This window comes from Spermophilus citellus (genome assembly GCF_964194105.1).
Source record: "Spermophilus citellus genome assembly, chromosome: 10".
In the NCBI taxonomy this organism is placed as follows: Eukaryota; Metazoa; Chordata; class Mammalia; order Rodentia; family Sciuridae; genus Spermophilus; species Spermophilus citellus.
In genome coordinates, this window is record NC_138197.1 from 23,338,320 (window position 1) to 23,409,735 (window position 71,416).

Here is a 71,416-nt window from a genome sequence, read left to right on the forward strand (position 1 = left end):
TTTTCATTGGGAGCTCCCACTGCACCTGGGGTCAGAAGGACTCCCCTCTCGAGGGTGGATATCTCTCCAACCTGGTGTCAGGGGGAGCTCCTATACAATTGCAACCTGGCTGGAGGGGACTCTCCTCTCGAAGGTAGAGAGCCCTGCAAACGGGATGGGGGGAGTTCCCAATGCACAACGTGTTGAGGGGACTCCCCGTTTGAGGGGTGAGACACCTCCAACTGGGGTGTCGGGGGGAACTCCCACCACACCCTTATTCAAGAGGACTCCCCCTCAAGAAGTGAGACCCCTCCAACCTGGATGTCAGGGGTAGCTCCCACTGCACCCCAGGTGGAAGGTACTCCCCCCCTCGAAGGAAGAGTTCTCTTCAACTGGGGTGTCATGGGGAGATCCCACGGCACCCTGGGTCAAGGGGATTCCACCCTCATGTTGGGAGACCTCTCCAACCTGGGTGTCAAGGGGAGCTCATATAACATGGCACCCCGGGTCAAAGGGACTCCCTCCTCAGGGTGGAGAGCTGTCCAAATTCAGTGTGAGGGGGAGCTCCCACCACACCAGGGTCGAGGGGACTCATGTTTCGAGGGGGAAGACCCCTCCAACTGGGGTGTCAGAGGAAGGTCCCACCAAACCCAGGATGAGGTGACTTCCCCCACGAGTGGGGAGAACCCTCCAACTGGGGTGTTCGGGGGAGCTCCCACAACACTCCAGGTCAAAGGGACTCTACCCTCAAGGGGGAGACCCTCCAACTGGGGTGTTGGGGGGAGCTCCCACCATACCCTGGATCAAGGGGACTCACCCCTCCAGGATTGAGACCCCTGCAACTGGGATGTCATGGGGAGCTCCCTACACATCCTTGGTTGAGGGGACTCCCCTCTTGAGGGGTGAGAGCCCTCCAACCGGGATGTAGTGGGGAGCTCCCACCACATCCCGGGTCTAGGGGGCTCCCACCCCAAGACACGAGAGCCCTCCAAACAGGGTGTGTGAGGAGTTCCAACCACACACCGGCTCCAGGGGACTCCCACATGAGGGGGAAGAGACCTCCAATAGGGGTGTTGGGGTTAGTTCCCTACACACAATGGGTTGAGGGGACCCCCCCCAAAGGAGGAGAGCCCTCCAACCGGAGTTTCATGGGGAGCTCCCAAGTTACCCAGGGGTTGATGTGACCCCCCCCTTTGAGGGGCAAGAATGGGGAGTCAGGAGGAGCTCACAATGCACCCCGGGTTTAGGGAACACACCCATTGATGGGTGACACCCCTCCAACCATGGTGTCAGGGGAGCTACCAGCGCATCTGGGTCCAGGGCAATCCCCCCTTGAGGGAAGAGTCCCCTTCATCTGGGGTGTTGGGGGGAGATCACACTGCACCCTGTGATGAGGGGATTTCCCCATCGAGGATGGAGACCCCTCCAACCTGGGTGATGGGTGGAGCTCCTAAAACATGGCACCCCAGGTCGACGGGACTCCAGCCTCGAGAGTGGAGAGCCATCCAACCTGGGTGTTGGGGGGAGCTCCCACTGTACCCTGAGTACAGGGGATTTCACTTACAAGGGGGTATACCTCGGCAACCAGGGTGTTGGGGGAAGGTACACCACCACACCCTGGCTCAAAAGGACTCTCCACTCGAGTGGGGAAACCCCTCCAACCGGGGTGTTGGGGAGCCTAGTGTACGAAACTTATCTCTCATGGGGTGAGAGCCCTCCAACCAGGGTGTCAGTGGGAAAACCCACCACACCTCAGGTCAAGGGGACTCCCGCCTTATGGGCAAGACCCTTCCAACCAGGGTGTCATGGGGAAATCCCACCGCACCCCTGATCTAGAGGCCTTCCCCCAGAGGGGCAAAAGATCTCCAACTGGGGTGTCAGTGGAGGTCCAACCACACCCCAGCTGGAGGGGTCTCCCCCTCAGAGAAGGGAGAGGCCTTCAACCGGAGTATCGGGCCCAGCTCCCAATGCACCCCTGGAAGAGGGTACTGCCCCCTCGAGGAGTGAGACTCATCCAACCAGGGTGTTTGGGGAGCTGCCAACACGCCCCCCCTGTCGAGGGGCTCCGCCCTCAGTTGGTGAAACCCCTCAATTCGGTTGTCGGGAGGAACTGCCAACCCACCCTGTGTGGAATGGACTCTCCATCCATCGAGGGGCAAGACACCTCCAACCAGGGAGTTGGGGGGAGCTCCCAATGCACCCTGGGTAGAGGGAACTTCCTCCTCGAGGTGCAACACCCTTCCAAGTGGGGTGTTGGGGGGATATCCATTCTCACCCTGGGTCAAAGGGACTCCCCCAAGAAGGAGTATAGACCTCCAACTGTGGTGTCCAGGGGAGCTCCCAATGTCCCCGGGTTGGAATGTACTTCCCCGTGAGGGAGGAAGGCCCTCCAACTTGGTTGTTGTGGGGAGGACCAAATGCACCCCGGGTCGAGGGACTCCCCACTCGAGGGGTAAGACCCCTCCACCTGGGGTGTCAGAGAGCGCTTCCACCACACCCTAAGTTTAGGGGGTACCCCAAAAAGGCATGAGAGCCCTACAAACGGGGTGAACACCAACCACACCTGGTGTGGGAGGCCATCCTTGCATGTGATTTGAGTTACCTCTCTGGCTGAGTGAGAGGCTCTTAGACACAACTGTGTTAGAGCTTTCCCAACCTTTTCCAGTTACGAGGGCTTGTCCATGTAGAGGCGTGTCTGGCCACTGCCCCGAAGACTCAATCGTCGCCCCTGACCTTGGGATGCTGCCTCCCTTAATCTTCATTGGATGGGATTTTCCCTTGAAATTTTTGTTCCTCAATAAAAGCCCACTCCCTGGTGGTTCTTTCTCTCTTGCTAGGAGGGTTGTGCAATTTAATGTCATCACAGCCGATCATAGGGAACCGCCATTTTTACCTGAGAAGATCTCACAGTTTCTTTAGGACCCTCACTGACAATTGAATTCAATCCTAAATTAGGGCCACAACAAATCCCTACTGGGATTTTCGGGCCACTCTCTAGAGAAAGTATAGAGTTAATTTTGGGATGTAACAATTTAAAAGCGGTCATCGAGGTGATACCTGGAGTGATAGATTCATATTTTGAGGGAGAATTAAATGTTACTGTAAAGTCAAATTATGCCCTTCAGCTTACTCCAAAAAAAATACATTGCTCAATTAATTTTATTACCCTGTAATTCGGATGGACACCCACAAGCAAATTCAGTTTCCAAACCGCCAGACAGAATGTACTGGTCTCAATTAGTGTGGCAGGAGCGCCCCCTACTGGAACTTAGAATTAATCATAAAAAGTTCAAAGGCATGATGGACACCAGAGCCCATATGTAAGTCCTGTCAGTCACTTCTGGCCTAAGAATTGTCCCTTACATATAGCACCAGCTAACTTAGAGGGAATTGGACAAATCTCACAGCCTGCTCAGAGTGCAAATTATCTCCGTTTGGAGGATCCTGATGGGAACAGTAGAGTTTTTAAAACTTATGTGTTAAAGTCCTTACCAGTAAACCTATGGGGAAGAGATATATTAAACAAAATAGGATTACTATTAATAACTCCAAATTCTATAAGATCATTTGAGGAAATTAATCAAGGGCTTCTTCCTGGAGATAATGAGGGAACTTATCAGGAAGAGTATCTGCTTACGAACCAGTTTCCTCAACATAGAATGGTAAATACTCCAAACCAAAATTTTTACTATGGGCACTGAGTGTCTCCCCAATCCAAAAAAACAGCAGAAAAGATCACCTGGATCACAGAAGAGCCTACATGGATTTTTTCTGCGGCCCATCTCAGGGGAAAAATGTAAGATAACTCATATGGTACTTGAGGAACGACTTCAGGCTGGTCATATAGAATCAATGCTTAGTCCTTGGAACACCCCCATTTTTGTTATTAAGAAGAAGTCAGGTAATTGGAGATTACTACAAGACTTAAGGGCAATAAACATGCAATTCGTCCTATGGGATCCTTGCAACACAGACTTCCTTCCCCCACAGCAATTCCTTTAAATTATAACTTAATGGTAATAGATCTAAAATATTGTTTTATCTCAATAAGGTTGCATCCTGAGGATTGTGAAAAATATGCTTTCAGTGTCCCAGCAATTAATTTTAAAGAACCTGTTAAAAAATATTACTGGAAGATTTTGCTCAAGGGATGCATAATAGTCCAACTTTATGTCAAAAATTTGTGGGTCAAGCGATAGCTCCTATAAGAGATAACTTTCCTGATGCATATATTATTCATTTTATGGATGATATATTATTGGCTCATGCTAATCCAGAAGTACTTTCAGAAATTTTTACTCAGGTAGAGTCTTCACTTACAGCATTAATCCTCAAAAGATACAGAACATGGCTCCCTTTCAATATTTAGGTCAGATAATTCAAGGATGTACAATCCATCCTCAAAATCTACAGATAAAAGTTAAGAAATTATATACACTTAATGACTTTCAAAAATTATTAGGAGATATTAGTTGGCTGAGGCCATCCTTAAAACGAACTACTTCTAATTTAAGTCCTTTATTCCAGATATTGCAAGGAGATCTTTCTTCAACCTCTCCAAATCAGCTGAAAATAGAGGCTAGAGCAGTTTTAAAAAAGGTTGAAAGTGAAATTAAAAATGCACAAATTTCCATAATTAATCCTAAGGAATTAATATATTTATTAATATTTCCAATGGTGCATACCCGTACAGGAGCTATATGGCAAAGATTGGGAGTTACTGAGTGGTTTCATTTAGTCCACTCTCCCCAAAAGACATTAATTCCTTTTCATGACTCTATTACTCAATTAGTAATTAAAGGTATAATGATAGTTTTGCAATTAATTGGATCTGAACCTGATATTATAATTATTCCATTTTCTGTTCAACAAAATAATTGGCCTTTTCAAGCTTCTAGTTTATGGCAAATAGCTTTTGCTGATTTTCCTGGTCAGATAGAAATTCATTACCCTCGTGATAAATTATTCAATTTGCATCAATAACGCCGCTTATTTTTCCAAAGATTTACGTGCCCAGCCCATAGATGGAGCCCTATCATTGTTCACTGATGGTTCAAGCTCAGGTAAAGCAGGCTTTTATAGCCATGTTCACACAGAGGTAATATAAACCTCATATACTTCAGCCCAAAGAGAAGAGCTACAAGTTCTCATTTGTGCCTTAAATTACTTTACAAATGAGCCTATTAATATTTATTCTGACAGCTTATATGCAGTCAGAGTTACCAAACATATTGAAACTTCGGTTATTGGATATACCTCATCACAAGAGCTATTTAAATTATTTCATAATCTACAAAACGCAGTGCAAATGTGAAAATACCCATGGTTCATAGGACACATATGAGCTCACACTAATATTCAAGGACCTTTAACTTCAGGTAATGACAAGATTGATAAATTAATATCTGTTAGTCAACAGATGTGTCCATATGATTGTGCACAATCTTCACATTCCTTGCATCATCAGAATGCTTCTAGTTTACTTAAAATTTAATATTACCAGAGAACAAGCTCTTCAAATTGTTAGTCACTGCCCTAAGTGTGTTATTGACACTCCATCTCTGCCATCAGTGGTAAATCCCTGTGGATTAAAACCAAATCAAATATGGCAAATTGATGTAATTCATATTCCTCAATTTGGTAAACAATGTTATGTTCATGTAATAGTTGATACACATTCCAGATTTATTTTTGCCACAGCACATACAAAGGAAAATACTCAACATGTAATTTCTCATTGCCTAGCAGCCTTTGCTGTGTTAGGATGCCCTTTACAGATTAATACAGATAATGCATCAGCTTATGTAAGCTCTTCTTTTCAAGAATTTTGCCAACAGTTTCAAATTAACCATAAAACAGGAATTCCTTATAACCCCCAAGGTCAAGCCATTGTGGAATGAGCTCATTTATCTATTAATCTGCAATTACTAAAATAAAAGGTAGGGGATAGGTTTATGATTCCCCAAAATAGCCTCAACCATGCCTTCTTTGTTTTGAATTTTTTAAATTGTGACGCAGAAGGTCACACTGCAGCTAATAGATATATGTCTTCCACAGCAACAGGCTCTTTAGGCAGAGTTTTGTGGAAGGACTTACAGACTGATCAATGGAAAGACCCAGATCGAGATATTATGTGGGGCAGAGGTCATGCTTGTATTTTTCCAGAAGGTGATTTCCATCCTATCTGGGTGCCTGAATGCACAATCAGATATGGAAGAGATAGAGCCGAGATTCAAGCAACTGAAAATCAACCTGGAGAAGCCTCCACTCAAAACGAAGATATATCAAAGAAGAATGACGAGGAACCAACATGACCCAGCTGAAAACCTGATCTCATGGGAAGATGTGAAGAAGCTGACAACAAATGCTTCGTGAATAATTTGACCCCTAGGAAGGAATTATACTCCATTGATGATGGTAGCTAAAGTGATTGCTCTGCTGGGCTGTCAGGTAAAAGGGAGTTGAGCAGACAATTACTAGATGTATTTCCCAGATCCACCCCTGGTACATTCAGCTGTGTGGACTGGAGAATCTATTCCAGTGTTTATTAATGACTGATTCATGATGGGAGGATTTACAGATACTCATATTACTCCCAATCATGTGACTAGATTCAATTATTCTGGCTACAGTGCCCAATTACCTTTGTGTTCATCCCACGATAAACATGCTGGCTGTCTGAGAGTGTCATTTGAGGAAAGACAGTGGTTGGGAGACCTAGACTGATTAATCATACTATTTATTGAGACTTAAAACCTTATACTAGATCGGTAATCAAAATGGGACTTTTCCATAACAGACCAGTCGTTTCTGTAAAACCTCCATGAATACATCATTGTCCAAATAGTTATACAATTGAGATTGGCACCTTTCCTAGATGGATAGATTGTGTAAATACTTTTCCAGTACAACATAAATTGTCTAAATATAGTGGGTATATTTTAGTCTGGTCTCCAAAATTAATAAAAGACAATTATGAAAAACATCTGCTATGACACCTGCAGGATTTGTTAGCAATATTTTGACTTACAGTGAGGATGGTATTCAAAAAGATGTTTGGTGCTTAATTGCTGCCTCAGAATTCTTACATTTTACTGACAAGCCTTTACCAAAATTTGTTGGCAAGAGCTGTAAGGAGAGATCTTGCTATGGCTTACTAGTCTCTGTCCAATCTCCTTACATTTTAATCATTGGAAATGTAAAAGTTAAGTGATAGATGACAGATATGTTGTAACATGTAACAAATGTAACTTAACCAATTATATTACTAGTTATAATAGAGGAAAAGGAGTACTGGTACTTCATCAGCCCTCTTTTGTTTTAATGCCTGCCAATATTTCAGAGCCATGGTACACTGATGCTGGTTTTTAAGTCTTACAGCAGATTCATACCCAGCTAGCGAGACCTAGACATGCCATTGGAATTATAATTGTGGGAGTCATGGCCTTGGTTTCTTTCATTTCATCCACTGTCACAGCCTCAATAACTTTATCTCAAAATATTCAACATGCAAAATTTCTTAATAATTTAGCCCAAATACTTCCAAAGCTCTACACAATCAAGTAAATATTTATGAAAGGATTGAGACTAAGTTAAATGCCTTAGAGGTGACTGCTATAAATATAGGAAATGAACTTTCAGCTTTAAATCTTAAAGAAAGGCTTAAATGCCACACAAGTTATAAATATGTGTGTGTTACAGCTGCCAAGTACAATGCTTCTCTCTGGGATAGGGAGAAGGTTAAGAACCATTTGTTGGGTATTTGGCAAAATAATAATGATAGCTTGGATCTTTTGGAACTCCAACATCATATCCAAGATATTCAAAATAATAGAGCTGACTTTTTTGGTTTCTTTTCTTTGGCTAATCAAATATTGAAGGAATTAAATGGATTTAACCCTGGAAATACTCTTGAACACTCGGCCTGGTATATTATTGCATTGTTCTCCTTGCTTTTAATTCTTTTTTGTGTTTTAATTATAGAATGGTGAGTCTTCAGAACGAGAGTGCAGAGATTCAAGAGAGTAAATCATCACCTGCTTTTTAAAAGAAAAAAGGGGGAATATGTGGGTTGCCATTTTCGCAAGTGATTTTAGTTACCTCCCTGGCTGGGTGAGAGGCACTTAGACACAGTTGTGTTAGAGCTTTCCCCAACCTTTCCCAGGTCTAAGGCTTGTTTGAGCAGAGACATGTCTGGCCACTGCCCTGAAGACTCAATCGTCACCCCTGACCTAGGGATGCTGCCCCACTTGACCTTCATTGGATGGGATTTTCCGTAAAATTTTTTGTTCCCCAATAAAAGTCCACTCCCTGGCATGTTCTTACTCTCCTGCTAACCTCTTCAGTAAACCTCACTACCGATTAGATGGCTGGAGGTGGGAGTTAGGAGAAGCCATTCCGGAGCTGGTATTAAAGGTAATTAGAGTCTTGTCTCTTTAATTTAGAACCCCTAGCATTTACTCATGAATTGAACCTTCTTTCATGAAGCCAGCACTGGTTGCGAGGCAGAACCCGGGTTGAGGGGACTCCCCACCTAGGGAGGAGGGCCCTCCAACCGGAGTGTCGGGTGGAGCTCCCAATGTACCCCAGGTAGAGGGGGCTCCCCATTTGAGGACCGAGATCTCTCCAACCAGGGTGTCAGAGGGAGATCTTATCACACCCCCTGAAGGAGAGCCTTCCAACCGGGGTGTTGGGGGGAGCTCTCAATGTACCTCGGGTGAGGGGACTTGCTGTTTGAGGATGGAGACCCCTCCAACCTGGGTGTCAGGGGAAGTTCCCACCATACACCAGGACGAAGTGACCCCTCATTGAGAGGAGAGAGCCCTCCAACTGGCATGTCTGGAGGAGCTCCCTCCCACTGCATTCTGGGTGGAGGTGACTCCCCGCTCAAGGGGCAAGATCTCTCCAACCAGGCTGTCAGGTAGAGCTCCCAACACAACTAGGGTTGAGAAGACTCCCCGCTCGAGTGGCGGGACTCATCCAACCAGGGTGTTGGGAGGAGCTCTCAAAGCACCCCGAGTTGAGGGGACTCCCCCCACTGAGGGGCAAGACACCTCCAACCTGAGTGTCTGGGGGAGCTCCCACCACACCTGGATCCAGGGATCTCCACCCCTGAGATATGAGAGCCCTCCAACTGGGGGTGTTGGGGGAGCTCCCATGCACCCTGTTTCAAGGGGACTCCCCCCACGAGGAGTGAGAGTCCTCTAACTGAGGTTTTAGGGGGAGCACATACCACACTCAGGTTCAGGGGATTTTCCGCCCAAGTGGGGATTGGGAGGAGCTCCCAAGCACTCCAGGTCAAGGGGATTCCCTCACCGAGGGGAGAGATCACTCTCACAACCATGTCATGGGGAGCACACACTGCACCCCGGGTTGAGGGCATTTCTCCCCCAAAGTGGGGGGAACCCTCCAACCTGGGTGTGGTGGGGAGCTCCCAACACACCCCGGGATGAGGGTACTCCCCCATTGAGGGGAGAGAGCACTCAAACTGGGGAGTCAGGGGGAGCTTACAACACACCCTGGGTCAAGGTGACACCCATCTGGAGGGGGAAGAACCCTCCAACTGGCGTGTCCAAGAGAGCCTCCAATACACCCCAGGTCGAGGAGACTCCCCCCTCAAGAGGCAAGATCCCTCCAACTTGGTTGTTCGGGAAACTCACCCCCGGTCAAGGGGACTCCTCATTCTAGGGGCGAGACCTCTCCAATCCGGGTGTCAGGGGGCACTCACAATGCACCCCTGGTCAAGGCACTGCCCCCTCAAGGGGCCAGACTCCTCCAACCAGCTTGTCGGTGAGAGCTCCCAAATCACCCAGGGTCAAGAAGACTCCCCCCTTCGAGGGGTGAGATGCCTCCAACCAGGAAGTCAGGAGGATCTCTCAATGCACCCTGGGTCGAGGGGACACCCCACTTGAGGTTTGAGACCTCTCCAACTAGGGTGTCATGGGGATCTCACAACACACCCAGGGTGGAGGGTACTCCCCACCCAAGGGGGAGTCCCATACACTGGGTGTGTCATGGGGGCTCCCAAAAAATCCAGGTCGAAGGAACTCCTCCCAAGGGATGAGACCCCTAAAACCGGGGTCTCGGTGGTAGCACCCACCGCACCCGGGTTGAGGGGGCTCCACCCCAGAGGGATGAGACACCTCCAACTGGGATGTAGGTGGGAACTCCCACCACACACCGGGTTGAGTGACTCCTCCCCAAGAGGCAAAAGTCCTCCAATTGGAGTGTCAGGGGGAGCACCAACTACACCCCAGGTTGAGGAGACTCCCCTCCTGAGTGGGGAGAGTTATACAAATGAGGTGTCAGGGGATTTCTCAATGCACTCCGGGTCCCAAGAATTCCTCCCCTAGGGGGGACAGCCCTCTAACTGGAGTGTTGAGGGGAAATCCCACAGCACCCTAGGTCCAGGGTACTGTTCCTATGAGGGGCGAGAGCCCTCTAACCAGGGTGTTGGGGGGGGCACAAACCATACCCTGGGTTGAGGTGACACCACCCTCCAGGGGAGAGACCCTCTAACCGGGATGTCAGGGGGAGCTCCCAATGCACCTTGTGTCAGGGGGACTCCCCCCCCCAGGGGCTAAAACCCTCTACCAGTATGTTGGGGGGAGCTCACGATACACCCCTAGTCGAGGGACTCCCCCCTCGAGGAGTGAGACCCCTCCAACCGGGTGTCAGGGGGAGCTCCCAATGCACCCAGTGTTGAGAAGACTCCCCCCTCGAGGGGTAAGACCCCTCCAATTGGGGTGTTGGGGGATCTCCCAAAGCACCTGATTAGAGGGTACTCCCCACCCGAGAGGCAAGACCACTCCAACTGGGGTGTTGTGGGAACTCCCATCATACCCCGGTTCAAGGGGTATCTCCCCAGAGAAGCGAGACCCCTCCAAACAGGATGTCAGGGAGAGCTCCCACCATACCCTATTTAGAGCAGACCACCCCCGAGGGGCAAGAGCCCTCCAACTGGGGTTTCAGGGGGACTCACACTGCTCCCCAGTTTGTGAGGACGCCCCCTTGATGGATGAGAGCCCTCCAACTGGGGTGTTGGAGGAGCACCAAATGCACCCCAGTTGAGGGGACTCCTTCCTCAAGGTTCAAGACCCCTCCAACCAAGGTGTCAGGAGGAGCTCTCAATGCATCCCAATCTAGGGGACTCACACCCTAGAAGGGAGAGTCCTTCAACCGGGGTATTGGAGAGTGCTTGCACCACACTCTGGATCGAAGGGCTCTCCCCACCCAGGGACAAGAGCCCTCTAATCGGGGTGTCTGCAGGAGCACCCACTGCACCCCAGGTTGAAGGGACTCCCAACCTGAGGGGCATGACACCCTCCAACTTGGGTTCAGAGAAAGCTCCCACTGTCCCCCGGGTCCAGGGGAATCCTTGCTGGAGGGAGACAACCATCCAACTGGGGTGTATGTGGGGGGGGAGCTCCCATCACACCCCGGGTCAAAAGGACTCCCCCCCGAGGGGCATGAGCCCTCCAACTGGGGTGTCGGGGAGAGCAAGCACTGCACCCCTGGTAGAGGGGACACCATCTCCAGGGGAGAGTCCTCTAAAACCGGATGATGGGGGGAGCTCACAATGCACCCCGGTTGGAAGGGACTCTACCCCCGAGGGGCAAGACCCTCCAACCAGAGTGTCAGGGGGAGTTCACAATGCACCCCTGGTAAAGGAAATACACCTGGAGGGGTGAGACCCCTCCAACCGGGGTGTCGGGGAGCTCCTATTGCACCGTAGGTCAAGGGGACTCCCCCATGAGAAGCGAGACCCCTCCAAACGGGGTGTTGAGGGAAGCTACCACCACACCCTGGGTAGAGAGTACACACTCCCGAGGGGCAAGAGGCCTCCAACTGGGGTGTCTGGGAGAGCTCCCTCTGTACCCCATGTCAAGGGGACTCCCCCCACTGAGGGGCGAGATCCCTCCAACTAGGGTGTCAGGGGGCACACCCAATGCACCCTGGGTGGAGGGGACTCCCCCCTCGAGGGGTGAGAATCCTTGAACCCTTTAACCAGGGTATCAGGAGGAGCTGCCAATGCACACAAGGTCGAGAAAACTTCCCCCCAGAAAGGTGACACCTCTCCAACCAGGATGTCAGGGGGAGCTCCCACCGCACACCAGGTAGAGTGTACACCCCCCCAAGGGGCGAGAGAGCACCCAATGCACCCCGGGTGGAGGGGAATCCTCCTTCAATGGGCGAGACCCCTCCAAATGGGTGTTGGGGGGTTCTCGAAATCACCTCGGGTCGAGGTGCCTCCCCTTTCACAGGGGGAGACCCCTCCAAACAAGGTGTCAGGGGGAGCTACCATGCACCCTGGGTACAGCGGACTCACCCTTTGAAAGAGAGGCCCCAACAACAGGGGTTTCTGGGGGAGCTCCACTGCACCCCAGGTGAGAGGACATGTCCTTCAATGGTGAGACCTCTACAACCGGGGTGTTGGGTGGAGCTCCCACCACACACTGGGACGAAGGGACACCTCATGGAGGGGGGAGATCCCTCCAACTGAGTTGTCAGGGGGAGCTCCCACCACATCCCTGTTCGAGGGGACTCCTCCCTTGAGGGTGGACAGCCCTCCATCTGAGGTGTCATGGGGGCAAACACCACACCCCAGGTCGAGGGGACTCCCCCTCAAGGGGCGAGACCCCTCCAAATTCAGTGTCAGGGGAGCTGGCAATGCACCCCGGGTCAAAGGGACTCCCTCTTCGAGGGTCGAGACCCCTCCAACCAGGGTGTAGGGGGGAATTCCCAATGCACCCAGGGTCGAGAAGACTCCCCCTTCGAGGGGCAAGACTCCTCCAACCGGGGTATCAGGGGGAACACTCACTGCACTCCAGGTTGAGGGAACTCCCCCTCCCAAGAGGTGAGACCCCTCCAACCAGGGTGTTGGGGGGAGCTCCCAACACACCCTGTGTCAAGGGGACTCCCTCCCCCAGGGGCGAGACCCCTAAAACCGGGGTATTGGGGGAAGCATCCACCACACCCCAGGTCGAGGGGCCAGACCCCTCGAAATGGGGTGTTGGGGGGAGCTCTCACCACACCTCGATAGAGAGGACAACCCCCCAAGGGGCGAGAGCTCACCAAAGGAGATGTTTGTGGGAGCTACCATTGCACCCCGGGTCAAGGTAACTCCTCCACCAAGGGCTGAGACACTCCAACCAGGGTGTCGGGAGAGCTCCCACTGCACTCAGGTCGAGTGGTCTTCCCGCTCGAGGGGTGGGACCCCTCCAACCGGGGTGTAGGGGGGAGCTGCCACTGCACACCAGGTTGAGGGCTCTCCCCCCTCGAGGAGAGAGACCCCTCCAATAGGGCTGTCGGGGGAGCTAACACCACACCCTGGGTCAAGGGGCCTCCCTCTATGAAGGAGACTCATCTCCAACCAGGGTGTCGGGGGGAGCTCCCACAGCATCCCTGGTCAAGGGCACTCCCACAACGAGAGGAGAGACACCTCCAACTGGGGTATCGGCGGGATCTCCCATCTTCCCTGAGGTTGAGGGGACTCCCACCTCGAGGGGTGAGACCCCTCCAACCAGGGAGTCGGGGGAGCTCCCAATGCACCCCAGGTTGATGAGACTCCCCTGTCAAGGGGCAAGACCCCTCCAACTGGGTTTTGGGGGTGGGGAACCCAATGCACCCCGGGTGAAAGCGACTCCTGCCTTGAGGTGAGAAACCCTAAAACAGGAGTGTCGGCTAGAGCTCCCACCGCACCCTGGGTAGAGGGGACTCGTCCCTGAGGGGCGAGAGCTCTCTAACTGGGCTGTCAGGGGGAGCACCCTCGGTAACCCAGGTCAAGGTGACTCCTCCCCAAGTGGGGAGAGCCTTCCAACCGGGGTGTCGGGGGAGGGGAGCTCCCAACACACCCTGGGTCGAAGGGACTCCCCGCCGAGGGGAGACAGCCCTCCACCAGAGGTGTTGGGAGGAGCTTCCACTGCCCCCAGGTTGATGGTACTCCCCCCGAGTGGGGTGAGACCCCTCTGAAGAGGGTGTGAGAGGGAGCTCCCAATACACACTGTGTCTACGGGCCTCTCCCTTCCAACTGGGTTGTCACGGGGAGCTCTTAATGCACCCTGGGTTGAGGGGACTCCCTCCTTGAGTGGCAAGATGCCTCCAACCGAGGAGTTGGGGAAAGCTCCCAATGCACCCCCTGGTCGACAGGAGACTACGCCATCGAGGAGAGAGACCCTTCCAACCGAGGTGCTGGGCAAGCTCCTTAAGCACCCCACGGAGGTGACTCCCCTCTCGAGGAGGAGACCACTCCAACCAAGGTGTCGGGGGAGTTCCCACCACACACCGGGTCGAGGAGACTCACCACTGGAGGGGAGAGGCCCCTTCAACAGGCGTGTCACTGGGAGCTCCCACCAAACCCCAGGTGAGGGGGACTTGCCCTTCAAGTGGGGAGACCCCTCCAACCTGGGTATTGGGTGGAGCTTACACCACAAAGCGGGACGATGGGACACTCCATCAAAGGAGGAGAGCCCTCCAACCGGGTTGTTGGGGGGAGCTCCCACCACAACCTGGCTGGACAGGACTCCCCCCCCGTGGGTGGAGAGACCTCCAACCAGGGTGTCATGGGGAGTTCCTTCCACAAGGATGGTCAAGGAGACTCCCCAGGTGAATGGTGAGTCCCTTCCAACCGGGGTGTCGGGGGGAAGCTCCCAGCGCACAACGGGTAGAGGGACCACCCCATTGAGGGTTGTGAACCCTTCAGTGGGCATGTTGGGGGAGATCCCACTACACACTAGGTCTATGGAACTCCCTCCTTCAAAGGGAAGACCCCTCCAACCCAAGTTTCAGGGGGAGCTTTCAACAAACTTCGGGTCAAGGGGACTCCCCTCTTGAGGGGCGGGACCCCTCCAATTGAGTGTCGGGGGGAACTTTCAACACACCCCAAGTTTAGGGAACTCCTCTCTCGAAGGGTGAGACCCTCCAACTGGGGTGTCAGGGGGAGCTCCCACCGCACACCGGGTCAAGGGGACTCCCTGGTGGAGGGGCGAGACCCCTCCAACCATGGTTTTGGTGGAGCTGGCATTGCACCCAGGGTCGAGGGGACTCCCTATTCTAGGAGCGAGACCCTTCCAATCAGGGTGTCCGTGGGAGATCCCAACGCACCCTGGGTCATGGTGATACCCCACCCTAGGGGAAAGAGCCCTCCAACTGAGGTGTTGGGGGGAGCTCCCAAAGCCCCAGGGTCAAGGGGACTCCCCCCTTCAAGTGACAAGACCCCTCCTACCAGGGTGTCAGTAGGAGCTCACAACGCACTTTGGGTCTAGGGACTCCTCCATCGAGGAGCAGTCTGCCAAGAGACCAGCACTGGCTTCATTAAAGAAGGTTCAATACGTGAGTAAAATGCTAGGGAGTTTTAAATTAACAAGACAAGACTCTAATTACCTTTAAAACCAGCTCAAGGATGGGTTCTCCTAGCTCCAGCCTCTACACACCTAATGCGGTAGCCTGGTTTACTGAAGAGGCTAGTGAGAGAGAGAATATGCCAGGGAGTGGACTTTTATTGGGGAACAAAAAATTCGAGGGAAAATCCCATCTAATGAAAGTTAAGGGAGCAGCATCCCAAGGTCAGGGGCGACTATTGGGTCTTTGGGCCAGTGGCAAGACACGCCTCTGCACAGACAAGCCCTAGGACCTGGAGAAGGGTGGGGAAAGCTCTGACACAGCTGTGTCTAAGCACCTGTCACACAGCCAGGGAGGTAACTCAAACCACATGCGAGGATGGCCTCTCACAGAGTGAGAATCTCCAACCAGGTGTTGGTGGGGGCTCCCTATACACCCCAGGTCGATGTGACTCCCCTCTGGAGGGGGGAGACCCCTCCAACCAAGGTGTCAAAGGGAGCTCCCACTGCACCCCGGGTCGAGGGGACTTGACACTCCATCAATAAGAGTGTCAGAGGGAGCTCCCACCAAACCCCACGTGAGGGGACTTGCCCTTTGAGGGGGGAGACCCCTCCAACCGGGGTGTTGGGTGGAGCTCCCACCACTAACTATGAGGACAGGACACCCCATCAAGAGGGGAGAGCCCCCCAACCTGGTAGTCGGGGGAAGCTCCCACTGCACCAGGCTGAGGGGACTCCCCGCTTGTGGGGGAAGAGCCCTCCAACCAGGGTGTCATAGGGAGCTCCTTCCGCACGCTGGGTCGAGGGTATTCCTCCCACGAGGGGCAAGACCCATCCAACCGGGTGTCAGGAGAGCTGGCAACTGCACCCAGAGTTGATGGGACTCCCCCTTCTAGGGGCAAGACCCGTACAACAGGTGTCTTGGGGGGAGCTTTCAACACACCCCGGGTCAGGGGACTCCCCCCCTTGAGGGGCGAGACCCCTCCAACTAGGGTGTCGGTGGAGCTGGCATCACACCCAGGGTTGAGGGGACTCCCCGTTCTAGGGGCAAGACCCCTCCAATCAGGGTGTTGGGGGGAGCTCCCAACGCACCCTGGGTCTTGGGGACTCCCCATCCTAGGGGGAAGAGCCCTCCAACTGGAGTGTTGGGGAAAGCTCCCACACATGCCTGGTAGAGGGGACTGCCCCACCAAGGGGCAAGACCCCTCCAAATGCACATCAGGTCTATGAGACTCCACCCTAGAGGGGCGAGACCCCTCCAACCTGGGTGTCAGAGAGAGCTCCCACTGCACCCCAGGTGGAGGAGACTCACCCCTCAAGGGGAGAGACCTGTCAACAGGTGTGTCAGTGGGAGCTCCCACCACACACTAGTAGAGGGGAATTGCCCTTCAAGGGGTAGACCCCTCCACTGGGGTGTCAGAGGGAGCTCTCATGGCACCCCAGTTCGAGGGGACTTCCCCATGAGAGGCGAGACAACTCCCACTGGGGTGTCAGGGGGAGCTCCAACCGAACCCTGTCAAGGGGACTCCCTCCCCGAGTGTGGAGAGCCCTTCAAGTGGGGTGTCGGGGGGAGCTCGTAATGCATCCCAGGCTGAGGGAACTCCCCCTTGTGGGGTGAGACCCCTCCAACCGGGGTGTCGGGGGGAGCACCCACAACACTCTACGTCGAGAGGACTCCCTCCCCAATTGGTGAGACCCTTCCAACCGGGGTGTCAGGGGGAGGTTCTACTGCACCTCGGGTAGATGAGACAACCCCCTAGGGCAAGAGCCCTTCAACTGGAGTGTTGGGGGAGGCTCCCACCAGACCCTGGGTCGAAGGGATGCCCCCCCCAGAGGCGAGACACCTCCAGCTGGGGTTTTGGGGAGAGCTCCCACCACACCACGGCTAGAGGGGATTCACTTCTGCAGGGTGAGAGCCCTTCAAACAGAGTGTCGGGGGTAGGTCCCACTGCACCCCAGGTCGCAGGGACACCCTCCATGAGGGGCGAGAGCCCTCTAACCAGGATTTGGAGGGAACACCCTCTGCACCCTGGGTCGAGGGTACATTCCACCTTAGTGGAGACAGCCATCCAAACGTGGTGTCCGGGGAGTTCCCAATGCACTCTCAGTCGTGAGGTCTCCCCTCCCTATAGGGGAGAGCCCTTCAACAGGGGTGTTGGGGGGAGCTCCCACCATACACCTTGATGAGGTGACACCCCATCGAGAAGGGATAGCCCTCCAACCAGCATGTCAGGGGGAGCTCCCACCACATCCCAGGTCGAAAGGACTCCCCACTCAAGAAGGGAGAGAGCTCTAACCCAAGTTTGGGGGAGCTCCACTGCACCCAGGTTGAGGGGACTCCCCACTCAAAGGGTGAGACCTTCCAACAAGGGTGTCGAGGGAGCTCCCACCACACCCCAGGTCAAGAAATCTCCCCTGTCCAGGGGCGAGAGCCCTCCAATTGGGGTGTCTGGGGGAGCTCCCACCACACCCTGGGTTGAGGGGACTCCCCATCCAAGGGGCAAGACACCTCCATCTTGGATGTCCAGGAGAGCTCCCACCGCACCCCGGGTCAAGGGGACTCCTCCCTTAAGGGGCAAGATCTCTCCTTCCAGAGTGTGGGGGAGCTCCCAATGCACACCGGGTCTAGGGGACTCTGCCCTCGAGGTGTGAGGCCCCTCCTACCAGGGTATCTGGGGGAGCACCCAACGCACCCAAGTCCTTGGGACTCCCCCTTGAAGGACGAGACACCTCCAAACAGGGTTTGGGAGGGAGATCCACCACACCCCGGTTTGAGGAGACTTCACCCCCGAGGGAGGATAGCCCTCAACCAGGGTGTCAGGGGGAGCTCCCAACGCCCCCCTGGTGAGGGAACTTGCTGTTCAAGGGGGGAGACCCCTCCAACAGGGGTTTCCTTGGGAGCTTGCTCCACATCCTGGGGCGAGAGGACTCCCCCCTCAAGGGGGGAGAGCCCTCCAACCGGGGTGTGGGAAGGAGCACCCAATGCACCCCAGGTCAAGGTGACTCCCCAAGGGGGGAACAACATCCCTCCAACCATGGTATCCTCTGGAGCTTCCAACACACTCTGTGTCAAGGGGACTCCCCGGTCAACTGGTGAGACCCCTCCAACTGAGGTGTCAGGGGGAGATCCCAATGCACCCCAGGTCAAGGTGACTCCACCCTCAAGGTGTGAGACCCCTAAAACCCGGGTATTGGGGGAAGCACCCACGGCACCCTGGGTCAAGGGGACTCCCCTCTCGAGGAAGGAGAGCTCTTCTCTGGGATGTTGGGAGGAGCACCCAGCACACCCCGTCTGAAGGGACTTGCCATTTGAGGGTGGAGACCCCTCCAATCGGGGTGTTGGGGGGACCTCCCACCACACACCAGGATGAGGGAAGACCCCATCGAGGGGGAAGAGCCCTCCAACTGGGGTGTCGTGGGGAGCTCCCATCACATACCCGGTCGAGGAGACTCTCCCCTCCAGAGGGAAAGACCTCCAACCGGGGAATCAGAAGGAGCGCCCATTGCACCCTAGGTCAAAGGTACTCCCTCCACCAGGGACGAGACCCCTCTAACTTGGGGAATCGGGGGGAGCTCACAATGCACTCCTGGTCAAGGCGACTCCCCTCTTGAAGGGAGAGACCCCTCCAACCGGGGTGTTGGTGGGAGCTCCCAAAACACCCAGCATCGAGAAGACTCCACCCTCGAGGGTAAGACCCCTCCAAAGGGGTGTTGGGGTGAGCTCCCAACCAACCAAGGTCGAGAAGACTCCCCACTTGAGGGGCAAGACTCTTCTAACTGGGTTGTAGGGGGGAGCTCTCAACACACCCTGAGTCAAGGTTACTCCTCACCCGAGAGGCAAGACCCCCCCAACTGGAGTGTCTGGAGAGCTCCTAACGCACCCCAGGTGGAGGGTTCTGCCCCACCGAGGCACAAGACCACTCCAACCGGGATGTCAGGGGGAACTCCATTCGCACCACGGGTAGAGGGGACACACCCCACAGGGGCAAGCCCTCGACCCCGGGGTGTCAGGGGAGCTCCCACTGCACCTCTGGTTGAGGGGACTCCCCCCCGAATGGCGAAACACCTCCAACCCGGATGTCAGGTGGAGTTCCCACTGCTCCCCATATGGAGGGGACTCCCCCCTCAAAGGGCGAGAGCCCTCCAACTGGGGTCTGGGGGGCGGAGCTCACACCACACTTTGGGTCGAGGGGACTCCCCCCCCGAGTGAGGAGAGCCCTCCAACCGAGGTGTCGGTGAGAGGTCCCAAGGCACCCCAGATACACGGGACTCCTCCCCAAGGTGCGAGAGCCCTCTAACCGGGGTATCGGGGGAAAACCCACCACCCCCAAGGTCGAGGGGACTCCCCCCTTGGGTTTGGAGAGCCCTCCCACTTGGGTGTTGTGGGGAGCTCCCAATGCACCCCTGGTCGAAGGGACTTCCCCCCAAGCTGGGAGAGCCCTCAAACTGAGGAGTCCCGGGGCTCCCGCTGCACCCTGATTCAAGGGGACACACCCCTCCAGGGGCAAGACCTCTCCAACTGAGGTGTCAGCGGGAACTCCCTATGCACACTGAGTCTAGGGGACTCCCCCGTCAAGAGGCAAGACCCCTTCAACTGGAGGGTGGGGAGGAGCTCCCAACGCACACTGGGTTTAGGGCACTACCCCCTGGAGGTGCCAGTACCCTTCAACAGGGGTGTCGGGGGGGATCTCCCAACACAATCCAGGTAAGGGGACTCCCCCTGGAGGGGCGAGACCCCTCCAACTGGAGTGTAGGGGGAGCTCCCACCTGACCCCAGATGAAGTTGACACCCCCTGAGGGGCGAGAGCCCTCCAACTGGGGTGTCAGAGGGAGATCCCATTGTGCCCCAGGGCCAAGGGGATTCCCTCTTTGAGATCCCATGGAGAGGCGAGACCCCTCCAACCAGGGTGTCACAGGGAGATCCCACTGCACCCTGGGTCGAGGGGACTCCTCCTCGATGGAGGAGAGACCTCCAACGGGGGTGTAGGGGGAAGCTCACAACACACCCCGGGTGAGGGAACTTGCTGCTCGAGTGGGGAGACCCCTCCACATGCAGTGTCAGGGAGAGCTCCCACCACACACCGGGATAACGGGACACCCAATCGATGAGGGAGTGCCCTCCAACTGGGGTGTTGGGGGGAGCTCCCTCACATTCCAGGTCAAGGGGACTCCCCCATCGAGGGTGGAGAGCCCTCCAATGGGGGTGTCAAAAGAAGCACCCAACGCACCCTGGGTCGAGGGGACTCCCCAGTGAGGTGCAAGACCTCTAACACTGGGGTGTCAGGGGGGGCTCCTACGGCACCCCAGATCGAGGGTACTCCCCCACTGAGGGAGGATAGCCCTACAATCAGGGTGTCAGGGGGACTCCCCTTGAGCAAAGGGAGCCCTCCAACAGAGGTGTCTGGGGGAGCTCCCACCACACACCAGGATGAGGGGACCCTCCATAGAGTGGGCAAAGCCATCCAACTGGGGTGTTGCGGGGAGCTCCCACCACATCTCGGGTCGAAAGGAATCTCCCCTCAAGGGGGGAGAGCCCTCCAATCAGAGTGTCGGAAGGAGCACCCAAGGCACCCCGGGTAGAGGGGACTCCCCCATTGAGGGGCGAGACCTCTCTAACCCTGGTGTCGGGGGTAGCTCCCAACATACCCAGGGTCGAGACCACTCCAACTGGGTATCAGGAGGAGCTCTCAACATACCCCAAGTCAAGGGGACACCCCCCTCGACTGGCAAGACTCCTCCAACCGACGTGTCAGGGGGAGCTCCCACCGCACTCCAGGTCGAGGGGACTCCACTTCTGACGAGCAAGAGCCCTCCAACCAGGGTGTCCGGGGGAGCATCCGTGTACCCAGGGTTGAGTGGACTCCCCCACGAGGGGTGACAGCCCTCTAACTGGGGTTCCAGGAAGAGCACAAACCGCACCCCAGGTTGAGGGGACTCCCTGAGCGGGAAGAGCTATCCTAACAGGGTGTTGGGGGGAGCACACAGTGCACTCCAGGTAGAGGGTACACCCCACCAAGTGGCGAGAGCCCTCCAACTGGGTTTTAGGAGGAACTCTAATGGCACCCCAGGTCCAGGAGACTTCCCCCTTGAGGGGCAAGACCCTCCAACCGGGGAGTGGGGGGAGCTCCCAACACACACTGGGGAATCCCCCTAGAGGGGCGAAAAGCCTCCAACTTGGGTGTTGGTGGGAGCTCCCACCACACCCTGGTTTGAGGGGACTCCCCCCCAAGGGAGGAGAGCCCTACAACCGGGTTGTCTGGGGGAGCTCCCACTGCAAACAAGGTCAAAGGGACTCCTCCCTCGTGGGTGGAGAGCCCTCCAACAGGGTGTCATGGGTAACTCCCTCCACACGCCAGGGGGTGAGACCCCTCCAACTGAGGTGTCAGGTAGAGCTCACACCACACCCCGGGTCGAGAGGACTTCCCTCACGAGGGGCGAGAGACCTTGAATCGAGGTGTTAGGGGGAGTACCCACCACACTCCGGGTCGAGGGGACTTCCTCTTCAAGGGGTGAGATCTCTCCATCCAGGGTGTGGGAGGAGCTCCCAACACACAATGGGTCTAGGAGACTCCCCCTCGAGGGGCAAGTCTTCTCCAAATGGGGTATTTAGAGGAGCCCGCAATGAACCCTGGGAGGAAGGGACTCCCCACTCGAAGGGCAAGGATCCTCCATCCAGGTGTCCGTGGGAGCTCCCATCACAACCCAGGTCAAGGGGACTCAAGGCAGGTGAGCCCTCCAACTGGGTTGTCGGAGGGAGCACCCAATGCTCCTTGCTTGAGGAAACATGCCATTCGAGGGATGAGACCCCACCAACTGGGGTTTCAGGGGGACGTCCCACCACACACCAGGATGAGGGGAGATCCCATGGAGGGGTGAGATCCTTCCAACTGGGGTGTCATGGAGAGCTCCCACCACACGCCTGGTCGAGGAGACTCCCTCCTCGAGGGGAAGAGCCCTCCAAGCGTGTTGTCAGAAGGAGCACCCAACACACCCAGGTGGAGGGGACTTCTCCTGCTAGAGGCCAGGTATCAGGGGAGCTCACAATACACCCCTAGTTGAGGGGACTCCCCTCTAGAGGTGCCACACCCCTCAATCTGGGGTGTCAGGGGGAGCTCCCAATGCACCCAGGGTCGAGAAGACTCCCCATTCCAGGGTGAGAACCCTCCAACCAGAGTGTTGGGGCAAGCTCCCAAGCACCCAGGGTGGAAATCTCCACACTTGAGGGGCAAAATCCCTCCAACCTGGGTGTCAGAGGGAGCTCCCAACACATCCCAGGTCGAGGGTACTTTCCACCAGAGGGGCGAGACCCTCCAACTAGGGTTTCGGGAGGAGCTCTCAATGCACCCCGGGTGGAGGGGACTCCTGACCCAAGTGGCGAGACCCTTCCAACTGGGGTGTTTTGGGGAGCTTCCAACACATGCTAGGTGGAGGAGACTCCCCTGAGGAGCGAGAACCCTCCAACAGAAATATCAGGTGGAGCACCCACCACACACTGGATCGAGGGGACTCCTCCGCGAGGGTTGCAACCCTTCTAAACAAGGTGTCGGGGATAGTTCCCACCACACCTCAGGTAGAGGGGACACTCCTCCCCAAGTGTTGTCCCCCAAGAGCAAGACACCTCCAACCAGGGTGTCCAGGGGAGCTTCCACCACAACCCACGTTGAGGGGACTCCCCACTTGAGGGGCGAGACCCCTGCAACCATGGTGTTAGGGAATCTGTATGGCACCCTGGGTTGAAGGTATTCCCACTTCTAGGGGTGAAACCCCTCCAACCTGGGTGTTATTGGGAACTCCCAATGCAACCAGGGTCGAGAAGACTCCCCCACTAGAGGGGTGAGATGCCTCCAAGCGGGGTGTCAGGAGGAGCTCTCAACATACCCCGGGCTGAGAGTACTCACCACCCGAGAGGCAAGACCTCTACAACTGGGGTGTTGGGGGGAGGTCCCAACACACCCCAATCAAAGGAACTCCCCATGTGGGATGAGACACCTCCAACCGTGGTGTCACAGGGAGCACCCACTGTACCCCATGTTGAGGGGACTCCCCACGGAGGGGCAAGATCTCTCCAACCAGGGTGTTGGGGCAGCTCCCACCCCCCACGTTGACAGGGCCCCCACAAGAGGAGCGAGAGCCCTCGAACAGGGTATGGGGGGAGAACCCACCACACTCCAGGTCAAATGTACTTTCTGCCCGAGTGGAGAGAGCTCCCAATGCACCCCAGGTCATGGAGACTTTCCAACCTATGGAAGAGAGCCCTCCAAACGGGGTGTCGGGGGGAACCCACAATGGGCCTCTGGTCAAGGGGACTCCCCCATCCAAGGGCGAGAGCCTTCTAACCAGGGTGTGTGTGTGTGTGGGGGGGTGAGCTCCCCCATCATGGAGCTCCCCAGGTCGAGGAAACTCCTCCATCATGGAGCAAAACCCTTCCAACCAAGGTGTTATGGGGAGCACCCTAAACACCCCAGCTCGAGGTGACTCCCCTCTTGAGGGGGGAAACCACTACAACCAAGGTATCAGGGGAGCTCCCACCGCACCCTGGGTTGAGGGCACTCACCACTCCAGGGGAGAGGCCCGATCAACAGGGGTGTCGGGGTGAGATCCCACTGCACCCCAGGTGAGGGAACTTGCCCTTCGAGGGGGGAAGATTTATCCAAGTGGGGTGTCGGGTGGAGCTCCCACCACACACCGGGATGAGGGGACACTCCATTGAGGGGGGGGGAGCCTTATTAACCCGATTGTCGGGGGGAGCTACCAACGCATCCCGGATCGAGGACACTCCCCCATCATGGAGGGAGAGCCCTCCAACTGGGGTGTCATGGGGAGCTCCCACAACACCCCAGGTTGAGGGGACTCCCCCCATGAGGGGTGAGACCCCTCCAACTGGGGTGTCAGGGGAGGTCCCACCGCACCCCGGATAGAGGGGACACGCCCCTCGAGGGGCGAGACCACTCCAACAAGGGTGTCGAGGGAGATGGCAATGCACCGAGAGTCGAGGGATCTCCTCCTTCTAGGGGTGAGACACCTCCAATCGGAGTGTTGGGGGAAGCTCCCACTGCACCCCTGGTCGAGGTAACTCCTCCCTCGAGGAGCGAGACCCATACAACAGGGGTGTTGGGAGAAGCTCCCAACGCATCCAGGGTCGAGAAGACTCCCCGCTCGAGGTGTTAGACCCCTAAAACTGGAGTGTTGGGAAGAGCTCTCAACGCACCTTAGGTCAAGGGTACTCTCTACCTGAGGGGCGAGACCTCTCCAACCAGGGAGTTTGGGGGAGCTCCCACCACAATCCTTGTCGAGAGGACTCCCCCGGAGGGGAGAGACCCCTCCAACCAGGGTTTCCGGCTGAACATCCACTGCACCCTGGGTCAAGGAGACTCCCCCCCCAGGGGCAAAACTCCTCCAAACCAGGTTGTCAGTGGGAGCTCCCACCACACACAAGGAAGAGGGGACACCCCCTGAGGGGCAAGAGCTCTCCAACCAGGGTGTCGTGGGGAGCTTCCACTGCACACCGGGTCAAGGGGACTCCCTCCCCGAGGTGTCGGTGGGAGCTTCCACATTACACCTGGTCGAGGGGACTCCCCCCTGAGGGAGTTGAGCATTCCAACGGGGTATCAGGGGGAGCTCCCAATGTACCCTAGGTGAAAGTACTTTCTGTTTGAGGGGAGAGACCCCTCCAACCTGGTGTTGGGGGGAGCTCACACCACACACCAGGAGGAGGAAACACCCCATCAAGGGTGGAGAGCCCTCCAACTGGGTATCGGGGGATCTCACACACATCCTGGGTAGAGGGTACTCCCTGCTTGAGAGGGAAGAGCCCTCCAACTGGGGTGTAGGAAGGAGCACCCAATGCACCCCAGGTAGAGGGGAATCCCCCCTTGATGGGCGAGACCCCTCCAAATGGGTGTTGTGGGGAGCTCCCAATGCACCCCAGGTCGAGGGGCTTCTCCTTTCGCTGGGGAGACCCCTTCAAACAAGGTGTTGTGGGGAGCTACTACTGCACCCCAGGTCAAGTGGACTCACCCCTCAAAAGGAGAGGCCCAGTCAACAGGGGTGTGGGAGGAGTTCCACTTCACCCCAGGTGAGGGGACTTGCCCTTTGAGGGGTGAGATCCCTCCAACCGGATTATTGGGTGGCACTCCCACCATACAACAGGAGGAAGGGACACTCCATCGAGGGGGGAGAGGCCTCCATCCGGGTTGTCGGCGGGAGCTCCCACAGCATCCAGGTTCGAGGGGATTCCTCCTTCTAGGGGAGAGAGCCTTCCAAGCAGGGTGTCATGGGGAGTTAACACCGCACCCTGGGTTGAGGGAACTCACCCCTCAAGGGGCGGGACCCCTACAATGGGGTGTCAAGGGGAGCTCCCATGGCACACCAGGTCGAGAGGACTACCCTACAGAGGGGCAAGACCCCTCCAACCTGGGTGTCCTGGGAGCCGGCAATGTACTCTGGATCGAGGGTACTCCTCATTCTAGGAGTAAGACCCCTCCAATCGGGTTGTCAGGGGGAGCCCACCATGAACCCCTGGTTGAGGAAACTCCCCCCTCGAGGGTCAAGACCCTTCCAAATGGGGTGTCGGTGAGAGGTCCCAATGCTTTTCCCAGGGTCGAGAAGACTCCCCCCTTGAGAAGTGAGACGCCTCCAACCGGGGTGTTGGGAGGAGCTATCAATGCCTCCCGGGTCAGGGGACACCCCCCTCGAGGGGTGAGACCCCTCCAACTGGGGTGTCAGGGGGAGCTCCCACTGAATCCAGGTCAACAGGACTCCCCACAATCATGGGCGAGACACTTCCAACCGGGGTGTGTGGGGGGGGAGCACCCACTGCACCCAGGTGGAGGGGACTACTCCCCTAATAGTGATTCCACTCCAACTGGGTTGTCAGGGGGAGCTCCCAATGCACCCCGGGTGGAGGGAGCCCCCACCAGGGGCGAGACCCCTCAAACCAGGGTGTCAGGGGGAGCATCCACCGCACTCAAGGTAGAGGGGACTCCCCCATGAGTGGCAAGACACCTTACACTGGGGTGTTGGTTGGAGCACCCACTGAAACCGGGTCGAGGGAACTACCCCCTGAAGGACGAGGCCTCTCCAATCGGGGTGTCAGGAGGAGCTCCCGCCACACCCCGGGTAGAGGGGACTCCAGCCCTGAGGTGTGAGACCCCTCCAACTGGGATATCAGGGTGAGCATCCACAGCACCTCAGGTCAAAGGACTTCCCCCCCAGGGGCAAGACACTTCTAACTGAGGTGTCAGTGGAGCTCTCTCCACACCCAGGGTCGTGGGAACTCTCACCTTGAGGGTCGGGGTGTCGGGTGGAGCTCCCACACACTCCGGGTGGAGGCAACTCCCCACTCTAGGGGTGAAACCACTTCAACTAGGGTGTTGGGGGGAGATCCCAACTTTACCTGAGTCAAGGAGACCCCCTCAAGACGTGAGACCCCCTCCTACCGGGGTCTCCTGGGGAGCTGCAATGCACCCGGGGTTGTGGGGACTCCCCCCAGAGGGACAAGACCCCTCCAAAGGGGTGTTGGGGAGAGCTCCCATTGCACACAGGGTCTAGGGACTCCCCCCTCTAGGGGCAATTCCCCTCCAACCAGAGTGTCAGGGGAGCTCCCTCCACACACCTGAACGAGGGGACTCCCCATCGAAGGGGGAAAACTCTCCAACTGAGGAGTGGGGAGGAACTCCCACCATATCCCTGGTTGAGTGGACTCCCTCATCGAAGGGGGAGACTTTCCAACTGGGGTGTCGTGGGGAGCTCCCACCAAAAACCCTGGTCAAGAAGACTCACCCCCAAGGTGTGAGAGCCCTCCATCCAGGGGTTTCGAGAGGAAATCCCACCACACCCTGGGTGTGGAGAACTCCTCCCTCTAGGGGTGAGAACTCTCCAACTGGGGTGTCAGGGGGAGCTCCCACCACACCACAGGTTGAGGTGACTCCCTCCCCAGGGGGAAGAGCCCTCCAAACGGGGTGTCGGGGGGAGCTCACAACACACCCAGGGTCCAGGGTACTCGCCCCCTGAGGTAGGAGAGCCCTTCCAGCAAAGTATGGAAAGGAGCACCCAAAGCACTCCGGGTCCATGGGTTTCCCCCGCCAGGTCGGGGAAAACGCACCAGGGTGTCTGAAGGAGCACCCAACACACCCCCCTCGAGGGGCGAAACCCCTCCAACCATGTTATCAAGGGAGCTGGCAATGCACTCGGATTGAGGGGACTCCCCCTTATATGGGTGAAACCCCTCCAATCGGGGTGTCACGGGTGCTCACAATGCACCCTGGGACGAGGGTACTCCCCCCTTGAGTGGCGAGAACCCTCTAACCAGGATGTTGGGGGAGCTCCCACTGCACCCCTGGTCTAGGGGGCTCCCCCATCAAGGCACGAGAGCCTTACATCGGGATGTTGGCAGGAGTTCCAACTGCACCTCGGGTCGAGGGTTCCCCCACCACGGGAGAGCCCTCCACTTGGGATATCAGGGGGTGTACCCAATGCATCCCTGGTGGAGGGGACTCACCCCTAGAGGGGCGAGACCTCCCCAACCGCGGTGTCGGGGGAGACTGCCAATGCCACCCAGTTGAGGAGACTCCCCCAGGGGTGAGACATCTCCAACTGGGGTGTCGGAGGGAGCTGTCAATGCACCCCTGGTTGAGGGGACTCCAGCCCCGAGGTGCGAGAGCCCTCTAACCCGGGTGTCAGGGGAAGCTCACACCCTGCTTTGAGGAACAAGACCCCTCCAACCGGGGTGTCGGGAGGAGTTCTCAATGCACTCCAGTTCGAGGGTACACTCCCCTTGAGCAGCGAGACCCCTCAAACTGGGGTGTTGGGGTAGCTCCCAACACAACCTGGGTCAAGAGATCTCCCCTCCCTGAGGGGGGAGAGCACTACAACCAGGGTGTGGGGGGAGCTCCCGAATCACACCAAATCCAGTCGACTCCCCTCTAGAGTGGCGAGTCCCATCCAAACGGGATGTCGTTAGGAGTTCGTAACGCACTTAGGGTAGAGGGAATCCCCCTCCAAGGGGTGAGACCCATCCAACTGGGGTGTCGGGGGGAGATCCCAACTCACCCCCGGTCAAGGGGACTCCCCCTCAAGGGGCAAGAGCCCTCCAATTGGGGTGTCAGGGGGAGATCCCAATGCACCGCGGGTCCAGGGAATCTCCCCTGAGGGGAGAGACCCATCCATCTGTGGTGTCGGAGGGAGCTCCCACAGCACCCTGGGTTGAGGATACTCCCAGCATGAGTGAGGAGACCCCTCTAACTGGGGTGTCAGGGAAAATTCCCTCTTCACCCCAGGTCGAGTGGACTCCCCCTCAAGGGGCGAGAGCCCTCCAACCATGGTGGTGTCGGGGGGAGCATTCACCACATCTCAGGTCCAGGGGACTCCCTCCTCAGAGGCGAGATTGCTCCAACCGAGGTGTCCGGGGTAGCACCCACCACATCCCTGGTCGATGGGACTCCTCCCACGAGGGGCAAGACCCCTCCAACCAGGTTGTCGGCGAGAGCACCTATCACACCCCGAGTCAAGGGAAAACCCTGGGAGGGGTGAGACCCCTCCAACCGGGGTGTCGAGGGGAGTTTCCTCCACACCCCAGGTCAAGAGGACTCCTTCCCTGAGGCACCAGAGTCCTCCAACTGTGGTGTGGGGTGAGGTATCAACAACCCTCCCCATTTCAGGGAACTCCCCCCCAGGGGCGAGTTCCCTCCAACCCGGGTGACGGGAGGAGCATCCACCACACCCCGGGTCCAGTGGACTCCCCCACTAGGGGCGAGACCGCTCCAACCAGAGTGTCTAAGGGAGCACCCACCACACCCATGGTCAATGGGATCCCCCAGGGGCAAGACCCCTCCAACCCGGATGTAGGCGGGAGCACCAACCGCACCCCTGGTCAATGGGACTCCCCCTCAAGGGGCAAGACCCCTCCAACTGGTGTGTCAGGGGGAGCTCCCAACAGAATCCTGGTTTGAGGGGACTCCCCACTTGAGGGGTGAGACCCCTCCATCCAGGGTGTCAGGGGGAGCTCTCAATGCACCCTGTTTCACAGGGATTCCCCCATCGAGCAGCATGACCCCTCTAACTGGGCTGTCGGGGAAGCTCCCACAGAACCTTGGGTCGATGGGGTTCCCAGCCCAAAGGGTGAGTGCCCTCCAACTGGGGAGTCAGGGGGAGCTCCCAATGCACCCCAGGTCGAGTGGACTCCCCATTTGAAGGTCAAGACCCCTCCAACTGGGTTGTCAGGGGGCAGTCCCACCGCACCTTGGGTCAAGGGGATTCCCACTGGAGGGGCGAGAGCCCTCCAAACGGGGTGTCAGGGGGAGCTCCCACCACCTGGGTTCAAGGTCACTCTCCCCATGAGGGTGGAGAGCCCTCCAACCAGGGTTCCTGGGGGAGATCCCAATGCACCCTGGGTCGAGCAGACTTCCCCCTCGAGGGGCAAGACCCCTCCAACTTGCGTGTTGGGGGAGCTCCCAATGCACTGCTCCCACTCGAGGGGCGAGAGCCCTCCAACAGGGTGTCAGTGGATGCTCCAACAGCACCCGCGGTCGAGGGGACTCCCCCCTCTAGGGGCGAGATCCCCCTACTTGGGTTTTGGAGGGAGCTATCAATGCACCCCAAGTCAAGGGGACTCACCCTCAAACCATGACAACCCTCCAATGGGGGTAATGGGAGGAGCTCCTAATGCACCCTGGGTCAATGGTATTCCCCCCTTTAGGAGTGGGAACCCTCCAATAGGGTGTCGGGGGGAGCTCCCACTGCACACCGGGTGAGGGGACTCCCGGGGTGTGGGGGGAGCTCATATACTATAGCACCCCGTGTCAAGGGGACTCCTCAATGGAGGGTGGAGAGCTGTCCTTCTGGGGTGTCAAGGGGAGCTCCCACCTCAACCAGGGTTGAAGGACTCCCCCCTAGAGGGCCGAGAGACCTCCAAGTCGGGTGTCAGGGGGAGTTCCCACTGCACCCACTGTCGAAGGGACACCCCCCTTGAGGTGCAAGACCTCTTCAACCGGGATGTTGGGGAAGCTCCCAATGCAACCCGTGTCGAGGGGACTTGCTCCCGAGGGGGGAGTGCCCTCCAACCTTGGTGTCAGGGAGAGCTCCCAATGCACCCTGGGATGAGTGGGCACCCTCCCCGAATGGGGAGAGCCCTCCAACCAGGGTGTCGGAGGTAGCTCCGAATGCACCCCATGTTGACGGGACTCGCCACCCGAGGGGGGAGAGCCCTCTGACAGGGGTGTCGGGATGAGCTCCCAACGCATCCTGGGTCTAGGGTACTCCCTCCTCAAGGGGTGAGACCACAAACTGAGGTGTGGGGGGAGCTTCCAATGCACCCCAGGTCGAGGGGACTCCTCCTTGGGGGGACGAGACCCTCCAACGGGTTGTCTAGGGGAGCTCATACTGCACCTTGTATCAAAGGAACTCCCATCCCGAGGGGCGAGACCCCTCCAACCAGGGTATTATGGGGAGCTCCCACCACACCCCTGGCCAAGAGGACTCCCACCTTAGGGGCGAGAACCCTCCAACCCGGGTGTCAATGGAAGCTCCCACCTCACCCCAGGTCTAAGGGGCTCTCCCCCCATGCAAGAGAGCCCTCCAACCGGGTTGTCGGGTGGAGCTCCAACCGCACCCCAGGTGGAAGGGATTCCCCCTCGAGGAGGAAGAGTCCTCTGATGGGGTGTCGGGGGTCTCCCAATGCACCCCAGGTGGAGAGTACTCCCCCCCAAGGGATGAGACCCCTCCAACTGGGGTATCGGTTAGAGCTCCTACCTCAACCCCGTGTCGAGGGGGTTCTCCCATTGAGGGGGGAGAACCCTCCAACTTGGATGTTGTAGGGAGCTCGTATAACACGGAACCCCCAGTAGAGGGTACTCTAGAGGTTTGAGAGCCTTCCAACTGGGGTGTTGGGGGAGCTCCCAAAGCACCCTGGGACTAGGAGACTCCATTTTGAAGGGGGAGACCCCTCCTACCCATGTGTTGGGGGGAGCTCCCACTGCAACCCGGGTCGAGGGGACTCCCAGCCCCAGTGACATGACCTTTAACTGGGGTATGGGGAGAATAGCACCGGACCCCATGTCGAGGTGACTGCTGAGCTAGAGGTGAGACGGCTCCAACCTTTGTGTTTGGGGTATCTTACACTGCACCCCAGGTGGGAGGCACTTCTCTCCAGGTGCAAGAGCCCTTCAACAGGGGTGTCGGTAGGAGCTCCCAATGCACCCCAGGTCGAAAGGACTCCCCTCCTGAGGGGCGAGACCCCTCCTACTTGTGTGTTGGGTGGAGCTCCCAATGCAACTCGGGTGGAGGGGTCTCCCCACTTGAGGCCCTAGACCCTTCCAACCAGGGTTTCTGGGTGAGCTCCCAAAGCACTCCAGGTCAAAGAGACTCCCCACTCGAGGGGCAAGACCCCTCCAACCTGGGTTCCTGGGGGAGCTCCCAACACACCACCGGTCCAGGCGACTCCCTAACCCGAGGGGCACGATTCATCCAACCAAGGTGTTGGAAGGAGCATCCACCGCACCCCGGGTGGAGGTGACTCCTCCACCGATGGGCGATAGCCCTCCATCCGGGGTTGCAGAGGAGCTCACACCGCACCACAGGTCGAGGGGACTCTTCACCAAGGTGGAAGAGCCCTCCAACTGGGGTATAGGGGGAGCTCCAAACACACCCTGGGTTAAGGGGACTCTTCACCCAAGGGGGGAGAGCCCTCCAAACAGGGGTGTTGGTGGGAGCTCCCAGGGCAACCCAGGTCGAGGAGACTCCCCCCTGGAGGGGGGAAAGCCCTCCAACGGGGGTGTTGGTGGGAGCTCACACCTCATCCCAGGTCCAGGAGACTCACCTCTTGAGGGGGGATACCCCACTAAATGGGGTGTTGGCAGAAGTTCCCACTGCACCCTGGGTTAAGGGGATTTGCCCCTTGAGGATGGAGAGCCCTCCAACGGGGTGTCAGGAGGAGCTCTATACTATAGCACCCAGGGTCAAGGGGACTCCCCACTTGAAGGTGGAGAGCTGTCCATCCAGGGTGTCAGGGGAAGCTCCCACCACACCCCAGGTCGAGGGGACTCCCACCCAAGGGATGAGACCCCTCCAACCTTGGTGTCGGGGTGAGTTCCCACCTCACCCCAGGTCGGGGGGACTCCCCTCCTGAAGGGCGAGAGCCAGACAACAAGGGGTCAGAGGGAGCTCCCAATGCACCCCAGGTCGAGAGTACTCCACCCTCGAGGGTTGAGACCCCTCCAATGGGGGTGTCGGGAGGAGCTGCCAACGCACCCCAGATTGAGTTGACTCCCCACTCAAAGGGCGAGACAACTCCATCAGGGGTGTCAGGGGGAGCTGCCAACGCACTGCCGGGTGGGGCAATTCCCCCTTGAGTGATGAGACCCTCCAACTGGAGTGTAGGCGGGAGCTCCCAAGCACCCCGTGTTGAGGGGACTACCCCCTCGAGGGGCAAGACCCCTCCAACTGGGGTGTCAGGGGAGCTCCCAATGCACCCTGTCTAGGGGACTTCCCATTCAAGGCAATGAGACCCCTCCAACCAGGGTGTTGTGGGGAGCTCCCACCGCACCCCTGGTCAAGTAGACTCCCCCCAAGGGCCAAGAGCCCTCCAACAGGGGTGTCAGGAGGAGCTCCCACCGCACCCCTGTTCGAGAGGACTCCCCTTGAGAGGTGAAACCCCTGCAACCGAGGTATCCTTTTGAGATCCCACCACACCTCTGATCATGGGGATTCCCCCCTGTGGGGTGAGAGCCCTCCAACCAGGGTGTCTGTGGGAGCTCCCAACACACCCCTGGTCTAGCGGGCCCCCCTCCCAAGGCACGAGAGCCCTCCAACTGAGGTGTTGTAGGAAGCTCCAACTGCACATCGAGTCGAGGGGACTCCTTACCCGAGAAAAAAGAGCCCTCAAACCATAGTGTCAGGGCGAGATTCCAACGGACCTGGGGTCGAGGGGACTCCCCCCCAAGGGAGGAGACCCCTCCAACCGGGTGTCAGGGACAGCACCCAACACACCCCAGGTCGAGGGACTCTTCCCTTGAGGGGTGAGACCACATCAACTGGAGTGTCGGGGGTGGGGAAGATTCCAATGCACCCCAGGTCGAGGGGACACCCCCCTTAAGGGGAGAGACCCCTCCAATTAGGTGGCGGGGGAGCTCAAAACACTCCACAGGTCGAGAGTACTCTCCTGTCCAGAGGTGAGACCCCTCCTCCCAGGTGTCAGGAAGAGCACCTACCACATCCCGGGTGGAGGGAACTCCCCACAAAGGGCAAGGGCCTTCCTAAAGGGGAGTAGGGGGGAGCTCCCAATGCACCCCTGGTCGAGGTGACTCCCCACCGAGAGTAGAGAGCCCTCCAACAGGGATGTAGGGGGGAGCCCCAACTGCAACACTGGTCGAGGGGACTCACCCCACTGAGGGGCAAGAGCACTCCAACAAGGGTGTCAAGGGGAGCTTCCATTTTACCCCGGACTAGGGGGCTCCCCTCCAGGGCATGAGAGCCCTTCAACTGGGGTGTCATGGGGAGCTCTAACTTCACTCTGGGTTGAGGGGACTCCCCCCTGAAAAGGGAGAGACCTCCAACTGGGTTGTTGTAGTTAGTTACCAATGCACCCTGGGTTGAGGGGACTCCCCCCCCCGGGGGACGAGAGCCTTCCAAGTGGGGTGACAGGGGGAGCTCCCACTGTACCCCGGTTCTAGGGGGCTGCCCCAAGGCATGAGATCCCTCCAACCAGGGTGACACAGGGAGCTCCAACCACATCCCAGGTCGAGAGGACTCCCCACCTGAAAAGGGAGAGACCTTCAACAGGAGTGTCGGAGTTAGTTACCACTGCACCCTGGGTTGAGGGGACTACCCGCCCCCCGAGGAGGAGAGTTCTCCAACTGTGGTGTCGAGGGGAGCTCCCAATGCACCCAGGGTCGAGGGGACGCCCCCCTTGAGGAGCGAGACCCCTCCAACCGGGTTGTGGGGGGAAATGGTAGTGCACCATGGGTCGAGGGGACTACACCTTCCAGGGGTGAAACCCATCCAATTGGAGTGTTGTGGGGAGCTCACAATCCACCCTGGTTGAGGGGACTCCTCCCTAGAGGGGTGAGACCCCTTTAACCAGGGTGTCAGGGGAGTTCCCAATGCATCAAGTGTTGAGAAGACACCGCTCAAGGGGCGAGACCCCTCCAACCAGGGTGCTGGGAGGAGCTTCCAATGCACCCAGGTTTGAGGGGACATCTGCCTCGAGTGGCGAATGCCGCAGTCTGGCTGGGCACAATTCAGGAGCCACTTGTCAAAAGAAACTAACTTTATTTTTAGAACTACAAACGCCAAACAAAACAGCTCCTCAGGAAAAAACCCTCAGAGCCCAACTGCCACCACCGGCTTCCCACAAGCCTCTCACCCCCACACAACCCTCACCACCTCCCACAATCCTCCTGTTCTTGAGGCCGATTGGCTGGGTCACGTGGGCGGAGCCAAAGAAGTCCCCCAATGAGCAGCTCCGTGGAGGAGCCAATCAGCTAGATGTTGCTGGGGCCGCTGTGAGCCAATCATCAGCTGGCAGTCTGAAGGGCAGGGAAACAGCCCAATGAACATCACCGCAGAGGAGCCAATCAGCTAGATGTTGCTGGGGCCGCTGTGAGCCAATCATCAGCTGGCAGTCTGAAGGGCAGGGAAACAGCCCAATGAACATCACCGCAGAGGAGCCAATCAGCTAGATGTTGCTGGGGCTGCTGTGAGCCAATCATCAGCCGGCAGCTGGAAGTTTGCTGGCAGCTGGAAGTTTGCTGGGGCCCCTTTGGCTGTGGCTCTCAACAGCGAGTTTCCCCCAACTACAATGTGAGGGAGTTCCCAATGCACCCCGTGTCGAGGGGATTCCCCACATGAGGGGCAAGATCCCTCCACCCAGGGTGTTGGGGGGAACTCCCAATGCACCTTGGGTTGAGGAGACTCCACCTCCGAGGGGCGAGACCCCTCCAAGTGGAGTATTAGGGGGAGCACTCACCGGAAACTGGGTTGAGGGGACTCCCTCCCCAGAGGTGAGAGACCTCCAAACTAGTGTTGAAGGGAGCTCCCACTGCACCCCAGGTCAAGGGTGCTCCCCTCCTGAGGGGCTAGAGCTCTCCAACCGGGGTGTCATGTGGAGCTCCCACTGCATCCGGAACCAAGGGGCCTCCCCCCTGGAGGAACGAGACCCCTCCAACAGGGGTGTTGGTGGGAGCTCCCAATGCACCACAGGTCGAGGTGACTCCCCCATAGAGTGGCAAGACCCCTCAAACTAGGGTGTTCAGGGGAGCTACCAGTGCACACCCTATGGAGAAGACTTCCTCATAGAGGTGCAAGAGCCCTCCAACTGGGGCATCGGAGGGAGCTGCAAATGCACCCCTATTCAAGGGGACCTCCTCAGAGGACAAGACCCTTTCAATCAGGGTGTCATGGGAGCTCCCACCACACCCTGGATGGAGGGGACTCCCAGCCAGAATGGTGAGACCCCTCCAACAAGTGTCAGGGGGAGCTCCCACTGCACGCTGGTTTGAGGGGACCCCCCCCTTAAGGGGCAAGCTGCCTCCAACTGGGGTGTCAGGGGGAGCTCCAACCACACCCCAGGTAAAGGGAACACCCACTGGAGGATCAAGTGCCCTCCAACTGGGCTGTCTGGGGGAGCTCCCGCCGCACCATGGGGTCGAGAGGACTCCCCCACTGAGGGGGGAGAGCCCTCCACAGGGGTTTTGGGGGGAGCTCACATGGCACCCAGGGTCAAGGGGACACCCCACTCGATGGGGGAGAACTCTGCTATTGGGATTTAGGGGAAGGTCCCACCGCACCCCAGGTCGAGGTTACTCACCCCTCGATGGGGGAGACCCCTCCAACTGGGGTGTTGGGGGGAGCTCCCACCGCACCCCAGGTCAAAGCGACTCCACTCTCAAGGTGGGAGACCGCTCCAACTGGGGTGTCGGGGGGAGCTCCCAAAGTACCCCGGGTTGAGGGGACACTCCCATCAAGGGGCGAGACCCCTCCATCCTGAGTGTCTCGGGGAGCTCCAATGCACACTCTGTTGAGGGGACTCCCCCATTGAGGGACGAGACCCCTTAAATCGGGGTGTCAAGGGGAGCTCACAAAGCATCTTGTCAAGGGGACTCCCCTCTCGAGGGGGAAGACCCCTCCAACCAGTGTATCAGAGGGAGCTCCCACCTCACATTGGGTCGAGGGGTCCCCCCCAAGGGAGGAGAGACCCCAACTGGGGGGTGGGGGGTAGCTTGCACTGCTTCCCAGGTCAAGGGGACTCCCCCCTCGATGGGGGATAGCCCTTTAACCAGGGTGTCAGGAGCACACAAAGCAATAAGGGTCAGGGGACTCTCAATGCACCATGGGTCAAAGGGATTCACCCACCTAGAAGGGAGAGCACTACAACTGGGATGTCTGGGGGAGCTCCCACCACACCCCAGGTCTAGGGCCTCCCCCCACCAGGGGCGAGAGCACTCTATCCAGGGTGTCTTTGGGAGCACCCACCGCACCCTGGGTCGAGGACACTCCCTACCCGAGGGGCCAAGACCTCCAACATGGGTGTTGGGGAAAGCTCCCACTGCACCCCTGTAGAGGGGACTCCCCCCACTAGGGGTGAGAGCCCTCCAACTGGGATGTGTGGGAGCTCCCAAAGCCCACCAGGTCTATTAATCTCCCCCCTCGAGGAGGGAGACCCCTCCAACCAGGATGTCGGGCAGAACTCGTATACCATTGCACCCTGGGTCTAGGAGACTCCCCCCTCTAGGTTGGAGAGCAGTACAACCAGGGTGTCAGGAGTGCTCCCACCACACCCCATGTCGAGGGGACTCTCCCGAGGAGGGTGGAGAGGCCTCCAAATGAGGTGTTGGGGGAGCTCCCAATGCACCTTGGGTTGAGGGGACTTCTCCATTGAGGGGCGGGACCCTTCCAACCAGAGTGTCAGGGGGGGCTCCCGCCGCACTCGGGTTAGGGGACTTGCTCTTTGAGGGGCGAGACACCTCCTTCGGTGTGTGAGGGTGAGCTCTCACTGCACCCTGGGTAGAGGGGACTCTCTTCTTGAGGGGCAGTACCCCCCAACCAGGGTGTCAGGGGATGCTCCCACCACACCCCAGGTGGAGGGTACGCCCCCCTCGAGAAGGGAAACTCATCCAAGAGAGGTGTTGGAGGGAGCTCCTACCGCACCCTGGGTCAAGTGGACTCCACCCTCATAAGGGGAGACCCCTCATTCCCAGGTGTTGGGGGGAGCTCCCACCACACCCCAGGTAGAGAGGACTCACCCCTCAAGTGGGGAGACCCCTCCAACAGGGCTGTTGAGGGAAGCTCATATACCACTGTACCCCTTGTTGAGTGAACTCCCCCCTCCAGGGTGGAGAGCCCTACAACTGGGATGTTGGGGGGAGTTCCAACCGCATCTCATGTTGACGGGACTCCCCCCTTGTGGGTGGAGAGCCCTCAAACTGTCGGAGAAAGCTCATATACCATTGCACTCTGGGTCGAGGGGACTTCCTCCTCCAGGGTGGAGAACCCTCCAACCAGGGTATCTGGGGGACTCCCACTGCATCCCGGATCCAGAGGACTCACCCCTCAAGAGGGGAGACCCCTACTACCAGTGGGGTTTCGGGGGGAGCTCACACAGCACACCAGGTCTAGGGGTCTCGCCCCTTGAGGGAGGAGTCTTCTTCAACCAGGTTGTCGCTGGAGACTCCCAACACTCCCAGGGTCAAGGGGACTCCCCATTCGGGGGTGAGACCCCTGCATCCGGGGTATCAGGAAGAGTTCCCACTGCACCCGGATTGAGGGGACTCGCAGCTTGAGGGTGGAGACCCCTCCAACAGAAGTGTGTGGGGGGGGAGCTCCCACCACTCCCTGAGTTGAGGAGACTCCCCACTCTAGGGGAGAGACCACTCCAACCGGGGTGTCGGAGGCAGATCCTGCAAATACACTGGGTGGAGGGGATTCACACCTCGAGGTGGAGACCCCTCCAACCAGGGTATCGGGGGAGGTTTCACCACTTCTGGGGTCGAGGGGACTTTCCTCTCAAGGAGCGAGATACCTCCAACCGGGTTTTCGGGAAAGCTCCCACTGCACCCGGGGTAGAGGGGATTCCTTACTAGAGAGGGGAGACCCCTCCAACTGGGGTGTCATGGGGAGCTCTCACCATACACCAGGGGGGAGAGCACTCCCAGCTTGAAGGGGGAGACCCTTCCAACCTTGATTTTGGTGGGAGTTCCCTCCATACCACTGAGTGAGGGGTCTCCCTTGCGAGGGGCGAGACCCCTTCAACTTGGGTGTTGGAGGGAGTTCCCACCGCACCCCAGGTCGATGGAACTCCCGCTCAGAGGGGGTAGAACCTTCAGCTGGGGTATCAAAGGGGTGCTCACACCACACCCAGGGTAGAGGGGACTCCCCCCTCGACACAGAGAGCCCTCCCAACAGGGTGGTGGGAGGAGCTCACACCGCAACCCAGCTTGAGGGAATTTCCCCTTTTAGGGGAGAGACCCCTGCAACCAGGGTGTTGGGGGAGCTCCCACCTCACCTCGGGTCAAGGGGAATCGCCCCCAAGGGCGAGACCCCTCCAACCGGAGTGTTGGGGGAAGCTCCCTTCACACGCTGGTTAGAGGGGACTCCACCTTTGAAGTGAGATAATCCTCCAACCTCAGTGTCCGGGGGATCTCTTAGAACATTTGCATCATTTTTCAAGGGCACTCTCCCTCAAGGGTGGAGAGCCTTCCAACCGGGGTGTCAGGGGGAGCTCCACCGCACCTCAGGTCGAGAGAACTCCCCCCTCAAGAGGGGAGAGCCCTCCAACCGGGGTGTCTGGATGAGCTCCTACCACATCACGGGTCGAGGGACTGCCCCCCTCAAGGAGGGAGAGCCCTCCAATCAGGATGTCCGGGAAAGCTCCCACAGCACCCTGGGTCAAGGGAACTCCCCCACCTTGAGGGTGGAGAGCCCTCCAACTGGGTTGTCGGGAGAAGCTCCCACCACACCCTGGGTGGAGGGGACTCCCCCCTCTAGGAGAAAGAGCCCTCCAACAGGGGTGTAGAGGGGAGCTCCCACTGCACGCAGGGTCAAGGAGATTCCCTCCACGAGGGCATTCTCCCTCGAGGGAGGGGAGAGTCCTCCAAACGGGGTGTTGGGGGGATCTTGTATACCATGGCAACCCAGGTCAAGGGGATTACCTCCTCGACGGTGGAGAGCCATTTACCTGGGGTGTCAGGAAGAGTTCCCACCATACCCTGGGTTGAGGGTACTCCCCCTTCAATGGGGAAGACCCATCAAACCAGGGTGTCGGGGAAACCTCCCATCTCACCCCAGGTCATGGAGTCTCCCCCTTTAATGGGGGAGACCCCTTCATTCGGGATGTCAAAGGGAGCTCCCTCTGCACCACAAATCAGAGGAACTCACCCCTCTATGAGGGAGACCCCTCCAACTGGGGTGTTGGGGGAAGCTCCCACTGCACCCAAGTCGAGGGGACTTGCCCCTCCAGAGGGGAGATCCCTCCAATCAAGGTGTCATAGGGGCTCCCACCGCACCCCGGACCCGCTGGAGTGGGGAGACCCCTCTGACTGGGGTGATGGGGGGAGGTCCCACCACACCCTGGGTGAGGGGACTTCGCCCTCGAGGGGGGGGGATCCCTCCAACAGGGGTTTCAGGGGGACGTCCCACAGCACCCTGGGTTGAGGAGACTTCCCTCTCGAAGGGTAAACACTTCCAATTGGGGTGTCGGGGGAAAATCCCTCCGCAGCCCGGGTCAAGGGGACTCATCTCTCTACAGGGGAGACCCTTCCAAATTATGTGTCGGTTGGAGCTCCCTCCCCTTCTGGGTCGAAGTGACTCCCTTTCTATGGGGAGACCTCCAAACCAGGTGTCAGGGGGAGGTCCAACTGCACCTCGAGTCAAGGAGACGCTCCCCTCTTTCGGGTAGACCCCTCCAACTGGGGTGCAGAGGTAGCTACCAACACGCACCAGGTTGAGGGGACTTGCACCTCGAGGGGGGAGACCCCTCCAACAGAAGTGTCAAGGGGAGCTCCCACCACACCCTGGGTTGAGGTGACTCCCCCTTCGAGGTGGGAGAACACTCCAACCAGGGTGTCTGGGGCAGCTCCCACAAAAAACCCCAGTCAAGGGGACTCCCCCCTCGAATGTGGAGACCTCTCCAACCTGGGTGTCAGGGAAATCTCCCACTGCACCCTGGGTAGAGGGGAATCCCCTCCCGAGGGGAGCGACAACTCCAACTGGAGTGTCATGGGGAGCTCCCACCCCACCACGTGTTGAGGGAAATCCTTCCTCGAGTAGGGAGACCCCTCCAACTGGGGTGTCGCGGGGAGCTCCCACTGTACACCGGGTCGAGGGCACTCCCCCATGGAATGGGGACACTCCTCTAACCTGGGGGTCAGTAGGAGATACCACCATACTGCGGGGCAAGGGATCTTCCCCCTCAAGGGGCAAGATCCCTCCAACCTGGGTGTCAGAGAGAGCTCCCACTGCACCCAGGTCGATGGGACTCTCATTTGAGGGGGGAGAACCTTTCAACCTTGGTATCGGGGGTGCTCCCACCACACCTCGGATCAAAGGGACTCCCCCCTCGAGGGGGAGAGCCCTCAAAATGGGGTGTTGGGAGGAGCTCCCCCCATACCCCGGGTCCAGGGAATTCCCCTCCTGAGGGGAGAGACGCCTGCAACCAGGGTGTCGGAGGAGCTCCCACGGCACCTTGGGTAGAGGGGAATCCCCCCGAGGGCAAGACCCCTCTAATTGGGGTGTCGGAGGTAGCTCCCTCCACACACCGTTTAGAGGGGACTCCCCCCTCGAGGGAAGAGACCCCTTCAACCAGGGTGTCACAAGGACTTCCCACTGCACCATGTGTCAAGGGGACTTTCCCCTCTAGGGGGAAGACCTCTACAACCGGGGTGTCAGAAGAAGCTCCCACTGCATTCCAGGTCTAGGGGACTCCCCCCTCGAGGGGGGAGACCCCTCCAACAGGGCTTTGGGGGCACTCCTAGCGCACCCCAGATCGAGTGGACTTCCCCCCTAGGTGTGAGACTCCTCCAACCAGGGTGTCATGGGAGACTCCCACCACACCCGGGTGGAGGGGCTCCCCCCCCAAAGAGGGAGAACCACCAAACAGGGTGTCAGTGGGACATTCCATTGCACCCTGAGACCAGAGGACTCGCCCATCGAGGGTGGAGAGCCCTCCAACCAGGGTGTGGAGGGGAGCTTCCATCCCAGGGTCTAAGGGTCTCCCCACTTGTGGGGGGAGAGACCTCCAAACATTGTGCCAGGGGAAGTTCCCATAGCACTCCAGGTCGAGGAGACCCGCCCTCTGAGGGGGAAGACCTCTCTAACATGTTGTGGGGGATAGCTCCCACTGCACCACCAGTGGAGGGGACTCGCCCCTCGAGGGGGGAGACCCATCCAATTTGGGTGTGGGGAGAGGTCCACTGCACACCAGGAGGAGGGGACTCCCCACTAGAGAGGACAGACCCTCCAACTGGAGTTTTGGGGGGAGCTCCCACCTCACCAGCAGATGAGTTCACTCCCCCCTTGAGGTGAGAGACCCTTTCAACTGGGCTGTTAAGGGGAGCTCATATACCATTGCACCCAGGGTCGAGGGGTCTCCCAATTCGAGGGTGGAGAGCTCTCCAAACGGGGTGTCGGGGGAGCTTCCACCATACCAGGGATTAAGGGTACATCCCCCTTGGGGGGGGGGGGGAGAACCCTCCAACCACGGTGTCAGGGGAAGCTCGTATACCATTGCAACCTGGTGGAGGGGACTCTCACCTCAAAGGGGGAGAGCCCTCAAACTGGTGTGTCAGGGGAAGCTCCCACCGCACTCTGGGTCATGGGGATTCCTCCATCAAGGGTGGAGAGCCCTCCAACCAGAGTGTCGGGGAGAGCTCCCACCACACCCTGTGGTGAGGGGTCTTCCCCCTTGAAAGGGGAGAACCCTTCAACCTGAGTGTCGGAGCTTCCACAGCACACCGGGACAAGTGGTCTCTCCACTCAAGGGGGGAGTCCCCTCCAACCGGGGTTTCAGAGGGAGCTGACACCACACCAGGGATGTGATTCCCTCTTTGAGAGGGAGACTCCTCAAACCGGTTTGAGGGGAGACCCCTGAAACCAGGGTGTCAGGGGGAGCTCCTATGCCATTGCTCCCAGGTCGAAGGGACCGCCCACTCAAGGGTGGAGAGTACTCCAACCAGGATGTCAGGGGGAGCTCCCACCGCACCTGGGTCAAGGGAAATCTCCCATAGAGGAGGAGGGAGACCCCTTCAACTGGGATTTGGGGGGAGCCCCACTGCAACCTGGGTAAAGGGGTTTCCCCTCATTAGTGGGGAGACTCCTCCATCCTGAGTGTTGGGGGGGAGCTCGTATACCATGGCAACCAGGTCGAGGGACTCCCTCCTCGAGAGTGGAGAGCTGTCCAACCAGGGAGTGGGGGAGCTCCCATCGCACCCTGGGTTGAGGGGAATCCCCTTTCGAGGAAAGAGACCTATGAAACCGAGGTGTTGGGGGGACCTCCTACCGGACTCCTGGTCGAGGAGACTACCCTCTTGAGGGAAGAGACCCTTCCAACTAGGGTGTCGGGAATAGCTCCCACCACACCCCTGGTCAAGGGGACTCCCCATCAAGGGGGGAGACCACTCCAGGTAGGTGTGAGGGGGCACACTACCTGCACTCTGGATTGAGAGGACTTCCCTCTCGAAGGGGGAGACCCCTGCCACTGGCATGTCTTGGGGAGCTCCTACAGCACCCTGAGTCAAGGGGACTCACTTCTTGAGGGGGGTGACACCTCCAACAGGGGTATTGGGGGGAGCTCTCACCACATCCTGAGTTGAGGAGACTCACCCATCAACCGGGGAGACCCCTCCAACTGGGGTGTCGGTGGTATCTCCCACCACAGGGAGAACGGTACCCCCTCCAGTAGGAGACCATTCCAACCAAGGTTTCAGGGGGAGTTTCCACTGCTCCAGGGATCAAGGGGACTACCCCCTCGAGTGGGGAGACCCCTCAAACCAGGGTGTCAGTGGGAGCTCGTATACCATTATACTCCTGGTGGAGGGGACTCCCCACTCCAGGGTAGAGAGCTCTCCAACCAGGGTGTTTGAGCGAGTTCCCACCGTGCTCTGGGTGGAGGGGATATGCCTCTTGACAGACCACTCCTACAGGGGTGTCGTGGGGAGCTCCACTGCACCTCGTGTTGAGGGGACTCTCCCCTTGAGGGTGGAGAGCCCTCCAACCAGAGTGTTGAGGGGAGCTTCCACTGCACCCCAGGTTGAGGGGACTACCCCTTGGACATACGAGATTCATCCAACTGTGGTGTTCTGGGGAAATACCACCACATGCTGGTTCAAAGGGCCTCCACCCTAGAAGGGAGAGAACCCTCCAACCTGGGTTTCGGGGGGATCTCTTACACCATTGTTACCTAGGTCAAGGGGACTCCCCCCTCGAGGGGGGAGAGCCCTCCAACCAGGTGTCAGGGGGAGCTCCCACCGCACCCCAGGTTGAGGCTACTTCCCCCTTGATGGGAGAGAGCCCTCCAACTGGGGTGTCTGGGGGGACTCCCACCACACCCGGGTTGAGGGGACTCCCCCTTCAAGGGAGAAGAGTATCCAACCAGGGTGTGGGGTGGAGCTCCCACCACACCCCAGGGTTGAGTAGACTCCCCCCTGGAGGGGGAGGAGAGTCCTCCAATCGGGGCATCATGGGGAGCTCATATACCATGGCAACCCAGGTGGAGGGGAGTCCCACCTTGATAGTGGATAGCCGTTTAAGCGGGGTGTGGGTGGGAGCTCCCAACTCACCCCGGGTTGAGGGGACTCTCCTTTTAAGGGGAGAGACCCCTCCAACCAATGTGTCAGGAGGAGCTCCTATTGCACCCCGGGTCTAGAAGACTCCACCCTGGAGGGAAGAGACCCCTCCAACTGGTGTGTTGGAGGGAGCTCCCATCACACCCCAGATGGAGGGGACTTTCCCTTGAGGGGGGAGACCCCTGAAACAATTGTGTCAGAAGAAGCTCCCAAAGCATTCCTGGGTTGAGGGGACACCCCCCTTGAGGGAGGAGACCCCTGCAAATGGGGTATCAGGGGGAGCTCCCACCACACCCCAGATCAAGGGGACTCCCTCTACAGGGGAAAGACCCCTGTAACAGGGGTGTTGGGGGGAGCTCCCACTGCACACCAGTATGAGGGGACTACACTCTCGAGTGGGGAGACCCCCAACCATGGTTTCATAGGTAGCTCCCACTGCACCTGTGGTCAAGGGACTCCCCCTTGAGGAGGGAGAACACTCCTACCAGGTTGTTGGAGGGAGGTCCCACCAAACCCCGGGTCCATGGGGCTCCCCTCTCAAGGGATGAGACTCCTCCAACTGGGGTGTTGAGAGGAGCTCCCAACACACTCCAATTCAAGGGGACTCCCTCCTCGAAGAGGGAAAATCCTCCAACCTGGGTGTCAGGGGGAGCTGTTATACCACTGCTCCCTGTTCGAGGTGACTCCCCCCGAGGAAGGAGACCCCTTCAACCAGGGTGTCAGAGGGAGGTACCACAGCACCCAGAGTCAAGGGGACTCCCCCACTGAGGGAGTAGATCCCTCCAATAGTGGTGTTGGGGGGAGCTACCAACGCACCCGAGGTGAGGTGACATGCCTTTCTTGGAGGGAGACCACTCCAACCGGGGTGTCGGGGGGAGCTCCCACCACACACAGGCATGAGGGGACACCCCATCGAGGGCAGACAGCCCTCCAACCGGGGTGTCGGGGGAAGATCCCACTATATCCCGTGTCAAGAGAACTCCCCACTCGAGAAGGGAGAGTTCTCCAACAGGAGTTCGGAGGGAGTTCCTACCATACCTGCGGTCGAAAGGACTCCCTCCTTGAGAGGCAAAACCCCTCAAATGGGGTGTCAGGGGAGATCACACAACACCCCAGGGTGAGCAGACTCGCACCTCGATGGTGGTAGCCCTCAACAAGGTTGTTGGGGGTGCTCCCACTGCACTCCTGGTGAGGGGACTTGCTCATCTAGTGAGGAGACCCCTTGAACTGGGATGTTGGAGGGATTTCCCACCACAACCAGAAAGAGGAGACACCCCCTAGAGGGGGAAGACCCCTGAAACCAGGGTTTTGGGTGGAGCTCCTACTGCACCCTGGGTCAAGGGGACTCCCCTCTCAATGGGGGAGACCTCTCCAACTGGGGTGTCAAGGGGAGCTCATATTCCATTGCACCCCAGTTCGAGGGGATACCCCTCTCGAGGGTGGGGAGCCCTCCAACAGGGCTGTCAATGGGAGCTCCAACCATACCAGGTTAAGGGAACACCTCCCTTTAGGGGGGAGAACCCTCAATCTAGTGTGTCAGAAGGAGAAGCCAATGCTCACGGGGTCGAGGGGACTCCCCCCGTGAGGGGTGAGATCCCTCCAACTGAGGTGTCAGGAGGATCTCCCAATGCTCCCCACATCAAGGGGACTCCCCTGTCAAGGAGTGAGACCCCTCCTTCCTGGTGTCGGGGGGAGCTCCCAATGAACACTGGGTCAAGGTGACTCCTCCTCGAGGTACGAGAACCCTAAAACCAGGGTGTCAGGGAGAGCTCCAACAACGCACCGGGTTGAGGGGCTCTTGCCCTGAGGGGCAAGAGTCCTCTAACTGGGGTGTCGAGGGGAGCAGCCACCACCCCCCTGGTCGAGGGTACTCCCCTTCAAGGGGGAAGAGTCTTCCTCCTGAGAAGTCGGGGGGAGCTCCCAATACACCCTGGGTCGGGAGAATCCCCCCTTGAGGGATAAGACACCTCCAACCAGGGTGTCGGGAGGGGCTCTCAAAACACCCCTGGTCATGGGGACACCCCCTCAAGGGGCAAGACACCTCCAACCAGGGAGTCGGGAGGAGCTCTCAACGCACCCTGGGGAGAGGGAACATCCCCCTATTGGGGGGAGAGCCCTCCAACCGGGGTGTCGTGGGGAGCTCCCACTGCACCCCGATAGAGTGGACACACCCCTGTGGGGTGAGACCCCTCCAACTGGGATTGTGGGGAGCTCCCAACGTAACCAGGATTGAGAAGACTCCACCCCCGAGCAGCGAGCCCCCTCCAACAGGGGTGTCGGTGGGAGCTCCCACCACACTCCGGATAGAGGGGACACCCCTTGAGGGAGGAGAGCCCTCTAACTGGGGTGCTGGGGGGAGATCCCAACGCACCCCATGTGAGGGGATTTGCGGTTTGAAAAGTGAGACACCTCCAACTGCAGTATTGGGGGGAGCTCCCACCACACACCAGGTCTAGGGGACACCCCATAGACGGGGGAGAGCCCTCCAACAGAGGTGTCGGTGGGAGCTCCCACTGCACCCCATGTTGAGGGGACTTCCCCCTCCAAGGGGAGAGCCCACCAACCGGGGTGTGGAAGGAACATCCAACGCACTATGTGTCAAGGGGATTCCCAGCCCGGGTGACTAGACCCCTCCAACCGAGGTGTCAGGGAAACTCTCAACGCACCCACACCCCGGGTCAAGGGGACTCCCCAAGAGGGGTGAGACCACTCCAACTGCGGTGTATGTCGGGAGGTCTCACCACACCTCGAGTAGAATGGACACACCCCGGAGGGGCGCGAGCCCTCCGACCAGGGTGTCGGGGGAGTTCACACCACACCCCAGGTCGAGAGGACTCCCCCGACCAGGGTCGAGAGCCCTTTAACAGGGGTGTTGGGGAGAGCACACACCGCATCACGGGTCGAGGGTTCTCGCGCCTCAAAAGGCAAGATCCCTCCAACCGGGGTGTGGGGGCATCTCCCATCACACATAGGGTTTAGGGGACTCTTCCCTCAAGTGGTGAGTCCCCTCCAACAAGGGTGTGGGGGGAGCTCCCAATGCACCCCCGTTCCAGAGACCCCTTCAACCGGGCTGTTGGAGGTAGCGCCAATGCACCCAGGTCTGAGGACTCCCCCCTATAGGGGTGAGACCCCTCCAATCGGGGTGACGGGGAGCTCAAAACGAACCCTGGTTAGGGGGACTCACACACCAAGGGGTGAAACCCTTTTCCAACCAGGGTATCGGGGGAGCACCCACCACACCCAGGGGTGAGTGGACTCCCCCCACAAAAAGCGAGAGCCCTCGAACCAGGGTTTTGGGGGGAGCTCCCACCACACCCCAGGTAAAGGAGACTCGCACCCCCAATGGGCGAGTGCCCTCCAACCGGGGTGCTGGTGGGAGCTCCCTTGCACCTGAGGTCTAAGGGTTCCCCCACCCAAGGCAGGAGAGCCCTAAAATGGGGGTGTCAGGGTGAGCTCCAATTGCACCCTGGGTGTAGGGACTCCCCCACAAGGGGAGAGACCACCAACTGGGATGTCGGGATTAGTTCCCAATGCACCCTGGGTCGAGAGGACTCTCCCCCTCAGGGAGGAGAGCCATTCAACAGGGGTGTTGGGGGGAGCTCCCAACAAACGCCTAGTCGAGGGCACTTCCCCCTCAAGGGGTGAGACATCTTCAACCTTGTGGAAGCTTGGGGGTAGCTCCCTACGCATCCCGGGTTGAGAGGACATCCCCCTTGTGGGGCAACACACCTCCAACCAGTGTGTCGGAGGGAGCTCACACTGCTCCCCAAGTCGAGGGTACTCCCAGCCCAAGTGGCAATAACTCTCCAGTGGGTGTTTCAGGGGAGCTCCCACCACACCCCGTGTCAAGGGGACACCCCCTTGAAAGGCAAGACCCCTCCAACAGGGGTGCCAGGGAGCTTGCAAGGCACCCCGTGTCCAGGGGCTCCCCCTCCAGTGGTGAGACCCATCCAACCGGGGTGTTGGAGGGAGCTCCCAAAACACCCAAGGTAGAGGGGACTCCCCCTCGAAAAATGAGACTACTCCACCTGAGGTGTAGGGGAGCTCCCTATGCACCCCAGGTTGAGGTTACTATCCTCCTAGGGGCGAGACTTCTCCAACCGTGGTTACGGGGGGAGCACACACTTCACCCTGGGTAGAGGGGAATCCTCCCACGAGAAGGGAGACACTTCCAAACGGGGTGTCGGGAAGAACTCCCAACACACCTAGGGTTGAAAAGACTCCCCCCACCTCAAGGGGTGAGTCCCCTCCAACCGGGGTGTCGGGAGGAGCTCCCAACACACCCAGGTAGAGTGGACTCCCCCACTGAAGGGCAAGACCCCTGTAATAGGGATGTCGTGGGGAGCTCCCAACGCATTCAGGGTCGAGGGGACACTCCCCACAAGTGGAGAGACCCCTGAAACAAGGGTGTCGGGAGAGCTCCTGACACAACCAGGGTTGAAGGGACTCGCCCCACTAGGGGGAGAGCCCTCCAACCCTGGTATCAGGGGGAGCTCCCAATGTACCCTGGGTTGAGGGGACTTCCTCCTAGAGGGGTGAGAACTGCCAATCCAGGTGGTGAGGGGAGCTCAAAATGCACCTCAAGTCGAGGGGATTTCCCCCCCCCCAGGGGTGAGACCACTCTATCCGGGGTGTCGGGTGGAGCTCCCACTGCACACTGGGTCTTGGGGGCTTCCCCCCCAAAGGCATGAGAGCCCTCCAACTGGGGTGTCAGGGGACCTTTAACTGCACCCCAGGTCTAGGAGACTCGCCCCTCATAGGGGGAGAAACCTCCAACCAGGGTGTCTGGGTTAATTCCCAACACACTCTGGGTCAAGGGGAAACCCTCCTGAGGGAAGAGAGCCCTGCAACCTGAGTTCAGGGGGAATTCCCAATGCACCCAGGGTGGAGAAGACTTCCTCCTCTCAGGGCTAGACCCCTTCAAATCAGGGTGACGGGAGGTTCTCCCAACACAAATGATTCTAGGGGACACCCCCTTCAGGGGCGAGACCCCTCCAACTGTTGTGTTGGGAAGAGCTCCCAACACACCCTGGGTCGAGGGGACTCCCCATTCTAGGAGTGAGATCCCTCCAACTGGGGTGTCGCAGGAGCTCAAATGTACCCCTGGTTGAGGTGCCGCCCCTCCCCCGAGGACGAGACCTCTACAACCAGTGTTTCAAGAGGAGCATCCAATGCACCCCGGGTCAAGGGGACTCCCCGCCTGAGGGGCAAGACCCTTCCAACTGGGCTGTCATCAGGAGTACCCATCACACCCCTAGTCAAGTGGACTACCCTCCCTGAGGGGCGAGTGCACACCTATCAGGGTGGCAGTGGGAGATCAAAATGTACCCCAGGTCGAGGGGACTCCCCCACCAAGGGCAAGACTCCACCAACTGCAGTGTCAGGGGGGAGCACTCACCGCATCCTGCGTGGAGGAAACTCCCCCCACAAAGGGTGAGGTCCCTTGAACCAGGATGTCAGGAAGAGCTCCCACCGCACCCTGGGTCAGGGGAATCCCTCCCTGAGGGGGTAGAGCCCTCCAACCGGGGGTGTCGGGGGAGCTCCCACTGCACCCTGGGTCTTGGAGGCTCCCTTTCCAATGCATGAGAGCCCTCCAACTGGGGTGTCAGTGGAGCTCCAACCACACTCCAGGTCAAGGGAATCCCCTGCAAGGAGGGATAGACCTCCAACCAAGGTATCAGGGTTAGTTCCCTGTGCACCCTGGGTTGAGAGGACTTCCTCCCCAAGGAAGGAGAGCCCTCCAACTGGTTTGTCAGGGGGAGATCCCATCGCCTCCCAGTCGAGGGGACACCCCCTGGAGGGGAGAAACTCCTAGAACCAGGTGTCAGTGGGAGCTCCCAACACACCCTGAGTCGAGGGAACTCCCCCCTCGAGGGATGAGACCCCTTTAACTGGGGTGTTGGGTGGAGCTGGCAATGCACCCCAGGTCAAGGGGACTCCCCCTTCTAAAATTGGGGTGTCAGAAGGAGCTCCCAATGCACCCAGGGTCGAGAAGACTCCCCACTCTAGGGGCAAGATCCCTCAAACCAGGGTGTTGGGAAGAGCTCTCAATGCACCTTGGGTCGAGGGGACACTCCCCTCCAGTGGAGACACCCCTCCAACCTGGGTACCAGTGGAGCTCCCAACATAACCTGGGTTGGGGGGCCTCCCACTGGGGTAAGACCCCTCCAACTTGGGTGTCGTGGGGAGCTTCCACTGCACCCCTAGTCAAGAAGACTCCCCCACAGAGGGGTGAGAGCCCTCAAACCCGGCTGTCGGGGGGAGTTGCCAATGCCCCCCTGGTCGAGGTGACTTCCCTCCTGAGGGGCACGACCCCTCCAACCAGGGTGTCAGGGGGGAGCACCCACCACACCCATGGTCGAGGGGACTCCCTGCCGAGGGGCAAGACCCCTCCAACTGGGCTGTTGTCTGGAGCACCCACTGCACCCTGAGTCCAGTGGACTTTCCCCCCAGGGGTAAGCGCCCTCCAATTGGGGTGACTAGGGGAGCTCAAAACACACCCCAGGTCGAGGGGACTCCCCCCTCGAGAGGCAGGTCCCCTCCAACCAGGGTGTCGGGAGAAGCACACACTGCAACCTGTGTCAAGGGGACCCCCCAGAAAAAGCAAGGGGCCTTGAACCGGGGTGTCGGGAAGAGCTCCCACTGCACGCTGGGTCGAGGGGACTCTCTCTCCGAGAGGGGAGAGCCTTCAAATCAGGGTTTCAGGGGGAGCTCCCAATGTACCACGGGTCAAGGAGGCTTGTCCCCTGAGGGGGGAGAGCCCTCCGACAGGGGTGTCAGGGGGAGCTCCCACCGCACCCCTGGTAGAGGGGACTCCACCCCCTTAGGGGGTGAGAGCACTCCAACTGACCTATCTTGGGTAGCTCCCACTGCATCCCGGGTCTTGGGGGCTCCCCCCCAAGGCATTAGAGCCCTCAAAACGAGGTGTCAGGTGGAGCTCCCATTGCACCCCTGGTCAAGAAGACTTCCTCTTGAGGGGTGAGAGCCCTTCAACTGGGGTTTGGGGGGGGGGGGTCGAGGGTACTCCCAACCTGAGAGGAGTGACCCCTCCAAACGAGGTGTTGGGGGAATATCCACCGCACTACCAGTCAAGGGGACTCCCAGCCTGAAGGGACGAGACCCCTCAAACCAGGGTTTTGTGGGGAGCACCCACCACACCTCGAGTTGAGGAGATTCCCCACCTGAAGGGCAAGAACCCTCAAACCAGGGTTTAGGGATGAGCTCCCAATGCACCCCAGGTCCAGGGGACTCCCCCTCCAAGGGGCAAGACCCCTCCAACCATGTTGTCGGGGGGAGCTCCCAATGCACCCCAGGTCAAGAGGAATCCCACCCTGAGGAACGAGACCCCTCCCCCCAGGGTGTGGAGGGGAGCTCCCATAGCACCACTAGTTGAGGGGACTCCCACCACGAGAGGCAAGAACCCTCCAACTGGGGTGTCGTGGAGAGCTCCAACTGCACACCTGTTCGAGGAGACTCCCCTCTCCCCCGAGTGGGAGAGACCTCCAACCATGGTGTTGGGGTTAGTTCCCAACGCACCCTGGGTCGAGGAGACTCCGCAACACAAGGAAGGAGAGCCCTCCAACAAGATTGTAGGGAGGAGCTCCCTACGCACCCCAGTGGGGGGACTCCCCACTCAAGGGTCAAGACCCCTAGAACCAGGGTGACATTGGGACTTGCTCATCAAGAGGTGAGACCCCTTTAACAATTTCCTCCAAGGGGAACTGGCAATGCACCCCAGGTCGAGGGACTCTTCCTTCTAGGGGTAAGACCCCTCCAATCTGATGTCAAGGGGAGATTTCAATGCACCTCTCATTGAGGACATTCCCCATTCGAGGGGCGAGACCCCTCTACCCAGGGAGATGGGGGAGCTCCAAACGTTTCCAGGGTGAAGAAGACTCCTCATTCAAGGAGAAAGGGGAAAGAACCCTCCAACCAGGGTGTCGGGAGGAGATCCCAACACACCCCGGGTCCAGTGGACACACTCCTTGTGGGGCGAGACCCCTTCAACTGGTGTGTGGGGGGAGCTCGCAATGCACCCTGGGTTGAGGGGACACACCCTTCGAGGGGTGAGACTCCTCCAATCAGGGTGTCATGGGGAGCTCCCAAAGCACCCTGTGTTAAGTGGACTCCCCCCAGGATAGGTGAGACCCCACCATCCCAGGTGTGGGGAGAGCACCCACCACACCCGAGGTCAAGGGGACTCCCCCCTGAGGGGTGAACCCCCTCCAAGTGGGGTGCCGTGGGGAGCTCTGACTGCACCCCTGGTCAAGAGGACTCCCCCCCGAGGGGTGAGACACCCCAACCTTGGAGTTGGGGGGATCTCCTACTGCACCCTGGTTGTAGGGAACTCCCTCCTCAAGGTGCGAGAGCCCTCCAACCAGGGTGTCGGGGGAGCTCCCAATGCTCCCCCAGTCGAGGGGACTCCCCCCTTGAGGGGCAAGACCCCTCAACCGGGGTGTCAGGGGGAACTTCCATCGCACCCCAGGTCGAGGGGACTCCAGCCCGAGTGGCAAGAATCCTCCAATTGGGGTGTAGTTGGGACTTCCAACTGTACCCTGTGTGAAAGGACACCCCCTTCAAGGGGCAAGACCCCTCCACCCGTGTTGTCGGGGAGCTCCCAACCTCCCCAGTACCGAGGGGACTCCCCCCTCAAGGGATGAAACCCATCCATCCAGGGTGTCTGGGGGAGCTCTCGACGCATCCTGGTTCAAGGGGACTCCCCCCCTGCGGGGGGAGAGACCTCCAACTGGGATGTGGGTTAGTTCCCAATGCACCCTGGATCAAGAGGACTCCCCTCCCAGGAAGGAGAGCCCTCTGACCAGGGTGTCAGGGTGAGCTCCCAAAGCACACCAGTCAGGGGAATCCCCCTTTGAGGGGGGAGTCCCCTAGAAACAGGGTGTCATGGGGAGCTCCCCACGCACCTCGTATCAAGGGGACTCCCCATTCGAGAGGCCAGACCCATTTAACCAGGGTGTCAGGGGGAGCTGGCAATGCACCCTGGGTCGACAGGACTCCCTCTTCTAGGGGTGAGACCCTTCCAATCTGGTGTCGGTGGAAGCTCGCAAAGCACCCCTCGTCAAGGGCACCCCCATCCTTGAGGAGTGAGATCCCTCCCACCAGGGTGTCTGAGGAGGCTCCCAACACACTTGATTGAGGGGACTCCCTTCCCGAGAGTGAGACCCCCTCCAACCTGGGTGTCGGGGAAGCTCCCACAGCACCCCAGGTCGAGGGGATTCCCAGCCCAAGTGGTGCGACCCCTCCAATGGTGCTGCATGGTGATCCCCCACCACACCCCGGTTCAAGTGGACTCTCAGCCTGAGTAGTGAGACCCCTTAAATGGGGGTGTTGGGGGGAGCTCCCACCACACCTCAGATTGAGGGGACTCCCATCCAAGAGGCGAGAACCCTCCAACGGGGGTGTCATGGGGAACTTCCACCACAACCGGGGTCGAGGGGAATTCCAGCCAGAGTGGAAAAACCCCTCCAACTGCTGTGTCAGAGGGAGCTTCCACCACACCCCGGGTCGAGGGGACACCCCCCTCGAGGGAGGAGACCCCTCCAACTGGGGTGTATGGAGCTCCCAACGTACTCTGTGATGAGGGGACTCCTCCCTCTATGGGAGAGACCCATCCAACTGGGGTGTCGTGGGGAGCTCCCAAGATACCCAGGGTTGAGGGGACTCTCCCCCGTGGAATGAAACTGCTCCAACCGGGGTGTCAGGGGACTTCCCGACACACCCTGGGTCAAGGCGACTCCCCTCCCCCAGGGTCAAGACCCCTCCAACCAGGATTTCAGAGGGAGTACCCACCACACCCCAGGTCGAGTAGACTCCACCCCCAGGGGCATGAGCCCTCCAACCGGGGTGTCAGGGGAAGCTGCCAATGCTCAGTCAGTCAAGGGAACTCCCCGAATGAGTGGTGTGACCCCTCCAACCGGGTTATTGGGGGCAGCTCCTGAAGCACCCCAAGTCAAGGTGACTCCCCCGCTGAGGGGCGAGTACCCTCTAATAGGGGTGTCGTGGGGAGCACCCACCGCACCCCGGGTCAAAGGGACTCCTCTCCTGGAGGGCAAGAGCCCTCCAACTGGGGGTTGGGGGAAGCTCCCAGTGCAACCCAGGTCGAGGGGACTTGCCCCTGTGGGGGAAGAGCCCTCCAACCAGGGTGTAGAAGGGAGCTACCACCATATGCCTGGTAGAGGGGACTCCCCCACAGGGGCAAGAGCCTTCCAACCAGGATATTAGGGGGAGCTTTAACCGCACCCCAGGTCAAGGGGACTCCGCTCCTGAGGGGGGAGTGACCTCCAACCAGGGTGTCAGGATTACTATCAGGCACACCCTGGGTCGAGGTGACTCATCTGCCAAGGGAGGTGAACCCTCCAATCGGAGTGTCAGGGGGAGATCAAATGCATCCCTGGTTGAGAGGACTCCCCCCTTGAGGGGCGAAATCCCACCAACTGGGGTTTTGGAGGAGCTCCCAATGCACCCAGGATTGAGAAGACTCCAAGGTTGAAGGGTGAGACCCCTCTAACCGGGGTGTCTGGAGGAGCTCCCAACGCACCGGGTCAAGGGGACACCCCATTCATGGGGCAAGACCCCTCCAACAGGGGTGTCAGGAGGAGCTCCCAATGCATCCCAGGTTGAAGGGACTCGCCCTTCAAGTGGCAAGACCCTCCAATCAGGGTTTTGGAGGGAGCTCCCAACACACCCAGGGTTGAGGGGAAACCCCCCTCGAGTGGCAAGACCACTCCAACAGGGGTGTCGGCGGAGTGCCCTTCGCAACCTGGGTTGAGTGGACTCCCCCCCAGGAGCGAGACCCCTTCAGCTGGGGTGTGGAGGGGAGCATCAACCACACCCCGTTTAGAGGTAACTCTCCCCTAAGAGGTGAGACTGCTCCAACTGGGGTTTCGGAGGGAGCTCCCAATGCACCCCCAGGTCGAAGGGACTCCCCTCCCAAGAGGCAAGACCCCTCCAACTGGGCTGTAGTGGGGAGCATCCACTGCACCTCAGGTCGAGTAGAATACCCCCTGCTGGGAGAGAGCCCTCCAAATGGGTGTTGGCGGAGGTGCCAATGCCTCCCTGGTTGGGGAGACTCTCACCCCCAGGGGTGAGAGCCCTCCAACTGGGACTTTGGGGTGAGCTCCCAACACACCCCAGGTCGAGGGGACTCCCGTGAGGAAGGACAGCCTTCCAACCGGGATGTCGGCGGGGGCTCCCAATGAACCCTGGGACGAGGAACTCCCCCTTTGAAGGGTGAACCCCTCCAACCAGGGTGTTGGGAGGAGCTCCCAACACACCCCTGGTTGAGGGGACTCTGTCCTAGAAAAGAAAGACCTCTCCAATCCTGGTTGTGGGGGAGTTCAAAACACACCCCGGGTGGAGGGTACTCCCCCCCCCAGGGGCGGGATCCATCCACCGGTGTGTTGGGGGGATCTGGCAATGCACCCTGGGTCGAGAGGATTCCCCCACTCCAGGGGAAAGATATTTCCAACCGGGAGTCAGGGGGAGCTCCCAACGCACCCCAGGTCAATGGGACTCCCCCCTCCATGGGCGAGACTCCTCCAAATGGGCTGTCAGGGGGAGCTCCCACCACACTCCGGGTCGAGTGGAATCCCCGTCAGAGGAAGGAGAGGCCTCCAACCAGGGTGGCTGGGGCAGATCCCAATGCACCCTGTCATGGGGACTCCCCCCTCGAGAGGCAAGACCCCTAGAACCAGGGTGTTGGGGGAGCTCCCATCACACCTGGGTTGAGGGAACTCCCCTTCGAGAGGAGAGACCCCTCCTACAGGGATTTTAGGGGGAGCTGACAACGCGCCCCAGGACAAGGGGACTCCCCCTTCTAGAGTTGAGACCCCTCCAATCAGGGTGTGGGGGGATCTCCCAATGCACCCCTCCCAATGCACTCCCCCCTTGAGGGGCGAGACCCCTTCAAACGGGGTGTCAAGGGGAGCTACCAACGCACCCAGGGTCAAGAAGACTCCCCCCTCGAGGAGTGAGACCCCTCCAACTGGGGTGTAGGGGGAAGGACCCACCACACCCCGGGTTGAGGGGACTCCCCCTCCAAAGGGCAAGAGCCATCCAACCAGGGTATCAGGAGGAGATCCCACTGCACCCTGAGTCGAGGAGACTCCCCCCAAGGGGGAAGAGCCCTCCAACCAGGGTTTTGGGGGAGCACCTTACGCACCCCAGGTCGAGGTGACTCGCCACCCCAAGGGGAAGAGCCCTCTGACTGGGGTGTCGTGGGGAGCTCCCACTATACCCCTGGTCAAGAGGACTTCCCCCAAAGGCATACTAAATAATACTAAATAATAACCGAAGTGTCAGGGAGAGACCCACCACACCCCGGGTCAAGGGGACTCCCCTCCCAAAGGGCAAGAGCCCTCCAACTGGGGGACGGGGAAGCTCCCAATGCAACCCAGGTTGATGGGACTCATGGCGGGAGAGCCCTCCAACTGGGGTGTACGGGGGAGCTTCCACCATATACCTGGTCAAGGGGATTCCCCCACAGGGGCAAGAGCCCTCAAACCAGGATATCTGGGGGAGCTTTAACGGCACCCCAGATCGAAGAAACTCTCCTGAGGGGGGAAAGAACTCCAACCGGGGTGTTGGGGTTAATTCCAGGCACACTCTGGGCCAAGGTGACTCCCCCTCCGAGAGAGAGCCCTCCATTGGGGTGTCGGGGGGAACTCCCAATGCACCCAGGTCCAGGGGCCTCCCCCCTCAAAGGGCTAGACCCCTCCAACCAGAGTATGGGGGAGCTGGCAATGCAACTTGGATTGAGGACACTCACTCACAGGGTGTCGGGGGGAGATCAAATGCATCCCTGGTTGAGGTGACTCCCCACTAAGGGACGAGACCCACCAACTGGGGTTTTGGAAGAGCTCTGAATGCACCCAGGGTTGAGAAGACTCCACCCTCAAAGGGTCAGACCCCTCCAAATGGGGTATCTGGAGGAGCTCACAACGCACCCCAGGTTGAGGGGATTCTCCCTTCAAGAGGCGAACCCCTCCAATCAGGGTTTAGGAGGGAGCTCCCAAAGCCCCCAGGGTCGAGGGGAAACCCCCCTCGACTGGCAAGAACCCTCCAACCGGGGTGTCAGGGAGCTCCCAATGCATCCTGGGTTGAGTGGACTCCCTCCCCCAGGAGCGAGACCCCTCCAACTGGGGTGTTGGGGGGAGCACCAACCACACCCCAGATCGAGGTAACTCCCTCCCCCGAGGGGCAATACTGCTCCAACCGGGGTTTCGGAGGGAGCTCCCAATGCACCCAGGGTCGAAGGGACTCCCCTCCCAAGAGGCAAGACTTCTCCAACCCGGCTGTAGTGCAAGCATCCACCGCACCCTGGGTCGAGTGAAATCCCCTCATGCTGGGCGAGAGTCCTCAAACCAGGGTGTTAGGGGGGAGCTGCCAATGCCTTCCTAGTGGAGGGGAATCCCACCCCAGGGGGAGACCACTCCAACAAGGGTGTTGTGGGGAGCTCCCACCACACCTATGATAGAGGAAACTCCCTACCCAGGGGTGAGAGACCTCCAACCGGGATTCTGGTGGGAACTCCCACTCTACCACGAGTCTAGGGGGGTCCCTTTGAGGCACAAGAGCCCTCCAACCGGGGTGTGGGTGGGAGCTCCAAACACAACCCGAGTCAAGGGGACTCCCCTTCCGATGAGGGAGAACCATCCAACCAGGGCGTTAGGGCGAGCTCCCAACACCCCTCGGTCAAGCGGACTCCCCTCCAGGGAGGAGAGCCTTCCAACCAGGGTGTCGGCAGGAGCTCCCAATGCACCCGGGGTCGAGGGTACTCCCTTTGGAAGGGTGAATCTCCCAACCAGGGTGTCGGGAGGAGCTCTCAACCCACCCCTGGTCAAGGTGACTCCCTCCAAGAAAGGTAGGACCTCTCCAATCGGGGTGGGTGGCAAGGGGAGTTCAAAACACACCCCAGGTTGAGGGGACTCCCCCCTTGAGGAGTAAGACCCATTTACAGGTGTGTTAGGGGAATCACCTTCTGCACCCCTGGTCTAGAGGACTCTCACCCACAAGGGTCAGAATCCTTGACAGGGGTGTTTGGGGGAGCTCCTACCACACCTCGGGACGAGGGTATTCCCCCCAGCGAGAGGGGAGAGCCCACGAACTGGGGTTTCTGGGAAAGCTCCTAACACACCCCAGGACTTGCCCCCCTAGGGGAGAGAGACCTCTGACTGGGATGTCAGGGGGAACTCCCACTACACCCCTGGTCGAGGGGACTCCCCCCCAGAGGGGCTAGAGCCTTCCAACCGGAGTGTCTTGGGGGAGCTCCCACCACACCTTAGGTCTTAGGGGATCCCCTTCAAGGAATGAGAGCCCTCCAATTGGAGTGTCATGGGGGAAATCCAACGCCACCCTGGGTCGAGGGGACTCCCCCCCAGGGGGAAGAGACTTCCAAATGGGGTGTCAGGGGTATCTGGCAGTGCATCCCAGGTCGAGGGGATTCCCCCCTCGAGGGGAGAGACTTTTCCAACCAGGTTTCAGGAGGAGCTCCCAATGCACCTCGGGTTGAAGGGACTGCACCCTGAATGGGCAAGACCCCTCCAAACGGGGTGTCACGGGGAGCTCCCACCACACTCCGAGTTGAGGGGACTCACCCTCAGAGGAAGGAGAGGCCTACAACCAGAGTGTTCCGGCAGATCCCAACGAACCCTGTCGAGGGGACTCCCCCCTCCAGGGGCGAGACCCCTAGAACCAGGGTGTCTGGGGGAGCTCCCATCACTCAGGTAGAGGGAACTCCCCCCTTGAGAGGCAAGACCTCTCCTACCAGGATTTTAGTGGGAGCTAGCAATGCACACAGCTCTAGGGGAGTTCCCCTTCTAGAGGTAAGACCCCTCCAATCAGGTATCAGGGGGATCTCCCAATGCACCCCTGGTTGAGAAAACTCCCCGCTAGAGGGGCAAGACCTCTTAACCAGTGTTTTGGGGGATGCTACCAACGCACCCAGGGTCAAGAAGAATTTCCCCTGAGGGGCAAGACCCCTCCAACTGGGGTGTCCTTGGGAGGACCCACCGCACCCCGGGTTGAAGGGACTCTCCCCTGAGGGGGAAGAACCCTCTAACCGGGGTGTTGGGGGCAGCACCCAGCGCACCCTGGGTCGAGGTGACTTGGCCGGGTGTCAGGGGGAGCTCCCACCACAGCCCTGGTCAAGAGGGCTTCCCCCAAAGGCATGAGAGTCCTCCAACCAGGGTGTTGGGGGGAGCTCCAACTGCACCCCAAGTCGAGGAGACTCCACTCCAAGAGGGGAGAAAACTCCATCTGGGGTGTCAGGGTTAGTTCCCAATGCTCCCTGGGTCAAGAGGACTACTCTCCTTGAGGAAGGAGAGTCCTCCAACCAGGGTGTTGGGGGGAGCTCACAACAAACCGCAGTCAAGAGGACTTCCCCCACAAGGGGCAAGGCCCCTAGAACTAGGGTATAGGGGGGAGCTCCCAACGCACACCAGGTTGATGGGACTCCCCCTTCTAGGGGTGAGAACACTCCAATCGGGGTGTCATGGGGAGCTCTCTCCGCACCCCTGGTCGAAGGAACTCCACCCTTGAGGGGTGAGACCCCTCCAACCGGGGTGTCAGGGGAGCCTCCAATGCACCCTGGTTCGATGGGACTCCCCACACTGAGGGGCAAGACCCCTCAACCAGGGTGTCAGGGGAGCTCCCAATTCACCGTAGGTTGAGGGGACAACCCACCCGGAGTGGCAAGACCCTCCAACCAGGGTTTCAGGAGGAGCTCCCACTGCACCCCGGGTTGAGGGAACTTCCCCCTCAAGGGGTAGACCCTTCTAACCGGGGTGTCGGGGCACGCTCCCACCGCACCTCGGGAAGAGGGGACTCGCCCCTCAAGGAGATTATGCCTCACCCCTTGTCGAGGGGACTCGCCCCTCGAGGAAGGAGACCTATCTATCTGGGGTGTCCGGGGTAGCACCACCGCACCCAGGTCGAGGGGACACGCCCTGCAAGTGTGGAGACCTTTGCAACTGGGATGTGTGTGTGGGGGGGTGCTCCCACCACACCTTGGGTCAAGGGGACTTTTCCCCGGCAGGTGGGAGGAAACTGCAACCGGGGTGTCTGAGAAAGCTCCCACCGCACCCCAGGTGAGAGGACTTGCCCTTCAAGGGGGGAGACCCTCCATCCGTGGTGATGGGGGAAGATCCCACCATACGTCAGGATGAGGGGACACCTCATCAAGGAGGGGAGAGCCCTCTAACTGGGTTGTCGAGAAGAGCTCCCACCACATCCAGGGTCGAGGGGACTCCTCCCTAGAGCGGGGAGAGGCCATCCAACCAGGGTGTCATGGGGAGCTCCCACCTCACCCCAGGATGAGGGGACTCCACTCCCCTCTAGAGGGGCAAGCCCCCTACAACAGGGTGTCGGGGGAAGCACCCACTGCACACCCATGGTTGAGGGGCCTCCCCCCTAGAGGGGAGAGACCCCTCCAATTGGTGTGGCAGTTAGAGCTCAAAACGCACCCCGGGTCGAGGTGATCCCCCCCCCAATGGCGAGAACCCTCCAACTGGGGTGTCTGGGGAAACATCCACCACAACCTGGGTCAAGGTGACTCCCCCCCAAAGGGTGAGTGCTCTGGAACCAGGGTGTCAGGGGAGCCCCCACCACACCCCCAGTTGAGGGGACTCTCCCCACGAGGGGCGAGACTCCTCCAACCTGGTGTCAGGAGGAGCTCCCACTGCATCCCCGGTTAGAGTGGACTCCCCGCCTGAGGGGCGAGAGCTCTCCAATCAGAGTGTCAGTGGGAGCTCCCACCACACCCCTGGTCAAGAAGACTCCTCCTGTGAGGGGTGAGAGCCCTTAAACTGGGGTGTCAGGGACAGCTTCCACCACACCCCAGGTCAAGGCTCTCTGCCCTGGAGGGAGAGACCCCTGCACCAAGGATGTTGGCCAGAGCTCCCACCACAACTTGAGTCGAGGAGACTCACCCATCGAGGGGGGAGACCCCTGAAACTGGGGTGTCGGGGGGGAGATCCTACTGCATCCCGAGTCAAGGAGACTCACCCCTTGAGGGGATAGGCCCCTGAAACCGGGATGTCAGGGGGAGATCTCACCAACACCCTTGAGGGGGGTGACCCCTGCAACTGGGGTGTCGAGGGGAGTTCCCGCTGCACCATGGGTGGAGAAGAATTGCCCCTCGAAGGGTGAAACCTCTGCTACCGCAGTTCTGGGGGGGAGAGCTCCCACCACACCCCGGGTCCAGGGGACTCCCCCATCGAGGAGGGAGACCGCTGCAACCAGCGTTTCAAGTGGAGCTCTCACCACACCCCAGATTGAGGGGACTCACCAAATGAGGGGGGAGTCAACTGCAACCAGGAGAGCTCCCACCACATCAGGGTTGAGGGGACTACCCCCTTGAGAGGTGAGACTACTGGAACCTGGATGTTGGGAGAGCTCCCATCACACCCCTTATCTAGGGGGCTCCCCCCTCATTGTAGGAGAGCCCTCCAACCAGGGTGTCAGGGGGAGTTCCCATAGCACCCTTGGTCAAGGGGATTCCCCATTTGAGGGGGGAGAACCCTCCAACTGGAATATCCGGGGGAGCTCATATAACATGGAACCCCAGGTAGAGGGGACTCTCTTCTCAATAACTGAGAGCCTTTCAACTGGGGTGTCTGGGGGAGCTCCCACCAAACCCTGGGATGAGGGGACTCCGTTTTCGAAGGGGGTGACCCTACAACCGATGTGTTGTGGGGAGATCCCACCACAACCCAGGTCGAGAGGACTCCCACCTCAAGGGGCCAGACCCCTCCAACAGGGGTGTCAGGGGGAGCTGCAAATGCACCCATGCTCTAGGGTACTCTCCCTCTGAGGCCTGAGGGATGTCACCCAACCGGGGTGTCACAGGGAGTTCCAACCACACCCAGGGGTCGAGGGGACTCTCGGCTTGAGTGGCATGAGCACTCCAAACAGGGTGTCAGGAGGAGCTCCCACAACACCCCGGGTCTAGGGGGACTCCCGCCCGAGGGGCGAGATCCCTCCAACCTTGGAGTTGGGGGAACGCCCATCGCACCTCGGGTCAGGCGGACTCCCCTGCCAAAGGGTGAGAGCCCTCCAACATGGGTGTCAGAGGGAGCTCCTAATGCACCTTGTGTCCAGAGGACTCCCCCCTCGAGGTGCGAGACTCCTCCAACCTGAGTGTTGGTAGGAGCTGCCAACTCACCCCAAATGGAGGGAACTCCCCCTCAAAAGGCAAGACCCCTCCAACTGGGGTCAGGGAGAGCTGCCAAGGAACCTCGGGGTGAGGGTACTCCCCCCTCAAAAGAAGAGACCCCTCCAACCAGGGTGTCGGTGGGAGCTCGCTTGGCACCCAGGGTCGAAAATACTCCACCCTCGAGGGGCGATTCCCCTCCAACCTGGGTGTCAGGAGGAGCTCCCAACACCCCAGGGCTAGGGGACAAACCCTTTGAGGGGCAAAACCCCTCCAACAGGGGTGTCGGGAGGAGCTTCCAATGCATCCCAGTTCGAGGGGACCACCCCTTCGATGGTCGAGACCCCTCCAATCAGAGTGTCGAAAGGACTCCCCCCTCGAAAGGTGAGACACCTCCAGCTGGGGTGTCGGGGGAGCTCCCAATGCACCCAGGGTCGATAAGACTCCCTCCTCGATGGGCAAGACCTCTTGTCGGAAGGAGCTCTTAATGCACCTTGGGTCGAGGGGACACCCCCTGGAGGGGCAAGCCCCCTACAGTCATGGTGTCAGAGGAGCTCCCAATGCACCCATTTGAAGGGACTCCCCCCTTGAGGGGAGGGACCCCTCCAACCGGGGTGTCAGGGGGAGGTTCCATTGCACCCAGCATCGAGAAGACTCCCCCCTTGAGGGACGATACCCCACCAACCAAGGTGTTGTGGGGAACTCCCACCACACCCCAGATCGAGGGGACTACACCCTCGAAGGGGGAGACTCCAGCATCCAGGGTGTCGGTGGGAGCTCTCTCCACACTGTGGGTCGAGGGGACTCACCCAAAGATGGGGGAGTCAATTGTAACAGGGTAGTCTGGGAGAGCTCCCACTGCACCAGCGTTGATGGGACTCCCCCCTCGAGAGGGGAGACTACTCGAACCTGGATGTTAGGGGAGCTCCCAATGCATCCAGGTCGAAGAAACTCCCCCCTCGAGTGGGGATACCCCTCCTAACAGGGTGTTGTGGGGAGCTCCTACTGCACCTTGGGTCGAAGGGACTTCCCCCTCAAAGGGACGACCCTTCCATCCAACGTGTTCAGGGGGAGCTCCCACCACACCCTGGGTCGAGGGGACTCACCCTTCGAAGAAGAGGACCACTCCAATAGAGGTGTTGCGGGGAGAACTCACTGTACCCAGGTCAAGGGAACTTCCCCCTCGAGGGGGAAGACACTTCCAACCCGGGTGTCGGGGCAGCTGCCACCGCACACTGGGATGAGGGGAAACTAGCCCCTCGAGTGGGGAGACACTGCAACGGGGGTATCAGTGGGAGATCCTTCCTCACCCTCTGTTGAGGGGACTTGCCCTCATAGGGGGAGACCCCTCCATATGGGGTGTCGGGGGGGGGGAGCTCCCACAGCACCAATGGTCGAGGGAACTCATCCCTCAAGGGGTGAGACCATCCAATGGGTTCTCAGGAGGAGCTCACACTGCACCTTGGGTCAAGGGAACTCCCAGCCTGAAGGGCAAGACCCCTCTAACTGGGGTGTAGTGGGGAGCACCCACTGCACCCCTGGTCTAGGGTGCTCCCCCCTCATGGTAGGAGAGCACTCCAACCAGGGTGCGGGTGGAGCTCCAACTACACCCCCGAGTGGAAGGGATTTCCCACCCACCCCCAGGATGGAGATCCCTCCAACTGGGGTGTTGGGAAATGCACCCCGGGTCGAGTGGATTCCCACCCGAAGAGCGAGACCACTCCAACCAGGGTGTCGCAAAGAGTTCCCATAGCACCCCGGGTCAAAAGAATTTCCCCTTTGAGGGGGGAGAACCCTCCAACTGGAATATCCAGGGGAGCTTGTATAACATGGAACCCAGGGTAGAGGGGACTCTCTTCTTGAGAATTGAGAGCCCTCCAACTGGGGTGTTAGGGGGAGCTCCCACTGCATCCCGTGACGAGGGGACTCCGTTTTTGAAGGGAGAGGCAATACAACCCATGTGTTGTGGGGAGATGCCACCACAACCCAGGTCAAGTGGCTCCCCCCTAGAAGGGGAAGACCCTTGCAACCAGGGTGTTGGGGGGAGTTCTCAATGCACCCCAGGTGAAAAGGACTCGCCCTTCGAGGGGGGATACCCCTGCAAACAGGATGTCTGGGGGATCTCACACCTCACCCTGGGTCTATGGGACTCACCCCTCGATGGGGTACAACCCTCCACCCAGGGTGTCGAGGGGAGCTCCCACTGCAACCTAGATCGAAGGGATTGGCCCCTCGAGCAGGGAGACCCCTGAAACGGGGGTGTAGAGGGGAGCTCCCACCGCACTCTGGGTCGAGGGGACTCGTCCCCCGAAGGGGGAGACTCCTGCAACCAGGGTGTTGGGGGTGATCCCATTGCACCCCGTGTAGAGGGGACTCGCTCCTCGAGGGGGTAGACCCCTCCAACCATAATGTCAGAGGAAGCTCCCATCCCACCCAAGGTCTAGAAGATTCACACCACAAGGGGGGAGACCTCACCCACAGGTATGTCAGGGGGAGCTCCCACCACACCCTGGGTTGAGGGGACTTCCCCCTTGAAGGGGGAAACCCTTCCAACCACGTTGTCGGGGCAAGCTACCACCTCACCCAGGGTCTAGGGGACTCGCCCCTTGAGGAAGGAGACTCCTCCAATATGGGTGCTAGTGGGAGCTCCCAAAACACCCCAGGGTCAAGGGGTAAGACCCCTCCACCCCTGGTGTCGGGGGTAGTTTCCACTGCACTACAGGTTGAGGGGATTCCCACATCGAGGGGGGAGACTCCTCCAACCAGGGTGTCGGATGGAGCTCTCACTGCCCCCTGGTTGAGGGCACTCCCCCATTAAGGGGGGAGACCCCTCCAAATGGGGTTTGGGGGGAGATCCCAAAGTACCCCGGGTCAAGGGGACTTCCCCCTCAAAGGGTGAGACCCTTCCATCCGACGTGTTGGGGCGAGCTCCCACTGCACACTGGGGTTGAGGGGACTTGCCCCTCTAGGAAGAGGACCCCTCCAATAGGGGTGTTGGGGGAAGATCTCACCACACCCTGGGTCAAGGGAATTTCCCCCTCAAGGGGGGGAGCCGGTTCCAAGTAGAATGTCGGAGCAGCTCCTACCATACCCCAGGTTGAGGGGACTTGCCCCTCAAGTGGGGAGACCCCTGCAACAGGGATAGTGGTGGCAGCTCTCGCTGCACCTTGTGTCGAGGACTCGCCCCTCAAGGGGCGACAACGCACCATGCTGGGTTTCACTGGGATCTTCCACAACACTCCAGGTTGATGGAACTCGCCCAGAGAGGGGCAAGAAAACTGTAACTTGGGTGTCGGGGAGAGCTCCCACCACAACCCAGGTAGAGGGGACTTCCCCCTCCAGGGGCAAGACCCCTCTAACCAGTGTGTCAGGGGAGCTCCCACCGCACCCCGGGTCGAGGTGTCTTTCCCATCAAGGGTGGAGACCCTTCCACCCAGGGTATATGGGTGAGCTCGACCTGCACCTCGGGTAGAGGGGACTCGCCTGCAAGAAAGGAGACGCCTCCAGTAAGTGTGTCGGGGAAAGCTCCCACCACACCCGGGTTCAAGGGGACTCGGCCCTCGAGGGTAGAGACCCCTCCAACCAGGATTTTGTGGGGACCTCCCACCACATCCCTGGTGGATAGAACTTCCCGCTGTAGGAGGGATATCCCTCCACCCCCGGTTTTTTTTGGGGGGGGCTCCCACCACACCCTGGCTCAAGGGGACTCTCCCCTTGAGGGGGAGACCTCTCCATCCAGGGTGTCACGGGGAGCTCCCAATGCACACCAGGTCGAGGGGACTCTCCCCTTGAGGGGAGAGGCCCCTGCAATAAGAATATCAGGGAGAGGTCCCACTGCAACCTGGTTCGAGGGGATTTGCCCCTAGAGGGGGGACACCCACACACACAGGGTGTTGGAAGAAGCTCCCCTTGCACCCCGGGTAGAGGGGACTCCACCCTCGAGGGGGAGACTCCTCCAACAGTGGTGTCTGGGGGAGCTCCCACCAAACCCTGATTTGAGGGGACTCACTCCTATAGGGGGAAGACCACTGCAACCGTAGTGTTGCAGGGAGCTCCCACTGCACCTCAGATCAAGGGGATTCGTCCATTGAGGGGGTAGACCCCTTCACCCATTGTGTGGGGGAGCTCTTACTGCATCCCAAATCAAGGGGACTCCCGCCCGATGGGGGAGACCCCGGAAACTGGGGTGTTGGAGAGAGCTCCCATTGCACTCCAAATCGAGGGGACTTCCCCCTCAAGGGGGCAAACCCCTGAAGCTGGGGTGTCAGTGGGAGCTCTCACTGCACCCCAGGTCGTGGGGACTCGCCCCTCGAGGGGGGAGAACTCTGAAAACAGTTTGTTGGGAGGAATTCTGACCACACTCTGGGCAGAGGGGAGTTGCCCCTCAAGGAGGGAGACCCCTGAAACCAGGGTATGGGGGGAGCTACCACCACAGCCCGGGTCCAAGGCATTCTCCCTCAAGGGGGGGAGACCCCTGAAACCGGGGTGTCAATGGGAGCTCCCACCACACCCCGGGTTGAGGGGACATGCCCCACGAGGGGGAGACTATTGCAACCGGGGTGTCGGGGGAAGCTCCAATCTCACTCTGGATTGAGGGAACTCGCCCCTCGAGGGGGAAGACCCCTCCACCCCGGGTGTTGGGGGAGCTCCCATCTCACCCCATGTAGAGGGGAATCCTCTTGCCAGGGCGGAGACCCCTCCAACCAGGGTGTGGGGTGGGGAGCTCCCACCACAAGCTGGTTCTAGGGGACTCACCACTCTATGGAGGAGAACCCCAACCCAGGTATAGTGGGTAGTACACACCGCATGCTGGGTCAAGGGGACTCGCTACTGTATGGAGGAGAACCCTCCAACACTGTAAGCCAGACTAACCACTTGAGGGGGAGACCCCTGCAACCCAGATGTCATTTGGAGCTCCTGCCGCACCCCAGGTAGAAGGGACTCGCCCCTCGAGGAGGTGACCCCTGCAACTGGGGTGTCATTGGGAGTTCTCGCCACACCCTGGGTCAAGGGGACACACCTCTCGAGGTTGGAGACCCCTCCAACCAAGGTGTCATGGAGAGCTCCCACCGAATCCCAAGTCGAGGGGACTTGCCCCTCGAAGGAGGCAACCCCTTCATCGGGGTATCGGTGGGAGCTCCCACCACACCTCTGGTGGCAGGGACTCGACCCTCACCCTCGAAAGGGGAGACCCCTGCAACCGGGTTTTCAGGGGGAGCTCCCACAACACCCCGGGTTGAGGGGACACACCCTGTGAGGGGGGAGATAACTGCAACTGGGGTATCAGGGAGAGCTCCAACCTCACCCCGGGTTGAGGGAACTTGCCCCTCGAGGGTGAAGATCCCTCCAACCCCTGTGTTAGTGGGAGCTCCCATCGCCCCCAATGTCGAGGGGACTCCTTTCTTGAGGGGAGAGACCCCTCCAACCAGAGTGTCCGGTGGAGCTCCCAATGCACCCCCGGTTGAGGGGACTCCCTCTTCGAGGGGCAAGACCCCTCCAACTGGGATGTCGGGAGGAGCTGACATCGCACTGATGGTCAAGGGGACTTCCCTCCGAGGGGTGCGACCCCTCCAACCAGTGTGTCTGAGGGAGTTCCTACCAAACCTAGGTCAAAGGGAATCCCAGTCCGAGTGGTGAGACCCTTCCAACCGGGGTGTCAGGGGAAGCTCCCACCTCACCCCAGGTCAAGGGAACTCTCATCCCCGAGGGGCAAGTCCCCTCCAACCTGGATATCAGGGGAGATCCAACCTCACCCCAGGTCGAGGAGATTCCTCCCTTCGTGGTGTCAGAGCCCTCCAACCAGGGTGTCCTAGGGAGCTCCCACTGCAGCCCAAATTGAGGAGACTCTCCCCACGTGGGAGAGACATCTCCAACAGGGGTGTTGGGTGGATCTCCCACTGCACCCCGGGTCAAGGGGACACCCCCCTCAAGGAGCAAGACCACTCCAACCAGGGTGTCAGGGAGAGCTCCCACCACACCGCGGGTCATGGAGACTCTCCCCACATACGGGTGAGAGCCCTCCAACCAGGATATCATGGGGAGCTCCCACTGCAACCCAGATCAAGTGGACTCCCCCCACAAGGGAGGAGAGCCCTCCAAATGGACTGTTGGGGGGAGCTCCCAATGCACCCCAGGTCAAAGGGACTCCCCCATCGTGTGGCAATACCCTTCCAACCAGGGTGTTGGGGGGAGCTCCCTACTCCCTACTCACCCCTCCAACTGGGGTGTCAGGGGAGATGCCAATGCACCTGGGTCGAGGGGCCTCCCCCCTGAAGTCTCCAACCGTGATGTCTGGGAGAGCACCCACTGCACCACGGGTCAAGGGGACTCCCCCACAGAGGGGCGAGAGCCCTCTCACCGAGGTGTGGGGGGAGCTCCCTCCGAGCTACGGGTCGAGTGGATCCTCCCCAAGCGGGGAGAGCCCTCCATCCGGGGTGTCTAGGGGAGCTCTCACTGCATTCCGGGTCAATGGGACTCTCCCCCGAGGCCCTCCAACCAGCATATCAGGGAGAGCTCCAAATGCATCCCCCGGGTTGAGGGGCTCCTACCCAAGGGGTTAGAGCCCTCCCACCAGGGTGTCCAAGGGATATCCCAATGCACCCTAGGATGAAGGCAATCTTTCCTCGAGGGGCGAGATGCCTCCAACTGGGCTGTCAGGGGGAGTTCCCAATTCACTCCAGATTGAGGGGACTCCTTCCTCGAGATGCAAGACTACTCCAATCGGGGTGTTGGGGGGAGCTCCCTCTGCACCCTGTTTCAAGGGGGTACCCCCAAGAAGGGGGAAACCCTCCAACTGGGGTGTCAAGGGGAGCTCACACCGCACTGGCTGAATGAGGGGACCCCCGCTGAGGGGCAAGATATCTCCAACTGGGGTGTCTGGAGAGCTCCCACCACACCCTGGTTTGAGGAATCCCCCCCCAGGGCAAGACCCCTTCAACTGTTGTGTCTGGGGAGCTCCCATTGCACCCTGGTAGAGGGGACACCACCCCAAGAAGTGAAAGCCCTACAATTGGAGTGTTCCGGGTGCTCTCACTGAACCCTGAGTCGAGGGGATTCCCCCCAAGGGTCATAGCCTTCCAACAGGTGTGTTGGGGCAAGCTCCACTGCACTGCGGGTCCAGGGGACTCCCCCCTTGGGAGTTGAGAGCCCTCCAATTGGGGATCTGGGTGAGCACCACCACACCCTGGGTCAAGTGGACTCCCCCTTCAAAGGTGGAGAGCTCTCCAAATGGAGTGTCAAGGTGCTCCCACCACACCCCGGGCTGAGGGGATACCCCTCTTCAGTGGAGATCCCTCCAAACAGGTTGTCAGGGGGAGCTCACAAAGCACACCGGGTTGAGGGGACTCCCCATTCAAGGGGGAAGAGACCTCAAACTGGGGTTTCGGAGAAGCTCCACCACACCCTGCATCAAGGGGTCTCTCTGCTAGAGGGAGAAGAGATCTCCAAATGGGGTGTCAGGAGCAGCTCCCACTACACCTCGGGTCAAGGGGATTTCTTTCTCCCTCAAAGAAAGAGAGCCCTCCAACCCGGGTGTCAAGGGAGCTCCCAATGCACCCCAGGTCCAGGGGATTCCGTACTCAAGGGCGAACCCCTCCAACTGTGGTGTCAGGGGGAGCTACCAACGCACCCTGGGTCGAGGAAACTTCCCTCTGGAGGGGTGAGACTCCTCCAACCAGGTGTTGGAGGGAGCTCCCTCCACACCCCATTTCGAGGGGGCTCCCGGCAAGATAGGGAGGAACCCCTCCAACTGGGTGTAAAGGGGAGCTCCCACTGCACCCCAGGTAGAGGGGACACCCAATAAGGGGCGAGAGCCCTCCAACTGGAATGTTGTGGGGAGATCACACCACACCGCAAAATGAGGGGACCCCTCCAGGGGTGAGACATCTCCAACTGGGGTGTCTGGAGAGCTCCCACCACACCCTGGTTTGAGGAATCTCCCCCCACCGAGGGGCAAGACCCCTTTAACTGGTGTGTCAGGGGAGCTCCCACTGGCACCACGTAGAGGGGACACCACCCCAAGGGGTGAGAGTCCTACAACTGGAGTGTCACGGTTTCTCTCACTGAACCCTGAGTCGAGGGGACTCCTTCCCCCCAGGGGCGGAGCCTTCCAACAGGGTGTTGGGGCAAGCTCCACCACACAGCGGGTCGAGGGGACTCCCCCCTTGGGGGTGGAGAGCCCTCCAATTGGGATCTGGGCAATCTCTACCACACCCCAGGTCGAGTGGACTCCCCCCTCAATGGTCAAGAGCTCTCCAAATGAAGTGTCAGGGGTGCTCCCACCATGCCCCAGGACAAGGGGACCCCCCTCTTTGGTGGAGAGCCCTCTAAACAGGTTGTGGGGGGAACTCACAAAGCATGCCGGGTTGAGACCCATTCGAAGGTGGAGAACCCTCCAACGGGGTGTCCGGGGAGCTCCCACCAACCCCAAGTCTAGGGGACTCCCCACTCGAGGGGAAAGAACCCTCAAACTGGGGTTTCCGGGGAGCTCCACTACACCCTGTGTCGAGGGGTCTCCCCGCTAGAGGGAGAAGAGACCTCCAAATGGGGTGTCCGGAGCAGCTCCCACCACACCCCGGGTGGAGGGGACTACCTCCTTGAGGGTGGAGACCCCTCCATCTGGGGTTTGTCAGGCGCTCCCACCACACCTCGGGTTGAGGGGACTCCCCCTTCAAGGATGGAGAGCCCTCCAACCAGGGTGTCAGAGGAGCTCCCAATGCACCCCGGGTCGAGGGGACTCCCCCTTCAAGGATGGAGAGCCCTCCAACCAGGGTGTCAGGGGGAGCTCCCAATACACCCCAGGTCGAGGGGACTTCCCCCTCCTTGAGTGAGACTAGTCTAACTGTGGTAATGGGGGGAGCTGCCAATGCAACAGGGGTCAGGGAACTCCCCCCTCGAGGTGCAAGACCCCTCCAACCAGGGTGTCAGGGACCCTCCAACTTGGGTGTAGGGGGGAGCTCCCATGCTCCCCAGGTCCAGGAGACTATCCACTCGAGGGGTGAAACCCCTCCAATCGGAATGTCGGTGGGAGCTCTCACTGCCCCCTAATTGAGAGGACACTCCCCTTGAAGGCAAGACCCTTCCAACAGGGGTTTCAGGAGTGCTCCCACCTCAACCCGGGTCAAGAGGACTCCCCCCTCGAGAAGCGAGACCTCTCCAACATGGGT